Source organism: Rattus norvegicus, chromosome 19 (assembly GCF_021556685.1).
Source record: "Rattus norvegicus strain SHRSP/BbbUtx chromosome 19, alternate assembly SHRSP_T2T, whole genome shotgun sequence".
NCBI classification, from domain to species: domain Eukaryota; kingdom Metazoa; phylum Chordata; class Mammalia; order Rodentia; family Muridae; genus Rattus; species Rattus norvegicus.
Window position 1 is genome coordinate 56,729,089 of NC_141552.1, and position 71,009 is coordinate 56,800,097.

The 71,009-nt window shown below is 45.6% G+C and overlaps 2 protein-coding genes across 3 annotated transcripts; both read left to right on the top strand.

Annotated features, from left to right (window-relative positions):
• Positions 1–12,391: 12,391 nt before the first annotated feature.
• On the top strand, positions 12,392–20,367 carry Mon1b (MON1 vesicular trafficking associated B). 2 transcript variants are annotated; one of them, NM_001399114.1, is made up of 6 exons: positions 12,392–12,511; positions 12,914–13,071; positions 14,567–15,001; positions 15,494–16,313; positions 16,646–16,793; positions 18,852–20,367. In NM_001399114.1, exons 2-6 carry the CDS (start codon positions 12,924–12,926, stop codon positions 19,050–19,052), a joined length of 1,752 nt encoding a protein of 583 aa, NP_001386043.1. In that variant the 5' UTR covers positions 12,392–12,511; positions 12,914–12,923; the 3' UTR covers positions 19,053–20,367. The 2 variants fall into 2 exon arrangements, with proteins under 2 accessions (NP_001386043.1, NP_001386042.1); NM_001399113.1 differs by lacking the exon at positions 12,392–12,511 and having other exon boundaries at positions 12,623–13,071.
• Syce1l (synaptonemal complex central element protein 1-like) lies at positions 20,012–30,541 on the top strand. The gene is made up of 11 exons (NM_001432083.1): positions 20,012–20,220; positions 25,001–25,063; positions 26,898–26,957; positions 27,042–27,116; positions 27,497–27,544; positions 27,748–27,802; positions 28,979–29,051; positions 29,775–29,844; positions 29,921–30,005; positions 30,123–30,195; positions 30,406–30,541. The coding sequence occupies exons 1-11, from the start codon at positions 20,154–20,156 to the stop codon at positions 30,472–30,474; spliced, it is 738 nt and encodes a 245-aa protein (NP_001419012.1). The 5' UTR covers positions 20,012–20,153; the 3' UTR covers positions 30,475–30,541.
• Positions 30,542–71,009: the final 40,468 nt, after the last annotated feature.

Here is a 71,009-nt window from a genome sequence, read left to right on the forward strand (position 1 = left end):
GGCAACCAGAATTTTCATACAGTGGTGGCCTGCAGTGGACAATGTGTGTTCTCGCGTTTTCTAAGTGAACAGTGGTGATGTGTTTATAAACAGATAAAGAGAGTGGGGATATGTTCGATAGAGGTGTGGGGGAAGGGGATGCCTCTGTGTGCCCATGCTGAGGCATCCCTTCCCCTGAGGGACTTGCCACAGGACAGGATAGTATAGAATAGAGGTTTAGTATAAAAAAGAGTTTATTCAGAGCATGGGGAGGGGAGTTAAGAGGGTAGTAGGTGTTGGGCGCCCTCCAGTGGTGAACAACGGTACTGTGCATGCGCAGGTTTTGCACCTGGTGTCAGTTGGCTGGTGATATGCTAATGAGGGGGCGGTACCATGCTAGTGAGGTGATTCATTCTCCGCCAATCCCTGGAGGACAAGTAGTGGGGTGATAGTGGGATGACAGTGGGGTGATAGTGGGATGACCCGTGCCCCGCCAATCCCTGAAGGATTATTAGCATACTGTTGTGTATATAAGGCGAGCGCTTCTGCTGCTCGAGGTCCCCGTATCAGCAATGAAGGTGTCCTGCAATAAAGGCTGTTGACAAGGATCCGACGGTGTTGTGTCTTCCTTGCCGGACGAGGTGGGCGAGACAAGTAGGGGCAGAGAAAGGCAGAGAGAGAGAAAAGTAGAAGAGTAGTGGTGGGCCATGAGCTTGTGGAGAGAGAGGGGAAAGAGGATGGGGAGGGGAGGAAGGGAAAACAAGAGAGAACAAGAGAGCCAGAGAGTGAGGAAGGGGCAAGCAGCCCCTTTACAGTGTGAGGCACACCTGGCTGTTGCCAGGTAACTGTGGGGGTGGAGCTTAGACAGAATGCCAACAAAGGGTTTCTGCCTTTGTAGCATCTTCAGTGAGAACAGTGGGGACTGCACATTGTACTGTGTCCACCGTGACCTTTGCCATGAGGTCTTTGTAAGTTGATGATCGACACGAGCTGGGCTCCTGAGCAAGTGCCACCTTGCCAATCAGGTTTATCACTCACAAAATGGCTGCACTTACTGTTACTCATAAGACTGTTACAGAGTTTGAGAAAGGCAGTGTGTGTAAACCAGCCAACTCTGCCCCAGTTACTATATACACTTAGTAAATATTACACTTGCTTTGTTTTGGATCTGTTTGTTTTGTTGTTGGTTTTATTTCAGTTTTTCAAGATGGGGTCTCATGTAGCTTGGGCAGAATTCAAACTATGTTACCACAGCTAATAGTTTGAGATGTTTGTTAGAAAACAAGCTAGATTTCAAATGCAAAATATCTCCGTGGCCTGCCTGCTGGTACACTTCCCTCTATCTTGGATTCAGATGAGAACTCCATTCAGCTTCTTATTTTTCTGTACAAAAGTCCACCAACCTCCAATCTCATATCTACCTTTCATTTTCATGTCAGTGGCCAATCAAAGTTTGGATTCTAATCCTCCGGGATCCAGAGATACAGTATTGTGGTGGTTTGTTTATGCGTGGTCCAGGCATGGCACTATAAGGAGGTATGGCCTTGTTGGAGTAGGTGTGGCCTTGTTGGAGTAGGTGTGGCCTTGTTGGAGGAAGTGTGTCATTGCAAGCATGGGCTTTAAGACCCTCACCCTAGCTGCCTGGAAGCTAGTGTTCTGCTAGCAGCCATCAGATGTAGAACTCTCAGCTCCTCCTGCACCGTGCCTGCCTCAATGTTGCCACATTCCCACCTTGATGATAATGGACAGAATCTCTGAACCTGTAAGCCAGCCCCAAATAAATGTTGTCCTTATAAGCATTGCTTTGGTCATGGTGTCTGTTCACAGCAGTAAAACCCCAGCTAAGACAAGTACATTCTGAAAATATGATTGTCTGAGGAGAAAGTTAAATTGTGTAAAATCCCTGGAACTATATATGTTAGCCTATGAAGTAAGTGTGTTAGCCCTGTTGGAAAGTTATCAACCAAGCAGGGGGCCTGGTGGTTCACAGGTTTGTGATTCCAGCTAGACAGGGGCCTGGCATATGAGGATCGCAAGTTCTTTACCTGCCACTGAAGCAAGTTCAAAGACAACCTCTGCAAGTTAGTGAGACTCTCTAAACTGAACAGAAAGACTGGGGATATGCTCAGTGATAGAGTACTTGCCCGCCATGGACAAGGCTCCAGTTTTAATCTTCAGTACCTCAAAGAAAAAAAAAAGAAAACGAAATCATCAATCTTGGAAGATATTTTTTCTTCAATTGAGTTTATCTAAAAAAAATTTACTTAAGTATAGTTAATGTGTGACTGTGAGTCTGTGCAAATGTTATGTGCAGATTTGTGTGTGGTTGCTCACATTGGCCAGAAGAGGGCAGCAGTCCCTTGGCGCAGAGTTAGAAGAGATTTCGTGCTAGCATGGGTTCTGGGACATGAACTCTATTCCTCAAGACTGAGCAGCAACTGTTCTTAACCACTGAGCCATCTCTCCAATCCTTCAATTATCTTTAGATAATTTGCTTTTATGTTCATATTTATGTAGAATGTTAAAGCAAAAGGAGGGTCTTTAGGAGAATGACTGTTGCCGTTCTCTTTGATGTGAAACCTACAGAAGACTGAGACCAGCCCTCACTTGGTAAGCAGGCCTGACCCGTGTGACTCATGCTCAGTGTTTCAAAATGATGGGCTGGTGCAACATCCCATTCTCCGTCCTTCTAGCTGCCTGTTCCCCTCCCCCTTCTTCAGCCAGTTCCCCAGATCAGGAAACATCCCCTTAGGGCTTGAAATGACCTTTTTGTCTTTCTGAAATCTTGTCACTCTAAGATATACAGTCTCTATAAGGCACCTCCCACTCTCCTACTCTTGACTAGGCTCTTAGGGAATCTCTTATGTGTTGGGAAATCACCGTGAAAGGAGCCAGAGCACGCGTTCTCCCCCTCCTGCAGCCTTTCCTCTAGTCTGCACAGAAATGAAAATGAAAGAGACACCAGAAACACCTCAGAGGTATCCCTAAAAGCCCAGGTCCAGGCCTAATGGTTTGGCCTGTATCTTTTACCCTCAGTAGTGGGCTCTATTTAGCAATTCCTCTGCACTCAGACATACGCCAGAGGTTAACCTCCATTTATATTTCCGTAGACATGCAGAGAAGTAGTGGTACATACAAGAAGCATGTTTCCAAACACACGGTATCCACTTGTCAGTTTTAGTTGATACTTGGTCTGCCCACTTATTAAGAAAAATGGGGAGTATAAGCTCCCCACTATAGTGCAGTATCCCCCATGCTTGACCAGGAGACCGTGGAAGATTCAGATTGAATGCATATCTCATGAAGGGCTCCCAGCCACCCTAAAAATAAAAATACATTGTTACAGCAGAGCTGCCGGAGACACTGCTCGTTAAAAGACAACCCAACATGTTGTCAAAGGCCTGTGGATCCTGAAATAATGCATTCTGTGTTTTCAGGAGATTAAAGAAAAAGACACACACACACACACACACACACACACACACACACACACACACACAAAAGATGGGCAGGGGCAATGAGAACATTTCTATCTCAAAAGGCGCAGATGTTTCCAAATTCTGGAGATGTGGGCTGCAGCCAGTTTGCGAAGTCCCTTGAAATTAACAGGCTATGTCACAGGTGTGAATAGGGCCTTATCTAAGAAAAGCGAGAACAGCCCCATTACAACCAGAAAAGCAAAAAAACGAAAACTTCTGAAGCCTGGGACAATGGAAAAGATTTCCCTGCATAAAATTGTAAGTCACTAGCTACTTTGATTCTGTTTGAATAGTTAACTTCATTTCCAGAAGCCCGAGGTGGAAGATTTAATATGGAATTTAAATTTAGAACAGGCAATCAGAAAGAGCAAACTATTGACTGTAAGCCAATATGATATACTGTATGATTGGGGTCATTAAAGCTCAATATATCTTATCTGGCTTTGCGGAACCCCTAATATATTAGGGTTGAAAAACTCCCCCTGCAAGTTAGGTGATTATCTTTGCAAAATTATTTCGAGGTCTTCTCCCTAAATGCTTCAACTAAGATAGAACAGATAAGAATGAGATAATATTTCTAAACCTGCGGATTACTGCCTGATGCACCAGAAAAATGGTGCTAATTGTAATGCCAGCTATGAAAACTGCTTTGAAGAGCAATGGGGTGAGCTCTGTGGATCTGGTGCTGAGCAGATGACCTCCTTTGAAGATCTTTGCAAGGAAAATAATCTACTGTCAGTGAAATGATTAAACAGGGCCGGTGGATATGCTCAGAGCCCATTGTGGGCTGAGGCACAGATGCTAAGGCATTAGATTGCAAGTCCAGAAAACCAGACTAAAGAATCTTAAGCAAAAGAAACTTAAGGAAGCTCTTGATGGGAGAATTCAGAACTGCAGCTCACACCAGAGCTGGCTTAAACCAAAATTCAATGTTATAAAATTTTTAACCGTGTGTGTGTGTGTGTGTGTGTGTGTGTGTGTGTGTGTGTGCTGTGCGCGCGCACACTCGTGCGTGCACGTGTGAATGCAGGTGCTCACAGAGGCCAGAGTGACAGTAAAGGACCCTAGTTCTTACTAGAGTGTAAGAGATATTAAGAGGCTTGCCCTGGTACAAAGCAGGTAGGTTATGAGGACGCTAAGGGCTTTCACCAGCTTTACACCCACCACCTCAGGTCAAGGCTAGGCCAAATTCCATTTTCCACCCACACTTCTTGGGAGGAGCAGGGACATTCTTGAAAATCCGCAGAATGTACTGACTGGTTCCAGATAGAGTTCGAATGCATGTTATATGCTTGCTAGCCAATAGATTCAAAGATCAATATGCTTAGCCAATAAGTTTAAACTGTAACCTTGCTGATGTAACCTGTACCCCTAAAAACTATAAAAACTGCTTGTTAAAGCCATTCGGGATCGCCTTCTAGTCATTGCCACAAGGAACTGATTGAAGGTTGACCCCGTCACACCAGAAGATAAACCTCTTGTGTTTGCATCAAACTCTGTTCTTGTGTCTCACTTAGGGGGTCTCCTGGTAGTTAAGACTCACTTCGAGCCTTACAACAGATTCTTCTGGAGCTGGAGTTACAGATAATTGTAAGCTGCCTTGTGTGTGTGCTGGGAACTGGACTCTGGTCCTCTGTAAGGAAAGTCATCAGTCTTAGCTGCTAAGCCATCTGTCTTCTGTCTCTTCAGCCCAGGTTCAGTATAACTTTAGGACTCCTGCTACCTGACTCACCTCACAGCTCTCCTGCCTCTTTTGACAGGTTTCCTTATACAGGGTCCCTCTGGGTGGTACATATTAGGATTCGAATCTGCAGTGTCCAGCAAAGGCTCATGAACACTTGTTTCCTGGAAATGACAGTATCTTGGGGATGTGGTGCTTTAAGGAGGTGGGGCCTGGCTACTGTAAACTGGGATGAAAACAAACCTCATCTCAGGCTCCCAACACCATGGAAGGAGCCACCCAGCCACCTTGCCTTTCCTGCCATGATGTACAGTAACCCCCTAGAGCTGTTGCCAGTGGTCAGTGTGTGGGTCAGGTTTTCACATGTTTGTGACATTTTATTCAGACAATTAAAATATATAAATAATACATATATTGAAAAGTAGCAAGAAAACTGTTCAAAGTCAAGGTGATTAGTAGTACAGATCAAGAAGAGGTGTTATCAAGAGTAACAGAAAGTCACAAGAGTGATATTATGCAAGTTACAGCCTAGGGGGTTACTGTAGAACCTCTTATGGGTTCTAAAGGAAAGAAAGACTGGTTACTAAGGGGTCTAATTTGGGTAGTTTTCCATTTTGATTGACAGACTCATGTTATATACGTTGCTATAAAATTATAAAAAATGGTGTCTTTTATCCCACACTAGATCTGGCACTGCAGAACCCCAAGATATCTGGTAGATGTCTTCATCTCAGCAAAGCGTCTCACCCGCTCTGCCCCATCCCATATCACACTGCTGATGGCTTCTCTCTGAGCCTGGCAACAATCTCTCTACCCATCTAGTTCCCAAGGCAGGTTGCCACCACGCCAGACGTACACATATCTCCAGCCACCACACGCTCTCCTGAACTTAAATCGCCACATGAGAGAACACACAACACAATAACCTCTGATCCAATTGATAATACATAATTTGCTCATCTAGACACACAAAGCCCTGCACACACCCATCCCTTAAGAATATTCATAATGACCTGTAAGTGTGCAGAGAGGACTCTTAACATCCGCCTCCAAAGTCTCTCCGCTGCTTCTCCAGCCTCACTCTAGTCTCCTTCTCTCTCTAAAACTTTTCTCCCGCCCATCCTTCCTTCTCGTCCAATGACAGGCCTCGTTCTATCTTGTACCTGCCTTCACCTGTATGACATCCTACATTTCACCCTTTTTTCTGGATCTAGTGCAGGATAAAAACAGTATATTTTATAATGTAACAGCAACAATATAACCTTTTCTCTACTGTACAGTTATCTAACCATATATTCAATTATATATGTATATTTGAGTTATATAACTGACTTAGGTTTGCTTGGTCATGGTGTCTGTTCACAGCAGCAAAGCACTAAGACAATAACCTTTCCTCTGTCCTACACTGTATCTAATTTTATCACTATGCATATGCACACAATGCTTTCTCTTACTGTGCATGTATCCAAAAACAGCTCAGGATGGATCAGCCCCCTGCTCTGGCACCCAGCTGTAAACTGGAGATATTTTATGAACAGAAACTGCCCACAGTGGATGGCTGTCAAGAGGAAAGGAAGTGATCTTACTATTTGGAGTAAGGTGAATGTGTAGCTTGATTTGTCTTGTGTTTTAGACAGCTAAATACATTGTTAGGAGAAAGGTGTGTACACACGCGGCCTAAATCTAGTGGCGTCCCAGGCTGCTAAGCTATTCCCTATGCTTTCCCATTCCCAAAGCATGAGCCAAAATAAACTTTTCCTTTCTTATTTCTGGCAGGTGGGTTGGTCACTTTGATGTAAATGTTGACTAATACAGAAGGTAAGTGGGCTTTTAGAACCCCATATTTACATCACCTATCTTCCTAGTAAAGAGTTAGGGTTATTTCTTAGATGTTAAAAGTTCCAAGAAGAGTTTTTCATTGCTCCATGTAGTCCATGTCGAGTCATTTCTCTGTCCCTAAACTAACCGTTATGGTCTGTATTAGGGCACTCTAATTGGACTGGGATGCCTCGGGTCCTCCATAACTGAATCCAAGGAAGGATGGAACTGATGGTTTGTGGGCCAGAAGGATCATGTGGGAAATGGACAAGACATTCTTTTGAGACACAGTACTTTCAGAAGACGAAGAATGATATCACAGCTCACAGAGGGGCTTTGGTGCTATTTTTTTGAAGGGAGGCTGGTCATGTGGAAGTCATTCAAAAGAGTGCAGTGGAGATTCCCAGAAGGCTTCCTGTCAGACTATTTTCTTTTTCAGAGAAAGGCTGAAGAGTGTAGCTCAGTGGCAAGTATACTTGATCTACATGGACAAAGGCTTGGGTTAAACCCCCAATACCTTGTAAACAAATCTACCACCACCACCAAAATACCTCACTATGTTTCTACAGGATTTGAACTCTATCCCAGCACATCAAATTTTCATTTGTGGCTGAACACTGGATGGGGGTTTGAGAACTTCAGCTGACCTGCCTACACAACAAACACATGCAGAGAAAAATCATGGGCAGAGACTCACTATAGAGTTCTCCGGTTCTCTCCCATCTCCAGTTCTATCTGTAATGGTGGCCAGCTAGTCTCTGACCTGCATTGTTAGGAGAGATGCCGGGGTACTTCAGTAGACTTTGAAGTTGCTGTCTGGAGCTGCTTTCTCTTACTTTCAGTCAAGCACCCTAACTGTCATATCAAGTTTTAGGAAAGGAACTGATGAGGCACTCTTTCCTAGGTCTCAAGTGTTTGCATACTGTATTGAGAACAAATATGGTCCCACGGAGGCTTGTCTATAGTGTGAAGTTCTTAAAAACTGAGCCACGGCACCAGAGGCGCACAGCAGTTGGGAAGAACTGGAGCCTTGCTTTGGGTGTGGGCAGTGAACGGTAATGAGTTGGTCCTAGGAAGCAGCTGGCTTGTGTGATGCAACTACTCCATCCGTTGCACTAAAGTGGGTCATGTAACCTGGAGCCAGCAGGGGAGCCTGGGCTCAAATATTCTGTTCACACCAGCATAGATATTGCTACATGATCGCCTAACAAATTAACTTGGGGTCACTTTGACTCAGGGCAGCCCAATCATATCCACTCTTCCAAGTAGCATAGTTAACAAGATTTTTAGCACATGCTTCATGCGGTCAAGAGAGCAATTACTATTCATCTGAATTCATAACACCTCAATTCATAACACGTCAGGCTAATTCCATGTACTGTAAACAAATGAAAGTAGCAATGTATAATTTTCCCAATTATGTGATCTTGGGCAAGTATTTGATGTCTGAGTGTCAGCGTGCTCCCCAGTTAAAGCCATATAAAATGTCATGCCATGGGACTGCTGCAAAATGAACACATTGAAGATTTGTCTCTTTTGAAACTTATGCTCAATTTTAAATGCCACTGTGACAGTATTTAGAGGGTAGGCAACGAGGACCCACCATCTAAAATGGGCTCATGCCATTGTACACGGAGTAGGCTCACTGTTGTGGGAAATGTCATGATATATCTAATTTTTACATGATATAAAATTGTACTTATGGTGAATGATATGATGTTTTGATAAACAGATACATTGTGTGGTAGCCAAATTAGTGTAAGTTTACTGGGTAGCTTACCTGACACAAATCAGAGTCACCCAGCACAAGGGAACCTCAATTATAAAGTATTGCCTTCATTAGATGACTGGCCCGCGGGTAAGTCTGTGAGGCATTTTCTTAATGAACAATTTATGTGGGAGGGTCCAGCCCACTGTGGGTGGTGCCACCCCTGGGCAGGTAGTCTTGGGTTGTATAAGCTGAGCCCGCCATAGAAAGTAAGCCAGGAAATAATGTTCTTCAGTGGTTTCAGCTTCAAGCTTCTGTCTTGGTTTCCCTGGATGCGCTGTAGCCTGTAATGCAAACAAACCCTTTCTTCCCCATGTGGTTCAGAAAGTTCTATCACAACACATGTTAGGATAATGAACAAATTTACTTTCCTTCCTTCTTTCCTTCCTTCCTTCCTTCCTTCCTTCCTTCCTTTCTTTCTTTCTTTCTTTCTTTCTTTCTTTCTTTCTAGATTGTCATTATTTTTATTTACCTGTCTGTGTATCCCATGTAAATGTAGGTGGAAATGTGGGCCAGAAGAAGGTGTCAGGAGCCCTGGAGTTGCCTGACATTTGTAACACATTCTGCTGTTAGCAGAATGTCCTCTGCAAGGGCTTTTAAGCACCAAGCTATATCCTTGTTCTGTCTTCCGCCTTAATGTTTAACAGTTTTGCCTGCTACAGAGTTCTGAACAAACACCAGCTCCCATTACTTCTGAACCATAAATAGTGTCTTATTACAGCGAATTTCAGACAGGTGACCTTACCCTTGTGCAAAATTATCCCCTATATATCTCTCTAGCCATTTGAGACTCACTGCTTTGGGCTGTCAATCTTTGCTATAACACAAAGCATTCTCCTAACAAGTCTGCAATAGCAGAGTCAAGCCTTTCGAAAAGGAGTTTTCAGAGTAGACTATATTCTTTTTGTAGGTCTTAATGAAGAGAAGTGTGTGGGAAACAAGAGTCTTAGATATTTTCACATTTGGATTCTTGATGTGGAGGTGAGGACCTAAGTAAGCTCTTGAAGACAATGAATTCACTGGTGTCTTCCTGGTATTCACTAGACACGGAGTTGAGTTTGGAAGGTCTCTATGGTGTGGGTTTTCTGCCATCTACTGGTCATTCTTGCAAAAAACAACTGTGTTGATGCGAGCAAAGGTACTGGTATTCCCTCTCCTTACCCCACTGGATCGTAGGCATTGTACCAACTTACACATTCTCAACCTTCCTGATGCTGCGACCCTTTAATACAGTTCGTCTTGTGGCGACTCTTGAACATGAAATTATCTCATTGTTCTTCAAACCTGTAATTTTGCTACTGTAATGAATCGTAAGATAAATATCTGAGATGCAGAATAGTCTTAGGTGACCCCTGGAAAGGAGCTGTGACCTATAGGTTGAGAACCGTTGTTCTAAGGAATGTCTTTAAGACCTCTAATGTAGGAACAGAGCAAAAGGTCTCCAATGAGGTGTAAGCTTGGGATAAGGGGTGAGAGACAGTGTGTCAGCCCGGTCACTTAACTTTCCCAGATTGAGTCACACTGGCTACTTACTCTAGTATCCCTTAGGTATGAGCAAGACTATCTATCTAATGTTACCCTTCAATCCTATTGATCACTGGTTCTATCATTGAAGCACACATCTTAGTTGCTATAGAACTATTTCTACACTGTCTCTTTGGCTGTGTGTTTTCTATCTCACTGAAGTCCAGCTTTATTATTTTCTTACTTCTATTGCAGGTTTAGCTTCCTCTTCTTTTCCTATCATCTTAAGGTTCACATGTAGATAGATCACTGGTTATGGGCGTCTCTTCTCATACCTATGTGAGCATATAAAGCTGTGTGTTTCCCTGTGAGCACTCATGACTTACAGTCACTGCATTTGCTCATTCTTCCTGTTTTCATGAAGCTGAAGATACTCCTTAATATCCCATGATTTAATATCTGAGTCATGCATGTGTTCATATGATGAGCACTGGCCTAATTCCTATTGTTGGAAGAATTCTCCAATTTCTGTCATATCCACAATTTCTGTTGTAATCAAATAATTTTCTCTGAAAGATTTAGCTTCTAAAGAGGTATTAACATTTTTTTTTGGTCCAGCATGTGCATTTGAAAACAAGTGTCTAGTCTGTTGTAATTGGGCAGAATATTTAATAAGTGTCCATTAATTTGGTTACAGCTGTGCACATCTTCTGTATCCTTATTTATTTAGATATTTAGATTTAAATATTTATTATTTTTGCCAACAGTTTTGGTCGTTTTTAGTGAGCACAGAATGTTGAAATCATCACCCAACCTTATGAGCAAAATTTCGCCTTTGAATTTTGACAATTTGACAGGTACTTTGAGGTTTTGTCTTTAAGTAACTAAATATTCAGGGATGTTATGTCTCCTGGCTGATGACACCTCCTTGATCCTGGAGCTAGGTATGCATTTCACTAGACAGAATGCTTGCCTATTGTTCGCACTAAAGGTTCGCACAAACATGGTGTTAAGGGCACACCAGTAATTTCAAGTATTGGGGAAACAGAGTAATCTTTACCATTTTGGTTGAGTTAGAAGCCAGCTCCGGGATACCTGAAACCCTGCATCCAAAACAGAAATCTTCGACCTTTATGGTATTATTTTTAACTCCATTTTCTCTGATAGTAATATAGTAACACTCAGAGACACAAACTGCGAGGTTCAAGCCAACTCAAAGACCAATGTACAGAAAAACCCAGAGAAAACGGACCTGGACTCTCATTCAAAACCTGTAGGTATTGCCAGTTGCTGGTTCGGAACTGCAAACTACTCTGACTTGAGTTTAGAGGGCAGAAAGAGGATGAGGGGGGAGGATCGCGAGTTTAAGGCCAGCCTGGACTATATAGGAGCCTCTGATTCAAAATTAAAATGAACAAAACTATTAGCTTGGAGGGACTTCTGGCCGCCTAGACAACCCCATCGCCACTCAGCTGCCTTAAAGAATAGAGGTTCTTGGGTGCCCAAGATTCCCAATTGCTGTTGCTGCCCCATCCAGCCAATGGTGATACGCGGAGGTAGTCGCGGCACAATTCTCCGCCAACCAGAACGCAGCGGCCAGAGCCGCACCCCACGCTGCCCCAGGATTAGGCTGCTGATCTAGTTGGCTCGGCCCACAGAACCTCTCCTTGCTAGTGGGGTGGGCCCGTGTTGCCAGCACATAGTAGTCCTAAGCAGCCTGCCTTTGTTTCTGTAGGCTTCCCTTGCACAGGCTGGCCCGGTCCAGACTCCCAAGAGTCAGTCCCACAAGCAGAGCCCGCCTCTTGCTTTGGCATCCGAGTTTCATAGGCTGACTGGACTGCGCGCGACGTTCCGATTGGAAAGAGAGACTGTCCATCAAGCATACGCTCGCCCTGCCTATCTTATTGAAAAAAAAAAAAAAAAAAAAAAAAGAGGGTGCAGTTGCCCCAGTTGTGGGGTCGCGTGTTCATTGGTTCGGCACTATCTCGCTCCAGCCAACACCGGAACAGGATCGAGATTTCGGTTAGAAACAGGGAGATGTCAGTCAAGGGATGAGCAGTGGCCTTCACCAATTAGCGCACAATATCTACGGAGCTCAACCAGAATGAGGGTGACATAAGGAAGGCATACTCTTGATTGGGTGAGAGGAACTAGGCCCCGCCCTCTTGGCCTAGTAGATTCCAGGCCGCGCCCCCTTCAGGCGGTAGCTCTTGGTCCAAGGAGTGGGCCGCTCTGGCCCCACTTCACAGCCGACCCTGGCTGCGTCCGGTGGAAGGTCGCGCGGATTCCAGAGTTCCGGAAGAACCCCGCGCTATCTTCTCGGTGAGGGAACGCAGCTTGTGGCGGCCATTGGCACTCCGGGGAGTAAATACCGCTGTGAAACCGGAAGTGTCCCGGGAGGCATCGCTTCCGGAAGTGTGGCAAATCCCCACCACACCAGGAAGTGTGGTGCCGCGGCGGCTCCTGGAAGTGTTGCTGTCCACCCGGTGGAGATAGGAGGTTGAAACAGGTGTTAATGTCTCGTGTTTGCGGAAGCCCAGCGGAGCGTCACCCGTCCGAAAGTGTCGGAGGGTGCAAGTGTTTGGTCATGTTTTTGAATGTCGCGATCTGTCGAAAACCGTAGGGGAAAGCGCACTAGGAATGCATCCAGGGGGTCTGACTCCCTGAAGGCTTTTAAGAAGTTTTCTGTTGCTGCCCATCACCCTCGATTCCCCTTCTCTCCAGGGATGTGCAGATGGAGACCGGAGGAGATAATGCTGTCCCAGCCCCCGGGGGCGTGGAGGACTTGGTGGACACGCAGTTCCCCAGAGAGGAGGCTGGAGACAGTGAAGAGGTTCACTCAAGCACGCTGGATCCCGGAGATGGGGAACCGGAGGACACAGGTATAGCTTTCCTCAATGAAGCCTTGGAAGCAATCCCTGGGGCTGTCATTGCTAGCTGAGTGGGGAAGAGATCAATGGGAGACCAGTGGGCAGTCTTTGGGGATCCAAGAGGCATAGCTCGGCCGGTCGTTGGACATAGACTTGCTGACTTAATTGAAATCGTTGAGAAATGGCAAAGACGACAATGGGTGTCAGCTGTTGTCCGGGAGGGGCAGCACTGTGCCTCTGTAAATGTTTTCTATGGTGAGGGGGTCAAGGCTAGGAAGATGGGACTGTACTGTTTTGCCCGGAACAGACCCCTTTTAACATTGGAGTAACTCACATCCTGAGACACCCTTCTGTTGTAGGGAAATTAGAATGTACTTGACCTGAGCCTAGATCCTTAAGAATCAAAAAGGGCGCAGTTGGGTCCCAAAAGGGCTGCCTTGACAGGTGATGGGAATTGAGACACGTTGCTTGGGTATCTGGGAACATGGGACAATCAGTGCACGATTAAGAAAATATGAGGGGCTGGGGATTTAGCTCAGTGGTAGAGCGCTTACCTAGGAAGCGTAAGGCCCTGGGTTCGGTCCCCAGCTCCGAAAAAAAGAACTAAAAAAAAAAAAAAAAAAAAAAGAAAGAAAGAAAGAAAATATGAAAACATTGAGTGTGAGAAAAGTCAGATGGGGTTACAAATGGATGCTTGTCAATGGGTCAGTAGACATTGTTCTGGAAGGAAGCAAGTGCTTTCATTATGGGATTTAAAATGGGGTAAGCCGTGGAAACAGGGTAAAACCTTGTACATTAGTGATTGTTAATGGTGGCCACTGGTGGAGGCCATCGGACCTGGAGTAGAGGAAGAACTTCCATAAAGGCTATTGAAGACTAATCAGGGATGTTAATATGTATTTTGGGGGGTGCTAATGTAGCAGTAGAAGTAAAGAGGGGGAGTCCTGGTGATCTGGATGTCAGTGGCTATCAATGGCCACTATAATGGAAAAAAAAAGGACCATCATTGGGAGGATGGTTAAGCAAGAGAGTCAGTGGGGATCAGTGGATGTGGTTGAGGGTAGAAAGGTGTTAGGAGAGTCAGTGGGGGCATTTAAATGTTGGTCACTGAAGGATAAGTACACATCCGGGGAATAAAAATGCAGTCAGAGGAGGTAAGGACGAGCCTCCGCAGATTAGGAGATGAAGAGTCATTCAGAGAGTGGAGTGCTTTGAAGACCTGGGAGTGGCAGTGTCTAAAGGGAATAGTGGCAGGGCCAGTGAAGAACAGTGAGACCCTGTTGGATTATTTGTGTTTTAGGGTGGGGCTCATTGAAATTTTAGTGTTAGTGGACATAAGAGGGTGCTAGCCATTGTCAGCCATATTCAGTGAACAGCCAGGAAGACGTGGAGATCTTTGTAAGTGTGTTTAGGTCACTGCGAGGGGGTGAGAGGGTTGGTAAGGATTTGGTAGATTGTGGAAAATATGAGGTTAGTGGGAGATGAGCCACTCACGGCTCCCTTTCAGGATCCAAGACCAAGGACCAGCCATCCAGCCTCCTATCACCTTTGCCTCAGGCTGAGGCCCCATCAAGCACTTGTGAGCACTGGAAAACGGCAGCTTCAGACAGCAGTCCCACTGGAGAACCTCAGAGGAGCTCTGAGGGTCAGGGAGAAGACCCCAGTGATGGAGACCCCAATGATGGGGACCCCAGTGATGGGGATCCCAATGATGGGGACCCCAATGATGGGGACCCCAGTGATGGGGATCCCAATGATGGGGACCCCAGTGACGAGGACTGGCGCAGCCAACGGAAGCACGTGTTCGTGCTGAGTGAGGCGGGCAAGCCCATCTACTCACGGTATGGTAGTGTGGAGGCACTGTCGGCCACCATGGGTGTGATGACAGCCCTGGTGTCCTTCGTGCAGAGTGCAGGAGATGCCATCCGTGCCATCTATGCTGGTGAGTGAAGAGGACGGGTCAGAGTGGCAGGCTGCTGGCGGGGGATATGGCTGGGTGTTAGAGGTCTGTATAACTAGCCATGGGTACACCTGCCTCCCCACCAGCAGTGAGTCAGTGGGTCAGGGTAACTGTCCGGAGGAACATCTCTTTGGGCTCCACATGGTTGGCAGCATGTGCTCTGGTCTCATTTGGGAGTGAGGAGGTGTACTGTGTGACCTGGCTGTCTTAATCCTTGTTCATCTCACCATCCCACGACCTGACTCCATGAAGTCTGTCTAGATTTCTTGATACCTCCACAGCCAACATATCCTCACAAATGCCCTCATCACCCTAGTTTGTCCTCGCCCTAATTTTGGTGCTGGCAGAGTAAGAGCACAGGCTCAGTCAGGCCAGGCGCTGTGTGTATTGGAGAGTGTTTGGGAAAGGTGTGCTTTCCGACCCCTTGGCTCATTCCTGGTCTGTGTCCACCCTACCCACTCTTCCTTCCCCTAGAGGACCACAAGCTGGTGTTCCTGCAGCAGGGACCTCTCCTGCTGGTGGCTGTTTCCCGGACTCCACAGTCTGCAGCACAACTACGAGGTGAGCTGCTTGCAGTACACGCACAAATTGTGAGCACACTAACGCGTGCAAGCGTGGCCCGCATCTTCGCACATAAGCAGAACTATGACCTACGTCGCCTGCTGGCTGGCTCAGAGCGTACACTGGACCGGCTCCTGGACAGTGTGGAGCAAGACCCAGGCGCCCTGCTCCTGGGTGCCGTGCGCTGTGTGCCTCTGGCCCGTCCACTGCGGGATGCCCTGGGCACACTACTGCGGCGCTGTACAGCCCCAGGCCTGGCCTTGTCAGTGCTGGCTGTTGGCGGTCGACTGATAACGGCAGCCCAAGAGAGGAATGTGCTGGCCGAGTGCCGGCTGGACCCAGCGGATCTACAGTTGCTGCTTGACTGGGTGGGTGCACCAGCCTTCGCGGCAGGGGAGGCCTGGGCACCTGTGTGCCTGCCTCGCTTTAACCCAGACGGTTTCTTCTATGCCTATGTGGCTCGCCTGGATTCCATGCCCGTCTGCCTGCTGCTGCTTGGTACCAACCGTGAAGCCTTCCATGCCATGGCCGCCTGCCGGCGCTTAGTAGAAGATGGGATGCACAACCTTGGTGCCCTGCGCACTCTTGGGGAGGCTGCCAGCTTCTCCAATGGCCCGGCAGCCAATGCCCCTGCCTACAGTGTGCAGGCTGTGGGAGCACCTGGCCTCCGACATTTTCTCTATAAGCCACTGGACATCCCTGAACAGCACCGGCAGCTGCCACAGTTTACCAGGTGGGCCCAGACCCCAAGTCAGTTGGAGACTTGCCTGACCAAGACGGTCAGCATCTTGTACACAGGAGTTAGGAGAGAGAGCCAGCCATGCTCTAGAAATGGGGAGCCGACGGTTCTCTGATGGCAGAGGCTTGAGCACCAACCTAAAGGAGTCCCTCTGTTGAAGTGGGAGAAAGGCTCTCTTTCCTAATTTAATGGAGGCAGCTTGGCTCACAACTACTAGAAACCCTCAAATCTAATGGGAGAGGCTGAGCCCGTAACCTAATTATAGTCCCTAGCCTGAGAGGGGAGGCAGGCTCTGACTTACATGCCACTGCCTCCCTCTATTGCAGTCCTGAGCTAGAGGCCCCATACAGCAGAGAGGAGGAGCGACAGCGACTGTCCGACCTGTATCACCGCCTGCATGCTCGCCTCCATAGCACCTCCCGGCCCCTGCGCCTCATTTACCACGTGGCTGAGAAGGAGACGCTGCTGGCTTGGGTGAGTTGATGAGCTTGTCAGTAGATCAGTTCCCTCTGCAAGCCTGCTTTCCCTGTCATGATCCCTTCTAACTTTAGCACCCTCCACGCGCTCACTGGAACGCGCACAGGTTTTGCCTTTATCTGCATCACTGACCCTATAGGTACATGTGTCTTTAATTACAGAAGAATTTCTCACTGTCTTCAGCTCAACCTTAGCCCTGTCATGCTGTCACCAGGACAGGGTGTTTGATTTTCAAGGATCCCATCTCCAGCTATCTCTGTGCTTGCCAGTTTCCTTTCAAGCAGTGTAGAGGGCCCAGGTCTCCTTAACCATTGCAGGCTGAGGACCACTCTGTGCCCTCTACCTACAGTGACTGCCCTGTGAGTCTGTTAAAGATCAGCTTCTGAGGGAGGCTGGTGGCCAGGCAGGCAGACCCATAGGAAGTGAGACCTCCCCCAATAGGTTTGTTAAGTACTAGGGTATATTAATATGGATCCAGCATTGTTCTAGGCTAGGGTGATTGTTTTAATTGTCAAGTAATCTTGGATCTGGAAGTGGCACAGCCGGTATAAAGAGTCACCACTAAGAGGCCTTTCACTCAGGCACTCATGTACCCTGGTCTCATTTGTTCTGGAATGGTTCCACAGACTTTGTTGACTTGTAGCCCTGGCACTTTCCAAGGACATCAATCCGTAAACTTGCTTGTAGGGTGCCCCGACTCAGCTCTCTAGTGCTCTAGCATGGACACAGGAAGGGACCACGCCATAAGTGCGCTCTTTGACGGGTCTGTGGCGCCAGCTCGGCTCTCAGGGACGGTGGAGAGGGCCACACTTGTACGATAGTGTTTGTGGCTAGCACGCACCTGAGGCTCCCGTGGCCTATGTGGCTGTGGGTTTTAGAAGTGCACTCCCTCATTCATTTTATCCTGCTTCTACGACTTGAGCTGACAGCAGTTACCAGCTATTGACTTGCTGATATCAGGCTTTTCTTACCATGCCGCCTTTTACGTTTATAGTTGTACTCTACATAAGAACAGACCTCTTCTTGGATTTTTTTAATTTAGAGGTTACATTTATTTATTACTTATTTGGTGTGTATGCATGCACATGTGTGTTGAGTGTAGCAGTCAATGGATAGCTTATAAGAGCTCCTACTTTCCTGCTGGATCGTCAGGCTTCGCTGGCAAGCTCCCCTTGTCCACTGAGTCATCTCACTGGCCCAGAAGTCTCTATTTTATATAAATATGGCCTCTTGAGATTGTTCTTGATTTCAGTAATGTAAAATATTTTTCTAGAATTTTCTGCAGTTATTTTGGACTTAGCCAGTGAACTCCTTGATTTAAGCAGCTTGGGTCCTGTCTCCCATTGGCATATCGCAGTCACATACAAGTACAGCTTACTTGGCATTCTACATCCTTCCTGGACTCAGCCATTTTGCCAAGGAACACTACTATCTTTTTCTAAGGAACTCCAGGGTTTTAGATCAAGTGGTTGGGAGAAGGCTTGCTGAAAAGGTGGCTTCCACGTGGAGAGGACGTGGTGAGCTAGAGGACCCTAGAGGAGGAACAGCCTGTGCACAGGGGAAAGACCGAGATGTGAGGCAAAGCTGAGCTGGCTGTACTGGAGGAACAGCAAAAGAAAGGCCAAAGCTGCTGGAGCAGAAAGAACCCTGGGCAGAGCGGTGGGAAGTGGCACAGAGAAGTTCCCAGAGACCTCAGGGCTGGGCCTCAGGTTGGTGTGAGGACCCCATTGACTCTTACACTCTTCAAGGCTGAGATAATGCCATGGGGCAAAGACAGCCATGGATGTAATGATTGCTCGATCAATATTGAGTACTGCTGTTCCGTTATCTCTAATCTGCACATATGCAAACAGAAACACAGAGTCACCCCATTGAACGCTCTGATTCGCTGGCCTCTTGCTGCCCTCGATAGGATGAGTACCAGATGGCCCAGCAAGCATATCCAGTTGCTCATGTCTCCCAGGCTTCAGAAGCACACAGGGTTGGGTTTGGGAACTCAGACTTGCTTGTTCATGCCCAGCTCTCGCCCAGCTGACTCTCTCCTCCCTTCCCCAGGTCACCTCCAAGTTTGAGCTCTACACTTGCCTCAGCCCCCTGGTAACCAAGGCTGCTGCCATCTTAGTAGTGACGAAGCTCTTGCGCTGGGTAAGGAAGGAAGAGGACCGGCTTTTCATCCGTTACCCACCCAAATACTCCACACCCCCTTCCACCTCCTCGGACCAGGCCCCCAACAATGGCCTGTTCACAGGACTCTGAATGACTGCGGGAGTGACCACATTTGGCTTCTACATTCTGTGTCTACTCTGGAAATGTGGGTAGAGGCCTGTGTGGGGCTGGTCCCCATCTCCCTGGGCAGGTTGGCAAGATGTCAGGGTTTGCCCACAAATGGGAGAAGGGTAACAGCAGCCAGGGGCACAGGTTGCTTTTTGAACCCCCTCGTGCACCTCCACATCTAGGAAAGCGGGACTCTTCCTCTGCCCTCTGCCTCACCTCCCTAACTAGCCTGAATGCCTGTCACCAGCTGTCTCCGCCAGGCCTCTCTGAGCAGCACAAGTTGCTACCACATCCATCTTCCAAACAGACCTGAGGCTGGGCTGAGGCTGTCCTCAGGGTAGAGGTGGGTAACCCACAAGGGCTCTAGAATTTGGAATGCAGGCCTAGCCTGTGCTTGAAACCAGCCTATGGGTGTTTAAAAACATACAAAACAAAACAAAACAAAAACTGTACAGAAAGGGCCTAAAGCTGAATCCCTCAAGACATCCCTCTGTCCTTCATGCCCCCCCCCCCATCATTTTTCCTTCCCCTACTTTAAAGCAAACAAAAAACCTCCAAACAGATCCAAGCCCCACCATGTTGGACTGTTTCTTACTCGCATAAGAAGGTGGCATCCCGCACCCAACTGTGTAAAACACCGCCTGACTTGTCCATGGGCCAGGATGCAGCTTTGTGAAGATGCTCTTAGCCGCTAAAGCGATTACTCACGAAAGGATTTAACTTTCTTCTAAACCTTTTAGTGGACATCTATAAAGGGACAGGGGTTGGGAATGCATTGTGCTGCTGCCCAGCACGAACACGTTTGTCAGGATATTGGCCGCTTGCAGTAACGACCTAAAGAAGAGCCCTTGAAGAGCTCGTGCTCACAACCCACCTCAACTGCTCACTACCTATTCCAGCCTGTTTTAGAGACAGAGCCGTGTGGTTGCGCGCGCATGCGTGAAAACGCAACCTAGCGTTTGCTCCAAGCAGATCCCTGTGTCACCCTAACCCCTGGTTTCCTACAATGTCTGCAGTGGCGCGCGCTGCCGTTCCCTGCTGTTTCTTTTCCGAGGCACATGCGCACATACCTCACGCTGGGAAATGGCTGCGGAACTGGAGCCTTTGAAGGCGGAGTGGCTGGGAGCTGAGAAAGCTGAAGACACCGGAGGTAGTGAGGGCGGACAGGGTAGATGGGACAGAGGCTTCGGCTCATGATAATAATTGAGAATTTTTTAGAAAAAAAAGTTTTTAGCCTATTGAAACTTGTAACTTCCACAAAGTGGAAATAAAGAACATGCGTGTTCTCATCACCTAAGTTAACTTGCCAACTTTATTGACCATATTAAACATCTCAAGCCAGTAGTTCATCTCAGGACCCGTGACTAAGCAAGTCCGGAAGGGATAGTGCTGTTTTCCCAAAACTTCTCTGTTGCTACACAGCTGAGGGACGGAACTCCTCTCACTTCACAGTTAGCCTAGATCACTACATGGGCTTTTCAAGGCTCTTGAGCATGGTTCCCCCCACTTTTGTCAAATTTGGTTTGACTTCAATAATGACAGTTTCTCTTCCTCATTGGGGACAAGGGGATGAAGTCCAGCCTAGAAATTACTGGAAATTGCAGTTCCTTCAAGAGAAAATATCTCTCATGGTAAATTCACTACAAGAATATTCTTGTTTTATTTATCAATTTAAAAAGAAAATTCTCAAGTAGAGAAAATAGTGTGACCGTGCTCCAATGGGTGTTCAATCTGTGTCCTTGTATCTGTCATCACCTTCCCTTCATGCACACCCAGTCTGTCACTACATGACCAAACATGGGAGGTGGCTTCTTGCCAGACCTGTTCATTCGCATTCCAAAACAATGAATGTGACTTTCAAGAGTAAGACCTGCAGTGTCCCTGGGCACCTGAAACACCTGCTTGGTGCTTGGGACTCAGCGACCTTTTTTTTTTTTTTTTTTTTTTTAATGGGTGAATATGAAATCATTTTAACAGAATTTGCCTTAAATTGGAGCCACATGTTGGGTGTCAGTTTTCAAAGAAGAATAGAAATCAGACAAGCCACACTTTATTAGCACATGCTACAGTGCCACAGAGATTTAAACATTTATCATCAACCTTTCAGATTCTCAGAGTTTAATAAAGGACTTCGTCAGCACTGGAGGTAGTTAGAGGCATATCAGGTCCCATTTCTTAGCCGTTGGCTGGCCATAGGGGATAACATGCAGCCCCACTGGCCTTCTGGTAGAGGCTTAGTCCCCAGCAGATGCTATCCCACATCTGCAGTCTCCATGCTAGCTAATGACAGGCTGCAGACTGCACAAGTGTGGACCGAGGGCAGCCAGTGGTGAGTTACCTAACGGGCAAAGATAGAAGACATGATCCAAACCTGACCACACCTAGGTTTATCCATGCAGATTTAAAAAAGAAAAAAGTGGGGAAACATAAAATTCAGTTGATAACATTGTTTATCGAAACTGTTCAAAGAAGGTAGGCCCCAGAAGTTTTATTTTTATTATGAAATAGTTGGGATTGAAACAAGAAAGGAGGGGGGTATACCCATCGAGGACAGCTCCTTGAAAAGTGTCTGAGGTAAGCACACCGATAATTGTGGAGAGGGGCCTTGGATTTGAGGGAGGCCTTTGTGATATATTCTTTTATTTATCTCTTAGAAAACAGGTAGTAAAATGTAATCTACAACATAATAGGGCAAGTGAAAGCTGAGCCGCCCCTGAGGATTCTGTGTTAATGTGGGACCAGATGTTAAGTTGTGCAGGTACCAGGAGAGCCTCCATATAGGGAATTGCACTGGAGTACTAGGACTAGAGGGCTGTACTATCTGCAGCTTACAGATGACAAACACTCAAACACACGGAGATGCCGATAGAGTACCACAGCCTATTTCTATGACCTTTGTGTACATCTGAAATGATTTCAAAATAAAACGTTATATGGGGACTTATCCTCGGGCTCTTTTCTTTTGTAACATGGAAGGCTTTTTGTTACTGTTTGGTTTTAAGTTCACAGAGAATACTAGGTTCCAAATTTTTTTAAATTAGAAATTAAAATTTCTTATAGCTTGAGGGCCTGAGAGATGGCTCAGTGGTTAAGAGCACCGGCTGCCATTGCAGAGGATCAGGTTTGATACCCAGAACTCACTCACAGTGTCTCAGATGCCTGTAAATCCTGTTCTGCGGGATCTGACCCCCTCCACAGGGACCAGGCATACATGGTGGACAGAAACACCTATAAGGCAGAACATTCAGACACGAAAAGATAAAGCTAATTTTTTTCTTGTTACTCACTCTGGGTCTTGTGACAAGCTGTTAAAGGGCAGAGAGAGGAAAACCATGGCCAGATCCTTTGTAGAAGTCGCGAAGGCCAGCTGGAGTTCCACGTCAGGGAACAGGACACTTGGTCTGAATATTGGAGATTCTCCATGGCGATTGTTAACTATACTGGGTATAATTAAAGACAAGCAAATCTGGGTGATGTTAGCCGTCATAGCACCAAGGCCATGAGAACTGGGGTTCATCATGGCCTCATACCATGTTTGAAAGGTTTCATAAAATGTTAGAAAACAAACATCTTTCTCTACTGGGAGCTTTTCTTTCTTGGCAAAATATTAAAATCATTTTAAATAATGGAAATGTCTCAGGAGGAGATGTACTAGCTTAGAGATGATTATATCATGGCAGTGAGATTCAGAAAAGGAAAAACTTCATTTCTTAAAAGAGTTTCAGAATGTTAGTGGGTATGAATTTATTTAAATGACACATGAAATTTTTTTTTCTAAAAGGTGAAAATAGTCACTGAGCTTCTGATAGTGGTAAATTCTGTAGCTTAGGTAGTAAAGTCCTGGTCTAGTGTATATAAGGCTCTGAGTTTGATTTACAGCATCATAAAAATCAATCAAAATAAAAGTGTGGTGCTCCCCTTTTCCCAGCTTGGATCCATCAGAGCCTCACAGTATAATACATTGTACACATGTATAAAATTGCTACAGGATTAAAAAAATCAATAAATGTGAAACAGTGGCCTTACTTGAAACCAGAAGGCTCTGGTTTCATTTCTGTGGCTGTGATAAACGACTCTGTAAAAAGCAGTGTAGGAGAGGAGCAGTTTACTTGGCTTACAATTCCAAGTTACAGTCCGTCATTTCAGGGAAGTCAAGGCAGGAACTCACTCAAGCAGCTAGTCACAGGACACATGCCCAGCCAAGAGCAGAGAGGAACACGTGTAGCCATGCTGCCTGCTTACTCCCTGCTCTCAGCCAGCTGTTTTCTCTCTTCTCAGAACCCCCAAGTTGGGGAATAGTGCCCATAATGCCTAGGTCATCCTCCATTAATTAACAATAAACACACCCCTTAACCCCCAAGACACACCCATAGGCCAACCTGATCTAGACAATCTTCAATTGAAGACTTCACTGAGACTTTCTTCTCCAATGATTCAAGGTTATGACAAGTTGATAGTTAAATACTAACTAGCAGGACAAGAAAGAGGGCTCATTGGTTACGAGCTTTTCCACATGGCCCAGATTTGATTCCCAGTACCCACATAGTACCTCACAAAGCCCTATGACTCTAGTTAGGGCCTCTGGTTCCTCTTCTGACCTCAGAGCACCAGACCTGTGTACAGACATACATGCAAGTATTTATCTGTACACATCCAAACAAAATACAAACTAACCAGCCTGTGGGATCTTTGCAGATCTAACTACTTAGGATGAGGCCATACTGGCTCAGGATAATTCCGAGGTAAATAACCTTACAAGAGAAAGGAACTATGGGACACAGTGACACACAGAAGAGCATGTGATGGCAAACAGAAGGAAGACCTACTTCCTGTCAGCAGCTGAGAAATGGAAACAGCATAGCATTGTTTACAGCTGTGAAAAAGACAGTCCAAGGGCAACCGTAGGAGACTGCTCCTAAATTATGGTATATGTGTAGTGGAAAGACACACAGCCACCAAAAAGAATGAGCTGATCACCAGTAAACCTTGTTAGGTGAGAAGAAGACCTACCACATCCTATATGACATGACGTCCTGTGTGTGGAGAAAGGATGCGTCTCTGGATGTGAATCAAGAGTTTATATCACCGAATGACTTTAAGGAGAGGGACTGAGGAACTTAGGGTGTGAGGGTAAGGGATTTTTCTCTATGATGGAGAAGCACTTCTGCGTTCACTTTCTGGCTGCGGTCTGTGTTTTTGAGCAGTATTTCTTTTCCATCCGGGTTCTTAGGGAGAGGAGTAGGTCACTGAGGTTTGAGCTTTTATCATTGCTTTCAAGAATTTAGGGCACATTTTTCTAGGGTTGTTTGCTTGAATTTTTAAAGTAATATGGGGTCGTGCAAAACATCTAGAGAAGTGTGCATCATGAAAAAAATGCATTTGCTTGAACTCGGAGTCAAATAAGATCAATCCATTGTAGTTCATTGGTGTGGGTTACAGCTCATTCTTTCTCTTTCTTATTTCTTCTGTCCACTGAAACTCGTATTTGAAGATATTTACAATAGTAACTGAACTCAGTCGTAGAGTTTGTGTTTTTATATTTCAGTATTGGGTATAAAAAGGACACTTGATGTAACTATGTTTAAAATTATTCAGCCCCACGCTTATAAATGTAAACTCATAGGAGTTTGACATAAAGTTGAATGTTACATTCTCTCTTCTCACCCTGAGTTTGACTAAGGGGAGTTCAGGAAGGTCTTTTGTCCCCTTATAGCAAAGCTGATTTTTCCAGGATACACCATGATCCTCAAAAATGAGAACAGGTTCCCCAGGCGCCCTGCTGTGGCTGGATACCTGGCCCTCAGCCCAGCCTTGGCCATAGCTGAGGAGTGTCTAAAGAGAGCTTGCTGCTTTTCTAGCTGGTTCTGCATCTTTCCCAGGTTTACCCATACTCCTGCTGGGTCCTGTAATTCTGGTTTTCATCTCTACAGGGCAGACCACCTCTCTGAATACGACGGAAGACTTGCTGGAGACAGTGAAAAAGCTACAGAAAGGTCAGGTGTCCTGTGTCTGACTCACAGCTTTTGAGTGAGGCAAACAGAATTAGACCCTAAAAGCCTCAACTCACAACTTTAGGAAATCATCCTGTCATTCTGATTCGATTCCTATTCTTTGAGCCAAAACAATGAGGTCACGGCTAAAAATTCAAAATCCTTAAGAGGACGGAAAATCTTTTTTCACTTATAGACAGATGCGCATGTGCACAAACACACACACGCACATGCACACACACACACACACACACACACACACACACCCCACATGCTCCATCAGTCTATTCATCTTTCCACCCATCAGTCCATTCTTCTATCATGTACCTGTTTATTCATTTTTCAAGACCCACAGGCAATCAGCAGCTATTTTTTGTTTTGTTTTGTTTATTAGCGCTGCAGCTTGAATCCAGGACCACTGAGCTACTCCCCAACAAGAGCAGTTTTTAAATGGTCAAGTGTCATCCAGAGAGTCTTTTAAAATAAACAACATTCGCAGATGTATATTTCTTGTCCCTTTAAACCCCACAAATTGCGAAGGACAACACAGAGTATTTTGCCCTCGGCATTTTTGTTGAGAGGGAACCTGGGAGCCAGCTTATACTGAGTAGTACCCATTTTTTTTAAGTGCTGGAGCAACTACTGAGTCTGAAGTAAGACTTCCCCACCCCACCAGACTATTCTCAGCTTCAATTGCTGTAGCCACTGATTTGCTTCAGATGAAATGGAACCTCTCCTCTCATATCACCTGCTCTAGCTCCCACACTTCATTGCAGCTGTGGTCTGGACTAACACTTTGTATTTATATAAAAATTTTGTATTTTATAGTCCTGGAAACTGCAGGACTATAAATTAGTAGTGACCTACCCTGACCATCTGCAGTGAAATAAAGTCCCTGGGCTACAGGGGTTTCTGCCAGTTGCTATCAGCACCTCAGAGGACATTGACTCTTCTAGAAGTGTCTAGAAAGGGAATCCGTCATCTTGAAAAGCCCAGGGCTAAGCTAATGACCCTCCAGCTTGCTTTAGGTGTTGCCAGTGAGACTCAGCAAATGTCAAGTAGACTCATATCCCAATGCCTGTGACTCACCTTTGATCTAGAACACGATGAGGCAGGAGGAAGGCTTCTCCCTATAGAGCTGTAAAATGGGCTATGAACGAGGTCAGAAGCAACTAAGGAGACATTGAGAACTCTCAAGGTGGCACTTGTCACTGGAAAGCCTTGCTGCTTCCATGACAGCTACAGACCAGAGAGGCAGGAATAACAGCCTGTTCTGCCCCCTTCGAAGACAGTGGGGCCCACGGAAGGGCACCACCAGGTTCCACCACACTCAAGTTGTAGCCGTAAGCATCCATTGTGGTCCTGTAGGACCCCCCTCCTCCCCGGCTAGCTTACCCATCCCCTGTGACTTTGCCTGTGGGCCTTACCCACTCCCACTGCAAGAGTTTCATACTCATCCCCTCTCCTGGGAATAGCTCCCACTCCACACAGCCCTCCCCACAGTACAGCCCTCCCCACAGTGTACAGGGCCTGTTTCTTTCCCTTCACATGGGGGCTTTCCATAGCTCGAAAAGCACCAATACCCATCTGTTCTTTAACACCCACCCTGTGTCATCTTTGTAACTGGCACTGCCACCAGATTGGGTCACAGCCATCTCCCCTACCCAGAATGCAAGCCCTGCAAGGACCTGTAACAGATCCAAGCTCAGAGCAGGTACTCCATAATAGTCTGTGGGTGACTAGAAAGGAAACCCAGCCCCCATTGCAGTCCTTCCCCGCGCGGCCTGGGACAGACAAGCACCTGTCCTTTCTGGCTCAGTCTGCCTTCTGTCTTCAGAGGGAAGCCTGGAACCCCAGATCGAGGACCTGATCCATCGAATTAATGAGCTGCAGCAAGGTAAATTTGGGACCCTAGACTGGCCAGTAGATACCAGCAGCAAGGCAGCCCTCACACAATGCCTTCTTCCCCTCTTTGGTCCAGCAAAGAAGAGATCCAGTGAGGAGCTGGGAGAGGCTCAAGCACTCCAGGAAGCCATGCATCAGGAACTAGATTCCTGTGAGTTGGGACATGGGGTCCTCTTTTTAGTCCATACAATTCAGATTAGCCACTCTAGGATGCCATCTTTTAGTTCCTCTTTTTTTTTTTAAATCTACCTGATATGGTATTGGCTTCTTCAATAGTTCATTCTTCCTTCCGACACGAATCTGTACTTTCTTCGGAGTGGTCACTCTTTTTACTCTGTTGGCACTTACGTAGAACACAGATGTGGTGTAGGGGAGAAAGGAACAAGATGGCTCCCATGGGACATGGTCATAAGTGCAGGAGGAAGCTATCTCACTTCTCCCCGTCTTCTGTGATTCTGCCTATTGGATGAAGCAGCAGTGGGCATAAGGGATGTAGCTTCCAGGGCCTGAAAGTGTCATTGTGTCTTCCAGTGAATGAAGAGAAAGTCCACCTAGAGGAGGTCCTGTGCAAAAAGCAAGGTATTCATCATTCTTCTTACTCTTCGGAAGCCCACCCTCCTGAGCAGCCTCAGGATGCCTTGCTCCACTCCCCTCCCCTTGTGCGAAGGATACACCCAAGTCCCCACCAATGTCCTAGGTGATGTGGAGGCCCTGGACTCTGCCTAACTTTGTTCCCTCAAGGTCTCTCCCTCATCAGGCTGTCGTGTTTGCTTTCTCCACAGATGCTCTGTTAATTCTCCAGAAACATCCCCAAGAGAGAGAAAGTGAGACTACATGGTAAGAGTCCCTTCCACCTCCTCCCCAGCTTGAGGAGGAGAAAGCAAGGGCTAGTTTGAGAAGCCATGGATGCACTGTTGAGTTACCCAGGCTGATGTTCTGCATTCCTGAATGAAAGATACACACACAGCCTTTACATGTACATAAACATACATACATATATATATATACATACATACATATATATATTTTATATGCCTTAATCACCTCTATGTCTGGGCCGCTTCCTAACCTCCATGTGGTTAATCCACCTCCTATTAATAATCCCAGGTTATTGCTTATTAAATTCTATATTCTACCTGGCTGCTCTGGACCTGGAGGGCTGCCCAACTGGGCTATACTCTCCCTGCTCCTTCACATGCTGGCTATGCCTCCCTGTCCTCCACTTTTCTCAGGCATGGAGTCTCTCCTCTCCTTCTCTTGGGAGGGTTGATCTCTTTCTTCTCTTTGGGTCCCAAGCCTGGGAATCCCAAAAGTCCCACCTCTGTCTGCCCTGCCCAGCTATTGGCTGTCAGCATTTTTATTTACCAATCAGAACCAACTGGAGTCCCTCAGCGTCTTACTTATGGACGTTCAGACTCTCTCCTGCAAACAATTTTGGGGACCCAAAATACAAGCAGCATTAGGCCAAATCCATTACAATACATACTCTTTGTTTCCCTTCTATAAAATAGGGCATGGAGACAGGATAGTTTTGTGATCATTAAGTGGTGGTGATAGAATAAATTAGACAGGGTAACCAACTGCACCTTTATACATACAGTTTTCTTGTGAAGACACAGTTGTAAGGACAACAGGATGGACAGTGTTGTGGTCCCCCAGAGGGATCTATGGATCACATGTAACAAGAGAGAGAAGCATTCTCAGAGAGACTAGGGCCTCAGGCAGAGTCCAGCTGCAAATGATCTGTCCCCTCCCAGGAAGCGTACAGTCCAGTTGTCAGGACTCCGACCAAAGAAGCTGGGCTTATTTCTAAGTTGTGGTCTGGTGGGCAGCTAAGTTGTGGGAGTGGGGCCTGCATAGTGAAGAGAGGAGGCATTGACAGACCCATGAAGGAGAGCACTGGGCAGGACCTGAAGGGTGCATGGGACCTGGTGAGGATGAGATACCCCTGACCTGACTGTGTTGAGTGTGGGTCCTGGCCACACAACTTTTCACCTCTGGGTGTCTCCATAGCTTGGATGCTAAACAAATGGAAGAGAAGCTGGAGGATCTGGCAAGTCAACACAAGGACCTCTGGGAGTTCCATGTAAGCTCCTCCCCAGGCTGGGCTTCAGTGTCTGTGATTGGTCACTCTCTACCCCTGCTCAGGTCCGGTGCCCTGGGATAGATTGTGGCTCTTCTCTTCCTGTCCCCCTTGACCTTACAACTGGCCAGTTTTCACCACCCCTCACGCTCACACCCAGCACCTCTGCTGGCTGTTATCATAGCTTTTGTGGACTTCGTGTTTGCCTCAAAGAGGCCCACGGGACCCTCCAGAAAACCTTCATTCAGCTGCAGAAGGGAGCATCAGGCAGCATACCAGACAAGAGGAGGCAGTGGTACACCAAAGGGTTCTACCTCAGGTTTCTTAGGGGTAGGGAAATGCATACCCAGAGCACAACCAAGAACGCAAAGGAGACAGGTCCAGTAACCCTGGGCTACCACTCTGACTTGTTGGCATCTGACCACATATGTTGAGCACATGAGTGAGGACAATATGCATTCTTCAGAAGGGTTGGACTCCTGGAACATTTGAAGAACAACAAGTTTAAAGGGGAAGTTGGAAAAGTTGTAAAAAATGGATTCTGAGCAATAAGGAGACATGGGAAACATCGGGTAGAGTGAACTTATAGCCACCACAGAAACTGTCGAGTTAAAACACAAGTCAATGACTGAATCTAGGAAAGGATTTTGTCAAAGGTCCAAAGTAGGGTGGGATGGAGGTGCAGTCGGGAGAGAGGAACAGAGAGACCCGCCTCTGTTCTCACAGGTCCTACAGCAGCGACTGGCCCAGGAGATCAGCACGATGGAGCACAGGAAAGATCAGCTGCTGATGGAGAGTGAGACTTGGGCAGTGATGGGTGGTAGGGCCCATGGCTTCAGAGGCCCACTTTGATGTCCTGCCACTGCCTGCAGGGACTTTGCTGCAAGTCAGGCTGAAGGAGGTGGAGCAGAAGCTACAGGAGGCCAGGGAGGCCCAGGATAGCCCAGAGAATTGTGGGTAAGAGAAGGAGCATGCCCCTCAGCCTGGGTCTCAGATCTCAGGCTCTGTCTCCACTTTTCCTCCCTGGTGCCCTGAGCCACTGCTCGCTCTCTTTTCTCTGCTTTTTCCTCATAGTCTGAAGACAGAGCTGGAGGAATTTGGGGAGCAGTCCCAGAACATCCCAGAAGCTCAGAATGACAGAGGGGAGGTAGGCACCTGGTGAACAGAAGTAGAGACCAGAGAGAAATGAGGCTGGGGTGGGGATGGGACTCAGAGGTCGCCTGAGTACAGGGATCAGAGGATTCCAAGCTGCTTGGACACACTGAGGGAGCCAGCAGGAGCCAGCAGACGCAGACAAGAGTGTGTAGGTGACAGTGTCCAAGGTTCTGGCCCTGCACCCTACTCCCACTAACCTTAGGCTGGCCAAGAGGAGCAGCATCATGTGGAGCCATCCGATGAGTTGCCAAGGACAGGAACGCCCTGCTAAGCCTGAGGCCTCACCAGTGCTCACATTCCCTCAAGGACTACCAAGAAATAAAGATGATTCCAAGGCTCTCCTGACTCTGTGCTTATCGAGTCGCTGGAAGTAAGAGGCCCTGGCCATGAGGTGGGGAGGTGTCCAGGGCATCTCTGGGCGGAGCATCCGCTGGACTTCACTCATCAGCCAAACCACAGACATACATCAGATGCTCAACAGTCAGATGCCTGCTCCTGGGCAGTCCAGTGAATGAATGTCAGATGAGAAGGGGTCACCAAATCTGGCCATACCCAGGTGTGGAAAAGCATCCATCAGTAGAGACCCAGGGAGGCACTCCTGTGGTCCAGAGAAGCCCTAGCCTCCCCTGTAGGGTCCTTGACATTTCAGGCCCGCCCCTCTCTCCTCTCTGCTGCCCACAGAGACCTTCCCTTGCCGTCCAGACCTCCAGGCCAACACTCTGTCAACAGAGCTAGGTTTCGTCTGGAGTGCCCATGGCACTGGGTCTCCTGGCGGCTTTGGCGGCTACCACAGGACTGTTAATATATATTATAACTGAGGTAGAAAGAACGCAACTGTGAAAGACAGGACAGGACTCAGAGGAGGGCAGACGGGGAAGTGTTGAGAACACAGCCTGAGCAGCCACTGGACAGGATGAGGCCTGGAGAGTGGGCTTCCTTAGAAGGAGAGCAGGGATATATTAGTTATTTTTTGTTCCTGTGATAAAACACCATGACTAAGGCACTGTGGTGGTTTGAATATGACCCATATCCCTAACAGTAGCACTATTAGGAGGTGTGGCCTTGTTGGGGTGGACGAAGTGCATCACTGTGGGCGTGGGCTTTGAGACACTCCTCCTGGCCACAAGGGAGATAGTCTTCTTTTTGCCTTTGGAACAAGATGTAGAACTCTCAGCTCCTCCAGCACCATGCCTACCTGGATATTGCCATGTTTCCTGCCATGATGATAATGGATTGAACCTCAGCACCTGTAAGTCAGCCCCAGTTAAATGCTGTCCTTTATAGGAGTCGCCTTGGTCATGGTGTCTCTTCACAGCAGCGGAAACCCTAGCAAGACAGGCACCATATAGGAGAAACGGATTATTTGGACTTACCGTTGCAGAGGTCTGGAATTGATAACGGCAGAGACAGAGCGGTGTCAGGTGGCTTGAGCAGGAAGCTGAGATATCACATTTCCACTCACGTACAGGAAGCAAAGAATGAACCGGAAGTGTGGCCCAGGCTGTGCCCTTGCAAAGCTAACCATCAGTGATATGCATCCTTCAGCAGGGCTGTAGTACCTACAAGTCCCATAACCTTCCCAAACTGTGCCACTAGCTAGGGACCAAGTGCCAAATAGAGGACCCGTTGGGGGAGGGGCATTCTCATTCAAGCCACCACAGAGGACAGTGTGTCCCTCTCAAAGACTGGTCACCTTAGTGGAAAGAACCCGGGGCTGGACTGTCTCCCTTGCATTCCCACCTCTGCTGTGTACAAGCTCTCTGGCTTCGAGTGAACCAATCCCCTTGGCCTCAGCTTCCTCCCCTGCAAAACACCTACTACGTGGAGGACCCAGACCAGCAATTCTCACTGTTTGGGTCAGGATCCCTTTGGAGGTTGCAGGTCAGATATTACATTATGATTCATAACAACAAAATTACGGTTATGAAGTAGCAACAAAAATAGTTGTATGGTTGAGGGAGGGGTGTGGTTTCCACAACGTGAGGAACTGTATTAAAGGGTCTCAGTACTAGGAAGGTTGAGAACCACTGAGCCAGACTGAGAACACACGGGAAACGCTTATAAAAATTCTCAGAGAACTGTAAGGATGGAGGAAGTGGTGGCCACCATTCTTATGACATACAGAGCCAACACCCCAGTCTCCCTATACGACAACTGACCTGTGAATTAAACCAAATCCACAGGAGAACACAGATTCGCACTGTCTAGCCCAAGTCATCCTGAGTTCATGCATTTCACCCTTACTCCTCCCCACCCCTCTAAGCCCCATCTCCTTGGTTAATATAAGGACCCATTTTTGTCTTTATAAAGACATAGGTTTATTTCAGTTCATGGTCCTGGAGGTACAAGGTTGAGAAGCCATGCCTGGTGATGACTTTCTTTCTGAAAAGTCCCAAGTGATAAGATTTTAGGTAACTGGAGACACAAAGCATATTGGTGTGTCAGTTCTGGTCTCTTCCTGTTCTTATAAACTATCAGAGTTCAAACATGAGAGGCCCACCCTAGGGGTTGGGGATTTGGCTCAGTGGTAGAGCACTTGCCTAGCAAGCACAAGGCCCTGGTTTCGGTCCTCAGCTCCAAAAAAAAAAAAAAAAAGAGCGGCCCACCCTAACAATCAGTGAATCTCAGTTATTTTCCAAAGGCTGGGTCTCTGAGCACCTTAGTCCTATGAGGTGTCCATCCTCTTTCTCCTTCATGATGGTGATTAAATTTCATATAGTAAGTAAATGAAGCTTCTTTATTTGGTATCGCCTGCATCATCACGACACTGAGAACTGGGTGTAGGCCTGCAAGATTTAAGCAGCAACACATACCCGGGTCATTCGTGTTAAAAGAATGCCATCCAGACTTTACTGAGATCTCCTTATATACCAGAAGCAAAAGCCATGGAAAAACAACAAAGCAGGTGAAAATCCTCAACCAGGAAAACAGGAGAACAAGAAAAATCTGTGTCATGGAAAGTCCCGGCCCCAAAACAGGGGCATAAACAATTTCTTAATAACAACAAGTTGAAAGGCTTGGTGAGGGGAAAGGGTGCCATGGAAAGTCCTGGGCCCAAATCAGGGCCGAGAGCAGCTGCCAAGGGTGTAAACAACTTCTTGCTATAGCAGGCTAAAAGGCTCAGTGAGGGGGAAGGGAAACACGCCAAGGTAGGGCCCAATAATCAATGGATTTGAACCTAAAGTCATGAGTGTGCCAGGTAAGCATGCCACTCCCGAGCCATATCCCCAATAGGGACCAATTTTGCCTCATAAGAACTCAAGGAACTCTCCAACCATACCCGGATCAGTGAAGTATCCCAACTCTAACAGTCCAACCTGCTTTGACCACTCCCCACACTCTGGCACTTTGCTAGTTCCCAAGAAAATTAGAGAAAATGTTGCTCCCACAGGTTTTGCCACCGTAGACCTTAGAGTCTCAGCTGGAAGAAATGTGCTTAGTACTCTGAGGGTGTCAGTGGGGAAGTGTCTTGTCAGTATCTTGTCATGAGGACACTTCCCTCATGACTCAGTTCTGTATGACCTTGTCAAGGAAAAAATGAAACCAAAACCCTCTGCCAACCCAGGAGACTTCCTCACATAATGTGACCAAGAAGACAGTTTCCTCAATACATAGTTTTTAAGTCAGTGTGTGGGGCCACAGCCCAAGTAGCCCGCTAAAGAGATCACAAAGACAGAAATGTCGCCCTTTGATGACCAAACAGATCCAGTCTGTAAGCAGCGAGTAGTCTTCAAGCAAGGGCACGCACGGTTCATTTTATCACACAGTCCATACCGAGTATCGATTTGATTTGCCCTACACAAGTAATAACTGCAGCTGGCAGTTTAGGAAGGGGGCACTTACAGAAGTTCCTTCTACCCCACCTTAGGGACCAGGTCATACGGCCCTTAAAAGGGCCTTCCTGGCTCCTTAAGATGGCCAACAGCTCTTTACATTGGAAAAGATTTGAATGAAAAGACGGGGAGGATGTCCAGCCGGGTGTGGAAACCCACATCTATAATCCCAGTGCTGGGGAGATTTCTATCTAAGGAAGGCATAGGCTGCATAGCAGACTCTGTAGATGACTTTAAAAGGAAGGGCAAGGGAGAATTAGGCATAGTATTTTCAGTTGTCATTTTGTCCTTACAACTGTGAGCAAGTAACTTCCTTCTAGCACCCCTCCCCTCCCGCTTCCTGTGTATAAAGAGACAAGATGTGCCTAGAGTGCTCACTATCGTCAGGTACCCAATTTTAGGCCTGACCAAGGCTATCTGAAGCTCAGCTGACTCGTTAACTCTGGCCTCATTCCCCCTCCTCCTGCGGGTGCGATGGGAAGCCCACGTGTTCTTCATTGCACTGATCCCGAACCCAGCATAGCCACAGCTGGGGCCCATAGTAACCTCAAATGACTGACACTAGAGTCAAAGGAATAAGCTCCCTGCTTTTCTGGTGTCATCTTCGAATTATCCACTCCAAAGCCTCCGGAGAAAGCAGAAAGGGGTAAAGCCTGGGACCATGTTAAGACCAACGTAAGTCTTAAGAGACCCTCCATCTTCTGTTCTCCCCCTGCTGCTTCTGTTCTCCAAACCTCCCACCACAACTTGTAACCTCTCTGGGACTTAGAAGACCTTACACTCCAGCAAAGAAATATCTTTAAAGGTATCCCATAAACATCTGCAAAGAGTCCCCATGCCCAGGAAGGGGTGGAAATGATGTTCACTCTGCAAAGAGCCCCTAAAACCAAACAAAGGAACCGTAGCATTATCCATCCATAGAAAGTCTGAGCAAGATCCCAACCACCTGGAGCACATTTGTGTTCGTGGGTGTTCTACAAGCCACCAGTGTTCTAATCGGGCCTCAGGCCGAGGTCAGCAGCAGCTCTGCCAGGACAGGGATGCCCAGCACCATCTTCAAAAGGTCTGATTCTGTCCCTTTAGGCTATCCCAGCTATGGCTGGATCTACTTTAAAAATTTCCAGTAGGTGACGTGCACTTGGCCTTGCAGCACTCTTACCCAGAAATGAGGAACAGTATCGATCAAGGTCAAGCTCCAGGAAAAGTGATTTCCAAACTCCTTGCATCAGCAGCACCGGGGACTGGCTAGGAAGTCAGGAAGCTGGCTCCTGTCCCAGACCTACTGAGAGGAACACTCCAGGTGGGCACGGTGATCGATCTGAGTGCCACAAGCCCACCTGGTGGCGTTAAAGTCCACATTTGCGATCTGAACCGTGCCAGAAAAGAGAGCTTCTGGTTTTCCCTGTCCATTTGTATCCTTGTGGTACAGCCAGACATTCCTGACTCAAGCCAGGGGCCCTTTTATTGAGAGTGCAATTCAAGAGAGAGTAGTCGTGTAGGCATGCATGTAGCACCATCTCTTGGAAAACTGAGGCAGGAGATTGAAAGACTGAGTCTGTGCTGAACTACATAGGGACAGGTTTCCAGTGAGAGGAAGAACTGGTTACTTGTCAGATGAGACCTTAGGCCAAGGGCCAGTACAGAACTGTTCTGAAACACATTTCATATACGTGTCTCACAAAACAAAGTGCGATCCAAGAAATCTTCACCTCAACTGAAAACCGGAGACTAAAAATGGTAGTTTCAGTAGAGTTATGTAAAATGCCAGTCTCCTTTGCCTCTTTTGAAAAGTCTTATTTAATGAGCACTGCATATATATATGTATATATATGCGTGTGTGTATATATGTATATATATGTATGTATGTATGTATATGTATATGTATGTGTGTGTGTGTGTGTGTGTGTGTGTGTGTTTTACTTACTTATTCCATTTAGCACTGCTAATCTGTACATGTGTCCTTATGTGGAAACATCCCTGGAGGAGAGTTTCTCTTTCTCTCAGCAGCGATTGGCCACCTATGGGTGGGACCATGTGGTATTTCCCCTGTGCACATCCGTATGTCAGCTGGTGCTGTCAGCGTGCTGGTCTTGTTTATGCAAGCACACTGTGAAGGCTTTGCGGATGCATCTTGGTCAAATGCAGAGACTAGAGGGCTGTGGGGGTACCCAACCCCCACTGCTACATCTGCAATGCAGCCTTTCTCCCCATAAAGGACTTAAAAAGCACATGCTTTGGTGGGAATCGTAGGCATATCTATGTTCAACCTAATCCCAGTTATAAACGTATCCATCTGTCTAATAGGATTCCTTTTTTAGATAAGGTGCTCGCTATACATCCCCTGTCTTAGAACTTGCAGTGTGTACCACTCTGGCCTCGAGTTCATAGAGAGATAGTGGCTTCTGCATGATGTGTGTGGGGATTAAAGGATTGGGTGTTTCACCATGCCCCAGCAATATAGTCTCTATATGTGTAACTTAGATCAGTGTGGACAGATGTCAAAATGCTCTGTGTGGGCTGGGTGACACCTAAATCACCCAGGTAGGGTGTTAATCTCCTTTCAAAATGGTAAGAAATAAACCCATAGTTTTGGGTTAAGGTGCCTGAAACACAAACTTTAATCTTTGAATATCCCCTTTTAAATAAAGTCTTGGGCAAGCAGCTATTTTTTTTAAGAATACAATTTATTTGATTTATTTCTCTTCCTCCTCCTCCTCTTCCTCCTCCTCTTCTTCCTCCCCCCTCTTCCTCCTCCTCCTCTCCCTCCTCCTCCTCTTCCTCCTCCTCTTCCTCCTCCTCCCCCTCTTCCTCTTCCTCCTCCTCTTCTTCCTCCTCCCCCTCTTCCTCTTCCTCCTCCTCTTCTTCCTCCTCCCCCTCTTCCTCTTCCTCCTCCTCTTCTTCCTCCTCCCCCTCTTCCTCTTCCTCCTCCTCTTCTTCCTCCTCCCCCTCTTCCTCTTCCTCCTCCTCCTCTTCCTCCTCCTCTTCTTCCTCCTCCCCCTCTTCCTCTTCCTCCTCCTCCTTCTCTTCCTCCTCCTCCTCCACTGCCTCCTCCTCTTCCTTCTCCTCTTCCTCTTCCTCCTCCTCCTCCCCCTCTTCCTCTTCCTCCCCCTCCTCCTCTTCCTCCTCCTCTTCCTCCTCTTCCTCCTCTTCCTCCTCCTTCTTCTTATTATTATTTGTGCTCTGCTGCCAAAGACAATTCACTTTAGGTAGCCATATTTAGCAATAACATTCCTTTTAATGAAATATTTTAAAAATGAGTTTCTAGAGAGTAATATTTAAAATAAAATGGGTGGGCTCAACATGTGGCTAACAAGGGCTGACGTGAAAGTCAGTATTTCCTGTACTGAGGAAGGCCGGATCGAAGCCATGGCCTTGGGTTGTCATGCAGAAGTGAGGATGAGTCAATGGGAACTGAGAACACGGGTCAGAACTGACCCTACCATGGGGTAAACGTGAGTAACCCATACAAGTGTTAAAGATGCGCTGTGCGTGATGAAAGCTTGGGCATTTCTGTGAAGGAGATACAATGCTTAAATGACATCAAACATTCATTTATCTGTGTATATATGTGTGTTCCTTCATGTGCACATATGTAGGCAGGTGCATGGCTTGGGGAAGTCAGAGGTCAACCTCGATGCTGTTTCTTAGATGTTGGTCTTTGAAACAAGATCTCTTCCTGGGACCTGAGGCTCACCCATTAGGCTGGGCTAGCTGACCAGCAGGCACCAGGGTTCCTCTTGGCTTTGCCTTCCTAGCATTAAGATCACCAGCGTATGCCATCCTACCTAGCTTTTGACAGGTTATGGGTATTAAACCTGGGTGTTTGTGCTTGTGTAGCAAGCCTACTGCCCGATCCATCTCCCCAGCTTTCCTTTATAACCATATTTAACCATCTTTGTATATACTGTGTGTTGGTTTGAGTATGTATGGCCCCCGTAGATTCTTGTGTTTGAATGTTTGACCCATAGGGAGTAGCATTATTAGGAGGTATGGCCTTGTTGGAGTAGGTATGGCCTTGGAAGTGTGTCAAGTCGGGGTGGGGTTTGAGGTCTCCTCTGCTCAAGCTACACCCAGTGTGCACACAGTCTCCTTCTGCCTGTGGATTAAGGAGTAGAACTCTCAGCTCCCCTAACCCCATGTCTACCCGCATGCTGACATGTTTTCCCCCCATGACAGTAATGAACTAAACCTCTGAAGTGTAAACAATCCCCAGGTAAATGTTTTTCTTTGTAAGAGTTGCTTTGGTCATGGTGTCTCATCACAGCAATTAAACCCTAACTAAGACACGCTGATAGAATTCTAATATTCAGGATAAAGTTCCTGTATACTGCTGGTGTGTCTCTGCTCGGGCATTTTATGGGCACTCTGAGTTGACTATTCACAAAATGGGCTTTCCTTTCCCATGAAGAAACTGAGACGTTAAGGTCTGAGAAGGCTAGATAGTTCCAGAAGTTCCACAGGTGAGATGCCATGAAAACCTAGATATCTTGATCCCCATCGTTGTGTATTCTGAACCCCGTTACCTTCCAGCTCTGAGTTCCCATTTCTTCATGAGTTATGAACTCGGCAGAAGCCACTACGGTACATTCTGTCCAGGTGTACACGCTCCATGTGGCTTCTGGTTGAAGTCACCAGCGGCTCCCATTGCCACTACCAGTGCCCCCAACACTCCACAGAGACTATTCGCTGAGCCACCCACACATTCCTTCCACACATCCAGCAGGTAGTGGACCCTATTCCGCTTTGGAAATGCAGTGTTATACTAAGCTGGTCTAAAATCCTGCGATTCTCCTGGAGCGGCCCACATCCGGTGGGTGTGGCTGCTGTCTTAGCAGTATAAATGGACCCTTGAGGTGGGACTAGACCCCTGGCCTCGGCTGAGTTTGGAGCAGTTTAAGGAGAACTCTCACCTTTAAAACTGCCTACGAGGGTGGGCTGCTGCTGCCTTCATCGAAGCCCCTCCCGCCATCCTGCTTCTTTCTCTTCCAGAGTTGTTTATCCCGATATGATATCCTTATGAAGGCCAATCTCAACTGCGAACTTGAGGGCAGGTTTTACAATTGTCATGGTAACGAGCCTCTGGGTGCATCTGCGGAGGATTATCTAGATTAATTAAGGTAGGGAGACTCTCCCCAAATGTTTGTGGGTTCCCTGGTGGCACAAATAGACTGCCGCTGAGTACCGGTGAAGGGGTAGTAGGCTGTTCTGGGCAGTCTCTGCTTTCTTATATTCTTACAACGTAGCCTCTAATTGGGGGAGGAAGGCTCCAGTCTTTCTCTGGCAATGAGCTTTTTTACGTTAATCTCGATACTGCCTGCCACAGTAGTGACAACTCCTCTTTCCCTATTCTTTCTTCTTGATAAATGAGAAAACTGAATCCTGGGGAGATTTTATCATTTATCTAACACCAGTAACAGAGCAGAGAAACCCAGCTCGTTCCACCTGGGTCTAAAAGCCATGCAGCTCTTAGCATCCCACAGGAGTCTGCTGTAGAGGGTTAACCGATTTTAGTTGTTTATAAACCTCTAGGGGCTCTGGATGATTGCTTTGGATCAGAGCAAAATTGAGAAAGTTATCGGAATAGGCCAGTGCTAGCCACACTGTCAAACTAGCCAGGAGGCGGAATGTGGCTATTTCAATCTTTTTTTTTTTTTTTTCCTGGAGCTGAGGACCGAACCCAGGGCCTTGCGCTTGCTAGGCAAGCGCTCTACCACTGAACTAAATCCCCAACCCCTGGCTATTTCAATTTTTAAGATGGGCTGGTGTCTTTACCTTTGTGACATGAATGGCTTTTAAAACACCGAAGGCTGTTTTCCAGAAGGTCCCACAAACGACTGGGTTTGTGTCAGCCTTCCTACTTGGCTGGTCATTTTACAGATGTAGAGCTACATTAGAATGAATTCCTGGGAGCTAGGCCTTTCAAGAGGCCACCAAGGGTCTCCTGCCTGCCTTTCTGTCACCTTCTCTTGCTTTCCATCACAAAGACAGGAACTTACATTTTAATTAAAATTCACATTTTAGTTGGTCACGTGATCATCCCCTCCTACGTGCTGAGTGAGCTCCTCACACCAACCTTCTTCTCACCACCTTCCTCTTAGTGTCACCATCCTCCCTGACTGTCCTTGCCACTTGCCTGGCTTCTCTAAGTCTCTGCCTTCTCATTCTGACTCTAGTCTCATCAAATGTCCACTCATCAACCACAATGTGGTCAGAAATGATTAGCTTGTACCACTTTATCACAGTGCTGATTTCCTATGAACTACAAGGTTAAGCCCCAAGTCCTTGTTGCAGACAACCAGGCCTCCCCACTGGTCTTATGCAAGCATGCCTTTGTAGTACTGCCTCGAACACACTCCACACCCCCACCCAACCCCCACTGCTCACCTGGATCCCTGCCTGTCCACCTCCAAACCCCCCCAAGGTAGAAACTGGTTTTTATTGGTGCTTACTTTGGATAAGGTACCCTGGACATCTTACAATTTCTTATTTGTTTGTTTGATTTGAGACAAGTTCTTTTCTCTGTACCCCTGCCAACCCAGGTGTGCGTTTCTTCTTGGGATATCCAGGCACCATTGAACACTGGGCTGGACTGGAAGGAATGAAGCTTAGCCGAGTGGGTTGGTGGGTAGGTGGGTAGGTTAGGCAGGATCTTGGTTGGTGTGAGTTTGAGGGATGGGGGTTGGGTGGCAGTGAGAGGATAGCCTTCTTTGGAGAGAGCCTTTAGTGAAACCGTTCTATTTTGGGGGGATGAGCAAGGGCTATATAAACCTTGGAGAGTGGGTGGGGGTTTTCAGGGTGAGTGTACATTATTGGTTGGTGCTGGGTGCTGGGAGCTGCAAATGCTTCCTTTGCATAAAGTGGAATTCCAGGTGCTTGCCCGGCATGTCCTTGTCGGGAGAGAGGACATTTAACCTGTAACCTGGCCACCAGGCTACGTGACTACCTGAAGGGTGGTGGAGGTAGAGGTCCTGAGGCTACAATGGACCAGAACATGCAGGCCCAGAGAAAGGAGGGAAACGGTCCTACTCCTGCTGGTCTCAGGATGAGACTTCTGGAGTTTGGGTGATTTTCCACCCCTATTTAGCCCTAGCTAATCTGCCATGTGTTATTTAGTGCAAGCTGGCTTTGGATTTATAGCAGTCCCCTACTACTTCGGCCCCTGGAATGCTAAGATTAGGTGTACCCCTTCCTTCCTGGCCTCTTACAATTTTTTAAATCAACACATAAAACTTATAAAATGGTGGAGTGTCATACCACATAGTGTTTGGATGCCCAGATACACTGTAGTATGTTTACAAGTGTATCTGTCTATGTCCCCAGTCAGTTCTTCACAGGGGGAAAAAAAAACCCAAACCCTTTCAGTTCAGCAAATGCCCCTACCAGATTGTTCTGTGGTCAAGCCTGTGGAGCAATTTCATAATTAATGACCGGTATGGGAGAGTCCAGTTCATTGTGTGTGGTGCCACACCCAGACAGGTGGCCTTGAGTTGTATAAGAAGGGCAAACTTAGCAAGCTATAAAAAGCAAGCCAGCAGGCAGCATTCCCGCACAGCTTCTGTGTTAGCTCCCCCCACCCCCACCCAAGTTCCTGCCTTGAGCACTTGCCCTGGTTTCTCTCCATAGCAGAGTGTGCCTGAGGAGTTGAAGATGAAATAAACCCTTTTCTCCACAAGTTGCTTTAGGTCATGGTGGTTCATGCTACCAATAGAAACTCGAACTAACATGGTAATTTACTCTAAAATACACGGCCATTTGCCTTTTCTTTTTCCCCCATTTAAAATTTTAATTAAAGCATAATTATATTATTTCCCTTTTTCTCAACCCCCCTCATTCCCTGCCATATCTGTCTTCTCCCTCCCAAATTCAAGGCCTCTTCTTCTTCAATTGTTGTTACATATATGTAAATATATATATATATATATATACACACACACACACACACATACACACACATACACACACACACACACATATATATATATAATTTGTTTTAATGTGTAGATAACATGTAAAAAATTAGTTTTGGGTAAAAATGCCTCTTACCCTTTCTACAATGACATTATCCATAACACTGATCCTTCAGAAAGCCATGTGCCTCAGAAAGTTGTTTCAAAGATCAGAGGGCTGAGAGCAGGAAGGTTAGTTTGGTATATGGGTGGCAATGTTGTGTGACTTTCCCTGGGAGATACGGACAAACATCTCCTCATCCAGGATACAGCACTGTCAATAGACCAAAGATTGCACCTCCGCGGCCCACCGGCGTGAAGTAGTGCATTTACCAGGCTCACTCACAACAGCGGGGGTGCCTTAAGGCAGCTTCATCATTGAAAAGCCTGCCCTAGCACGAGTGAAAGCTGCTCCCTGGAGCTGCACAGCGCTCCTCACCCCTGCAGCTGTTACTGCTTCTATGACCATGAGAGGGACTTTGTGACTCATTTCCTGAGGAAAGAGCTGCTCGATAGGCTGGACGGAATTTTTGTGGCCATGAGAAGCTCACCTTCCAGACTGGTTTGGAGATAGGAATCACATAGATGGAGAGGTTTCTAGCCTGCAACGTCTAACACCCTGGATGTTGCTAAGCGCTGCTGTACCCAGGAGATGGCAGCATCTGCCCAGAGACACACCAACTCCCTCTAAATAACTCAGGATGCGGCGCACTATGCCGAGAGAACAGCAGAGGGCGCCAAGGCTCCACTTTTGGGTGTGGAAGAGCTGGTTTCATTTTTTTTTTTCATTTTTTTTTATTGGATATTTTATGTATTTACATTTAAAATATTTTCCCCTTTCCCAGTTCCCCCTGCCATTCCCCTCCCCCTGCTTCTATGAGGATGCTTCCCCTTCCACCCACCCACTCCAGCCTCACTACCCTGGCATTTCCCCTACACTGGGGAAAGGAGCCTTCACAGGACCAAGGGCTTCTCCTCCCATTGATGCTAATACCACCCTCTGCTACGTATGTGGCTGGAGTCATGGGTCCCTCCATGTGTACTCTTTGATTGTTGGTTTAGTTCCTAGGAGCTCTGGGGGTTCTGGTTGGTTGATACTGTTATTCTTCTTATGAGGTTACAAACCCCTTCAGCTCCTTCAGTCCTTCCTCGAACTCCTCCACTGGGGTCCTGTGCTCAGTTCGATGGTTACCTGCGAGCATCCTCATCTGTATCAGTAAGGCTCTGGCAGAGCCTCTGGCGGTTCTTTCTTGCAGGAACATTCTTATGTTTGTGGCTTTCTACACCAGCCTTAACTGTTCTACATGTGCCTGCTACAAAGTTGCCAAGAGGCGGGGGTGGGGCCGGGGCAGCAGAGAAACAGATGCAGAGACGGGGAGAGAGATGACACTGTACGTACGTTTGCTTTTGTATCGCAGCAGTTACACAGAAATAGCTTCCTCATTAAATACTTGTTTCTACCTCAAGTTGGTTTTACTTTGTGTTGTGTGCGGTCTATGCTTGCGTATGTGCACATAATTGCAGATGCCTATGGAGGGCAGAAGGGAACATTAGATACCTAGAACTGGAGCTACAGACATTTACAAACTTCCCGCCATGGCTGCTGGGACCCCAACTTGGGTCTTCTGCAGGAATAGCATACCCCCTTGTCAAGCAACACACCTCCCCAATCCTCCAATCCTGTTTCAGTGCCGGGGGTTTATTAGAAGCTGTGAGCACTGAGAGGAGAAGTCGAGCAGGAGTTGTCTCCACAGGAACCAAGAAAGAGAGAACTAGGACCAATCCTATGTGGCCTGCCGCCATGGCCCCTGATACTGTATCAAATGAACTTGTATCGTCTCACATCAATGTATAAACTGACACCACAAGCAATGAATCTTCACTTCCTTACACTTTGATAAGTTGAGTTTTGATGTTTCCTCTTAGGCACTTTGGTTTGCTGCTTGGTTTGTTTTAAATAAGACTATACACAGGACAGACAAAACAGATTCAGTCCTAGAGCTGGGGGCCTGGTGGGTTTGCTTAGCAGGTGTGAGGCCCTGGGTTGGATCCCCAACATCATAAAACATCAAGAAAACGAATCTCCCATTTGCCTGGTACCCAAGCCCGTTTTTGTTCTATAACTCTGGCTTCTCTTACAACATGAGAGAATATTCAGTTGTCTGAAAGGAATTTAGAGTCGCTTGTAATTTGTTTTTCTTTTCTAAATAGAACGCCCTTGAGTCAAAAAAAAAAAAAAAACCTTTCCCAAGTGCTGAACAAAAAATTTTATGCTAAAGGCAAGTTCTAGTAAAGTCGAATGAAACGTGGAATTCTGGCCCGATGAAATTCTCATAGCACAGTTTTTTTTTTGTTTGTTTAGTTTTTTTTTTTAAATAACACTATATGAAAGGCTCAAATATTTACATTTTAAAACATGGTGAAATAAGTTGGCCAGAGTTGTTGCTTACAGTGTTAACACATCCTGGGGTTGAGGTGAGATGGCAGGGAATGTAACTCTCTTCATCCAGGCAGGCTGTTGCTGGCGGCAAGGCCAGTGTAAATCAGCAAAATGAGGCTACCTGGTAAGTCGGTGTGAGTCCCACATGGCCTTAATAAAGGCATCGTGTTCTAAGCCGCAGATGCAATCAGTTGTTTCTGCCCCGCCCGTGGTCAGACCACTGTTAGTGCTAAGCTTCGGTTGCAGTCTTTTGGAAATTTGTTTTGGCAACTGGAAATGTGTCAGAGGAGCGGCAGGCTGAGACCCTGGGGCCTCCCGAGCTGATGGAACATAAGATTACAGCTGTTCCCTACAGTGTAGGCTGGCGAGAGGTGATTGCTGGGGGGCGAGCATCTTGCACCCCTACTCCAATACGCTGGGGAGCGTTTGATCAGATACAGACCTGTGCAGAAGGTAAACCTGGGCAGAGCAGATCTCTTATATCAGGATTTCTCAACCCGAGAGATCATGACCCCCATGAGAATCGCACATCAGATACCTGCGTATCAGGTATCTTCATTACGATTCGTAACAGTAGCAAAATCACAGTTACACATTAGCAACGGAATCATTTTGTGATGGGGGGGGTCATCACAGCCCAGGGAACTGTATTAAAGGGTCACAGCATTAGGAAGGTTGAGGACCACCACTGCCTTACATCCATAGCAGGAACCCATCATCAAATTGGTGTCCTGACAAGAGAGTTGATGGAACCTTGGTTGGGGCTGATGACCTACATCAGCCTAACAGGGAAGCTTCTACACAATTGGTCTACACTGAGCTGCATGCTGGGAATACAGTAATGGTCAAGATAGACACCGGCCTTGCTTTACCACACATTCTGTCTAATGAGAAGAACTGACAGTACAGCCTCCGGGTGGGAGACTCGTGGCACATGACAGAGGAACAGGGGCGGGGAGATGTCTCAGAAGGTAAAAGAACTGGCTCTCAAGCTTGTCTACCTGATCTGGATCCCCACGACCCACAGGCCAGAGGGGATACAGATACCTGTAAGTTGTCCTCTGAACTTCACAAGCGCATGCATTTTATTGCCCAGACAGACAGACTCATATGCTAAGACAGAGAAAGACAAATGCAGAGAAAAACACATAAATAAATGTGATAATAGTGTTAAAAACACAGGGAGGGGCCATGAGAAAGCACTTTCACCATGGTGAGAGGTGGGAGTGGGGGTCGAGGAGTTGGGGGGTGGTGAGGGTGGAGGAGTGGGGGTTGAGAGGTGGGGGGCAAGAGAGCCAGAGACAATTCCCAGAGGAACGGTGTCCAATTTGAGACCCAAATGGTGTGAAGAAGGGAAAATTCCTCAGACCGATTAAATTTAGTGGAGCTTATTTGAACAAAACAAAACAGAGTAATTCATGAAATATGCGGCTCCTGGAACCAAAAGACAGCACTGAGAATTCCCACCAAAGCACGGTCTGACGGCCTTTATCTAAAGGGTCGAGTGCGACGCGGAGACCTGAACTGGCTTAATTAAGTAAGTGGTTTCAGAGCAGCCTGCAATTAACCAAAGTTTAGCTACTGTCATTAAAGCGTGCCTTGCTTTGGTCTGGTAAGGACAACGGAGGAGCCTTGTCCACTCCAATGGCTGCCTGCAAATTCTAACAGTAGTCAGTGGGAATTAGTAGGACTAGGAACACAGGGTGGGAAAGGATTTTCCTATGGGAACCATTTGCCTTCTCAAGCACAAAAGGACCTGAGAATGGTCATACATTTGTAAACTTTACAGCACTCACAGGAAAACCCTACCTAAGAGGCTAGGGATGCTGCTGGGAGCCATGATGGCGTTAGCTCAAGATCCCTAGCCTGGAATGCACTCAGCCAGGTGTCTCTCCTCTTGAACTGTCTAATATCACCTAAGAAGTAGCTATCCTGTGTGTGGGGGGTCTGGGTGGCCTCAAGTTTCTGGTAGCTGGTGCAGGAATCCTTTGATACCCCAGGTACTTCCTACCCAGGTTAGTCTTAAAATGGGGCAGGCAGAACTTCTTTATACTGTGGTCTCACTCCGGCAGTTGAAGAGGCCAAAGTAGGGGTGCTTGAAGACATTTGGAGAGCCTGGTTCTAGAAACAGTTTCCAGTGTTCAAGGCAAGTCTGATCCTAGCCCAGGTCTGAACAATGATAAAATAAACTCCAACTTCCAGTGATAGGTGCCGTAACATCCTGTGGCAATTTCATTTAAATTACTACCTTATTTTTCTTTTTGGGGAAAAAAATCCCAAAAAACAACAACAAAAACCAAGCAAGCAAGCAAGCATGCGCACACACACACACACACACACACACACACACACACACACACACACATCCATTATAGTCAAGTCAGAGTGACTTCAAGAAGTGAAGTTTTGAGGGCTAATAGGTTGAAAGGGCCATAGTATCTGAGAGAGAACAAGTGGGAGAAAGTCGTTATCTACTCAGAGATGTTCAGAGAATCAAGGAAGGAATCATGGGAGAAGGCCTGTCAGGGAAGGCATGTCATGTCATTCTCAGAGCTGTACCACTGTGCCCGCCGGTGCACTTGGCTGTCTCAGAGGTGAGAACCAACCTTATACGCAAGATCATGAAGGCCCTTGAACATTGTAGATGCGAGTCGAGCATGCAAATAGTCACAGCAAGCGGTTTAGATGGAGGGTTTGACTTTGTACATCTGGAGCATCCTTTCCTAGATCCCCTAGGGAGTAAATGCAGACTTTCTTCATTCCCACAAACTTGGTCACCAGCATGCTTGTTGTACTTACTGGGTCCTGGGTCCTAGCATCTCTGAATCCCGGTTCCTAGAGTGCTTCCTTGGGAGTAAAGGGAAGATTCTGCTTGTAAACTGACTGTCTGCCAAGACCGTATTTGGCTCCGTTGTAAGCACTGCAAGGATCGTTATGATGGATCTGAGCGCTCGACTCATGGCATGGACTTGAACATGTGAAGGTGGAAACTTTCAAAGTTCTCATACTGTCACTGCTGGTTTGGTGGCCTCCCTCCTATTATCTCCAACAATTAGGCAAAGGATGTTTTACTTCTGAAGAGGGGAGACAGAAAGGGAGGGAGGGAGGGAGGGAGGGAGGCAGGGAGGCAGGGAGGGAGGGAGACCACCATTTTGGCAAAGACAAGGATGGAGGTCATTTGGCTGGCCCAAGGTCATCTGATAGCCAAATGATCTAAGAGGTTGGGATGGGACAGCAAGTGCTTACTGTCTTGGTTGCTCTATGGTCAGGAACAAAACAGGGTTTGAAGAGGAAGGTACAGACTCCCTTAAGCAAACCCTTCTTTCTGTCTTCTTCCTTTCCTCCTTTCTTTTTTTTCTTTTTCTGAAGCTGGCAAGCCCCTAGCCTTATGCTCAGTCTCTTTAGAAAGTCAAGTCGAGGCACATCCCCTAGGCAAGGATACATAAGCCAGCGCCTCCTGCTTCCTAAGAACACCCCTTTGTTTTAGGCTTCCCACCCCCACACCGCCCCAAAACTGAGGAAGCAACAGCAGAACACGGATCAAGAATTCAACAGTTCTTAAAAGTGCTCAAGATGGGGAGTGTATGTCATCTGCTCAACCTTAGTGCTGGCACAAAGTACTCTTTTGTTTAGCTTTGAGGAGAAGTGCCGGCTCTCAGAGGTGGGTAGGAGTAAGGACTTGTTGACTCAAAGCATTTCTGCTAGATTAGCCTAGACTCTGCCGAATGACACAGCCCTCAGCCTCAGGTTGCCTGTGTTTTGGTAAGATAGGAAGGGGATCCCCTCTGGGACAGACAAGCCTGGGGCTAATTATACCACAGGGTGAACTCATCACTAAATCTTTCACTAAACAAAGACAAATTACCTCATACCTTTTACAAGACCCTAAAAAATTAGGTGAGTGAATCTGCCGTCCAGCCAGCACATGAACCCAGACAGCAGATGGCACTCCTCCAAGACGACTCCTTCCTCGAAGCCGCTTTGCATAGACCAAGATGAAACGAGCAGCTGTTATCATCTCCTAGCTTATGGGATCTTTCACAGACCACAGTCTTCTTTGATCTTCGATGCACTCAGTTTTGAGAGCAGCATTGTTTTTACCTGTATTCATGAACAAGGGGACCACGGCCTGGACAGAGCCCCATACAAGAGCCAAAATAGTTTGGGTTTAGGGGACAAACAGGTCTTAGTTCTAGATTCCCGTCAGCCATTCCTTTGTAGTATAAGATCTCTTGGGTATTGAATGTGAAATTCCGTCCCTTCATCTTATAGGGATGCTAATCCTCAAGTCAGGGCCTCCTGACAGTGAAGGAGAACTCTCTCACACGTAAGTGCATAGATGCATCATGCCACCCCTAACTGCTATTTTATCCACTGAGATTCCTTGCGGTCAACTCCTATCTGCTTAAGTTAATAGATGAAAGATCTAGGTTAGTCTTAACCAGGTCATGTTTTCTTCTCAATAAAATATTGACAATCAGAACAACGACCCCAAATGACAATATGTCATTGACATAGCTGATAACGATTGAAGCCTGCCACAAGCACAGCCACGGTGGCGTTGATGTTAGTGATGACGATGCTGCCGATGCTAACACCTAGACTCTCGGAACATGTGCAGCTGAAGCCCAACGCTGTGTCCCTGAATGCTAACTTGCAAGGGTTTTTCTATTGTGAGACAGGAAGGAGAACTAAGGCCAAGGATGGTAAGCAATTCGAAATCCCAAGAGATGGGGTTTCTGTGATGTCAGGACAGACATTTTAAAGACAATGGAAGTGTGGGAGGGCTAAGCTAATGCCTTCCAAATGGCTGGGATGGGCTCTCCTAGGCTTTGAAGGGAAGGCTGTAGGAGAGGCTGGCTTTACTAATGCCTGCCCAGTGTGGCTGTGGGACTGAGCTATAGAGCTGCTGTCCCTGAAGTGTAAATGGAGGTCTTACCTTCAACTCCAGTTTGACAGGAATGGCTCTGCAGCTTGGGCAAGGAAGCCACATTGCATCTTTTGCCATCATAGCCTCTTTTTTTTTTTTTTTTTTTTTTTTTTTTTTTTTTGAGAAGCATAAGGACTAGTTAGCTAGCTCAGCAGAAGAAAGAAGAACTCCCATGTGGTTTCACTACTCCACTTGCCCCTTTTGCTTTGGTTTTTAGGGTTTGTCTGTTTTACTGTTACAGCCCTAGTTTAGGTTTTGAGACAGGGTCTTGCTATGTAGTCCCGAGTGGGCTGACACTTTTTCATAACCCAGGCTACCTATAGAAAATGGCAATCCATCGGCCTTAAATTTTTTCTTCAAAGATTTGTGTGTGTGTGTGTGTGTGTGTGTGTGTGTGTGTGTGTGTGTGTGTGTGTGTGTAAATAAGTGTAGATATGTGTGTAGGTGTCCACAGAGGCTAGGCAGAGGTATCAGATACCTTGGGAGAAGTACTTGCATACATTTGTGAGCCTTCAGACGTGAGTCTTGACATCGGAACTTTGGTCCTCTGATAGAGCGGTGAGGTTTCTTAATGGCTGAGGCAGCTCTGCAGCTCTTTCCGTTTTCTTTCTTTCTTTTTTTAAATCCTTGTTCTTTATCCATCCCTAGACCAAGGAGCAACTCCATTAAGACCTCACTTTTTAAAAAAAATTATATTTTATAGAATATATATTATAAACATACATTTATATTTTAAATGTATATCTCCATATCATCTATCTATCTATCTATCTATCTATCTATCTATCTACCTATCTATCTACATATCTGTCTATGTATGCTGTAGCTGTCTTCAGATACACCAGAAGAGGGCATCAGATCTCTTTACAGATGGTTGTGAGCCACCATGTGGTTGCTGGGATTTGAACTCAGGACCTCTGGAAGAGCAGTCAGTGCTCTTAACCACTGAGCCACCTCCCCAGCTCCAAAACCTCACGTCTTTACAGACATGCAGAAGAGCATATCCTTGGGGCTTTGACTAAGACCCCATTAGACAGTAAGCGGCCTTTAGTACCAGCCTCACTACTTTTTGGCAAGTCCAGTAGAGGCACAGCTTTAGGAATCTGACAGCAAGAGAGGGGAAGGGATCTGCTTCCATGGTTACCATCTGAAAGTTTGAGTCTCACTTCCATCCCTGACGAGTTCTATGACCCAGGAGATGTCACACCTCTGACCATTATTTTTTTTTCCATGATTTTGGAAATGACCAATATTTAAATGTTATGTTCTAAGAAGCCATAGATGACCCTGCCTATTGAATGAGAAAGGACTCAGTCTTGGAAGATCTGTATCTTTTCTTTTCTCCCGGAATCCCTTAATGTATGTTACAACTATGGCAGTCACGCCTCTGAGATGTCTTGCCTCAGGGTCCTTTTACATTTGGGTTACACCAAACTCTGACATTTCACTGCTGGTTCTCTTTCCGTCCACAGCAGGAACTTGCCTTCCATGAATTGTTCCTCCAAACAAGCTGATCTCCTGAGGGCCTTTTCCAACTGTGGTGTCTTTCTTTCTACTCCATCTAGCGTTTCCTTAGTTAACTCTAGCATCGGTTTGAGGAAAAGAGGTGGCTGTCGACAGCTGCTGCCTCAGAAGCACGAACAAGACCAACCCGAGGTTACCTAGATCCAGTTGGGGAAGACATGCACGGTTCAGCGTGTGTGCAGGGATGGCCTTAGTGTGAAATCCAAAGCTATGCTTTCCACATTAATTACTGGGCCCAGCGCTGTTCCCACCCCCAGTCCCCTGGGCGGCCTGTTCATTAGAATCCTATCCCGTTTTTCTCACCCAAATGGAAATAAAAACTTGGAACCAGAAGCTTTTCGCTGCCTCTGAGTAGCTGGGCCAAACAAGAGCAGTGGCCTGGAAACCAGAGAGTCTGGCCTCAAATTCTGCCTGTGCCGTGAACTTGACTTTGATTTGCTGAGAATCACCTGTCCAATCAAACCAGGCACATTCCTGTCTTCATCTAGAGAGTAAAGGAGTTGGAGCCCCGTGGCCTTCTGTGTTCTCACCCAGCACGGCATGTGGCTTCGTTCTAGTTCTATGACTCCAAAGCAGTCCCACAGTTTGTCACCGACTCCCCTGTAGTAGCTGTCTGGATCCTATATGGTTTGTATTAAGGACTTTGCCCCAGCAAATACCAGCAGGGCATGAGAACAGCTCATACCCATCTGGCTCTGTAAATGGGGCTGGATCTCAGCCATGAGTGGCATTGCCCACAATGATGTCACCCTCACTTTTTTGGGGGTGGGGGTGGGGGTGGGGATACTCTCTTCAACTATTGGGAGAGCCCGTGGCCACTAGATCAGTGGCTTGGATTGTAGGGACTTGGCCGTTTTCTGTCTTTCTTTCTTCTATTCTATAATAAAAAAAATGTCATTGACACAAACCCTAATTCAAGTTATGTGAAGGATTTTATTTAAATCCACAAAGTCAATGAGAACCAGACCTGACCCTGCAAATAAGGCCAGACACAGCAGCTTAGATTAGGGTACCAGGATCAGCCTCAGTTCTGAGGTTAAAGATTGTTCTTGCTTTTGTGGCTCTGTCAGACCCTTAACATCACTTAAGCCTAATTGATTCGGGAGAATTGAAGTCTGGGAATGTGTACATTGGCTGCTGTTTCTCTGAGCGTGTGCTCACATCCCTTAAACTGGGGAGCCCAGAGAGTCCCTCAGAAAAGCCCCAAAGCACTGAAGTTTCAGGTATTGCCTGTTCTCCCCACCTGCTCCCAAGGGATGGACTCTAATTAAGACCTGGGTCATCTCAGACCTGTTCAGGTTAAGCTTCATTGCCTTCAGGTAGAAGAGACTCAAAGATGGGGGCGTACCTCAACGATTTTACCATCTTATTACTTTAGGCCAGCCTTCCTAGCACTGTGGGCCTTGCTAAGTGTTTTCCCCCTACTCTGTAAAATGGGACAAAGTCCCCCAGGATGACCTCCTCCCTGCCCCTGCCTGCTCTACTGGGATGCAACCCTGTGTTCTCCAGGTTGCCAGATACTGTGTATGTTTTGACTTCGTCTGATTTCTCCATGTTCTTTAGCATCTTTGGCCTCTTCCCCGTCTTCTCTCAGATCGTTCTCCCAGATAGTGTCTGACTAAGCCAGGATAGCTTGAACCCATGATTCTCCTGCCTCAGATGTCTGAGTCCTGGGGTTGCAGGTGTGTCGCCCCCATACCTGACGACTTTCTTCTTCGGCTTGATGTCTTGCTGTAGTCAATTCCTTCAGACTCCAGCAGGCTTTTTCTCCTCAGGCAGTGTCTCTCGACATTCCAGGGTAGATGCTATCTTCAAAGATCAAGTGTTTACATTTTTTTTAAAATCAAAGAATAGCCAGAGTCCCTGCCCTCAGGATGTTCACAGACACATTTATGACTGTGTGTTTCTAGTTTTTCTCACCCATATAGTATCAGTATCAAAGTTAGTGAAAGCCTATGAAAATATATCTGATTTCAGTCTACCAGTAGTAAAAAAGAAAAAAAAAGAGAAACTCCTGCCAGTGAGTCACAGGAAGAGAGGGGGTGTGGGGGAGGAGGGGAAGGAGAGGAGGGAGGGGAAGAGGGAGAGGGAGAGAGATATCAAGATAGCAAGAAGCTGCTGATAGTGGTGATGGTGGTGGTGATGGTGGTGGTGGTGGTGATGGTGGTGATGGCAGTGATGGTGGTGATGATGGTGGTGGTGGTGGTGATGGTGGTGGTGATAGTGGTGATGGTGGTGATGGTGGTGGTGATGATGATGGTAGTGGTGATGGTGGTGGTAGTGATGATGGTGGTGGTGATGGTGGTGGTAGTGGTGATGATGATGGTGGTGATGGTGATGGTGGTGGTGGTGATGGTGGTGCTGATGATGATGGTAGTGGTGATGGTGGTGGTAGTGGTGATGGTGGTGGTGATGGTGGTGGTGATGATGATGGTGGTGATGGTGGTGGTGGTGGTGGTGATGGTGGTGGTGATGATGATGGTAGTGGTGATGGTGGTGGTAGTGGTGATGGTGGTGGTGATGGTGGTGGTGATGATGATGGTGGTGATGGGGGACAATCTCTAATATGAGCCAGTTCACTTTAGATATTTTGCCACATTTAACCTCTGCAGATGCGGATAATGTATATGGTAGCAATGTAATTTGAAAGGGGGTGAGGGACTGTAACTCAGTGTCTAAGTAAGCCACAGTGTCAGCTGGAACTTTTGGGAAAGCAAGCACTGGGATGGCTTTAGTAGTTGAGTATTGCACGGGTGAAAGGCTTCTGAAAGGAGATTTCCGGCAGGGAAATCCTTCGGGCTGCAGTGTGGGTCGGGAGTGGGCAGGGCAAACCGAAGGCTGTGATTCAGATCTGATAAGGTATTGCCTGTTTCTCCAGGGACACTGGGGGAAAGAGCGATGTATTACAGAGGCCCCATGCTCGGTTAAAACCGCCCCATTCCAGTGTTGCTGTGACGTTCAGAAGCCAAAGTTCTGAAGGCACCAAATCCGAAACAATTTGAAATCTCAGGTACCCAGACTCCTTGCCAATTTTGACTTAAGCTATTTCCACAGAACCATGACTTGAAAATGGGTCACTGTGACCATTTCTGGACCTTAAGGAGCCTGGTACATATTTTCAAATAAATCCAAAGATAAAAAGCATCACAAAGATCAGAATGATATCAATAAAGATAGGGCTTTAAATCTCAGTGTCATTTACACGACAAGATGCAGGGTGACTTTCTGGTTCACCGTCCTGCATCCATTCCTCTGTATTTCCTGTCTCAGAACTGTCTTGGCAGGACTTACGGAGATCGTATAATACACAAAATAATTAAAAGTTATTAAAACTCCCAAATGATTGAGCCCACTGATTAAGCAACTGTGTAGACATCCAAGTCACTGAACAGGCTGCCACGGTTGCCAAGTGTTGTAACCTTGGGCTGGAAAGGCGAGGGATTTATACAAACAGGATTGCTTCTCAGGCTTCCTCTACCAGGGCTTGACTTGTGCCAAGTTCTGATTAACTATGACTTCATTCTAGACATCCTGGGACCTCAGCCTTTAAGCCACATCCACTTGAGTGCCTTCAAGTAGATGGCATGGGATCCAATACAGTATGGACCCTGGGGGCTATTTAAACAACTGCAAAGAGATAAAAAGAAACCCTGCAACACCCACCCTCTAATATATATATGTATATGTGTGTGTGTATGTGTGTGTATATATATATATATACATATATATATGTATATATATATATATAAAATCTCACTCTGTGTGTGTGTGTGTGTGTGTGTGTGTATCTGTGTGTAAATAATCCAACCATGATTTAGTGTTGTTCCTATGTATTTGAATTTGGGGATGACCTCTTGGAATTGGATAACCTATCTGAGGCTTGCGTTGCTGTGGTCTGTTTGGAGAGGGGTCTCTTGTTGCTTAGGTTGGTCTCAAACACTACAAAGATGAAGATGATCCCCATCCCTCCATGGGAATACAAACCTGCACCCCCCACACGGTCGGGTGCAGTATTGGAGATCGTACACAAGGCTCTGTACACACTGGGCAAGCACTCCAGTGGCAAAGCTAAATTCTTAGGCCTCTCTAAATTCCCGTTAAAGGCTGCAAAGAGAAGCTCAAGTGTTGATGCTGGAGCAAGTTCAGGTTTTCCTTCAGGGATTCTGATGCTCAAGTGTCTAAGTCTTAATCTGGAAACGATGATCTCAATCAATCCACTTCCTGGTTCCCAAGTAGAGTTAACAAGGATCTCTCCACTTGGAGAGCTGAATGATTGACCACTGATGGGGTAGAGATAAGAATGCTATTCACTTGTCTCAAGAGAATAAGAAGACTGGTGACAGGGACAGAAGCCTATCTGCTTTCTAGTACTAAACCTTGTAGTCCTAGAGCTTGCTAGCTTGTTAGGAGTTCTCTAGACCTTCAGAGTGACAAGGTTGATGGTTCACCTGGAGGGAAGCTCCTCATGCACGAAGACGCTCAAGCAGTGGCAGGAAGCCCTCCATCAAGTGAGTCCTGAAAAGATAAGGGACGAGTTCTTTGATGACTCCAGAAGTCAGCTTTGAATATAGATGGGTATAGCCAATGCCATAGGAAATAACTCCCTACAACTGGAGACTGTAACACATCTGCTGGCACCCTTCACCACGCTTTTGGGTCTACACACATGCTTTCTGACTTGAGAATACAATTGCATCACTAAATTGTCGAAGGCTTCACTAATCCCCTTTGTTCTCAGTGACCTGACTGCTGTGCCTTTCAAATCTGATCTTCACATTCCCCTTTAGATTCTGTTCCTCTCAGCTCATCCCCTTATCTAATGGCATGGTTTACATGTGGGTGTTACCTAAACTACCTATTACTGTAAAACAAACTCGAGATTTGGCTTTCAAAGTACGTATTTGTTGACTCATAGTCATCCAGGTGTGGCTAGTTCTGGGACTCTAGCCTGGGACTTTCATGGATCAGGGTTGCAATTCCCTGACTCTATGGATGATCTGAGAACTATGTTTTAAGATGACTCTCTTCTACAGTCCAGTTGCTGTTGGGAAGTATTAGTGAACTACTTGAGTATACGATGGTGACTGATCAGGCTGCCATGTGGGAACATCTGTGGAGGATCAGTTTGATTGTGGGCGGTACCATTCCTTAGGCTGGGCCCTGAAATGTATAAGAATGAAGAATGCTAGCAAGAGAACAAGCAAGGTGGGGGGTCCTTTGGTTTCTCTTGCTTCTTGCCTGTGAATATGATGTGATTAGCTGCTTGAGTTACTCCTTTTTCTTCTCCTCAATGATGGACTGTAACCTGAAATTGTAAGTCAGATAAATCCCTTCTTCCTCTCACTTGCTTTTTTGTCAAGATATTTTTATTATAGAGACAGAAATCAAACTAGAACGGTGACCTGAGCCATCCTAGGAAACCATACACTATCAATTTGGCAATATTTTGTAGGTGGCTCGAATTAGCCATTCTGTAGAGAGAAATACATAAAGGTATAGATATCAGTAAGTAGAGATAGCAGGAGGGCCGTTTTGGAGACCAGTTACCATGCCTGTAAGTTCAACATGATGCCTTCCATGATATTCTATTTGCCTTGACTAACTCGGTCTTTCCTCTACCTAGCCACCTCCCATCTACATTCCCAGAACTATCTCAGATTCTATCTTGGCTAGAACCAAAGAAACAATGGGAGAAAAGGGTTATTTCATCTTATAATTCCAAGTAACAGTAAATCACCAAGGTAAATCAGGGTCAGAACTCAAGCAAGGCAGGAACTAAAGCTTTAGAAGCCATGGAAGAATGCTGCTTACTGACTTGCTCCCTGCATCTGCCCCAGTGGTGGCACCATACACAGAGAAGTAGGCCCTTTCACATCGATCCTTAGTCAAGGAAAGTTCTCACAGACTTGCTTACAGGCCAGTTTTATGAGGGCATTTTCTTAATCTTATCTAAGATGACTCTCGGTTTGTGTCACATTGACAACACCAACCAACACAGATGCTGTCAGCTTTTCTTGGATCTTGGCTGAAAGCACATAATAGAACTGATTTCCTTCTCTCTTTTATCAAAGCACTTTGCACATGCTATTTTATAAGAATTTGCCCCTCATTATAAGTATTAACAACAGCCTCTATCAAGAGATGTGGGAGAGGCAAGGGCTACTACGTCCCTTCCGGTGTTTCCAAGACTAAGTTAAACATTGGTAAATAGCAGGTACTAGTGGGACCCATCAATGAATTAACTTTATTTCCTTCCATCTCATCATCGTTAGCTTTCTTTTGGGGGGTGGGTCAAAATTAGTACTAATGTAAAGAAAAAGAAGAGGAGGTGATGACCAAATGTTTTTTATTTTTAGTGTTTTCGTTAAAACAAAAAACCCTGCCATTACATATAACTTTTAATGGAAAACATCTTTCTGGGGGATGGAGGGAGGGATGGCTCAGCCATTAAGAGCACTGGCTGCTCCTCCAGAGGGCCTGGATACTCATGGAAGCTCACAAACAACCTGTAACTCTATTCTAGGAGACCTAATGCCTTCTTCTGGTCTCAACATGCACAAGGTACACGTGTGCTACACAGACATACATGCAGGCAAAGCCCTTGCACACATAAAAGAAAAACAAATGAGTCTTAAGGAAGGAAGTCTTTCCAGGGGAAAATTAAGGTAAAATAAACATTAGCAGTCACCAAAGAGAAAAAAAAAAAAGACGTGGAGTTTACGCTGTCCATACGTGTCCTTGGGCAAATGAGAAATACAGAAGTCTTATTTTTAAACATACTGTTTCATGCTACAAGCTACATGAGTGTTAATTTACTCCTTTAAAGGGAGACAACACCTCCAGTGGAATTTGCTTCCATTTGCGCCCCCCCCCCCACCTTTGGAGCGGCAATCTCAAAGTCTCTGATTTCATTGTCTTAAACTTCCACAGGAGAGTGACAGCTTCTGTGCTGCTTTTATACCAACCTGATACCAGCTAAAGTCGTTTGGGAAGAGCCTCCATAAGATCAGGCTGTAGGCAAGCCTGGAAGGCATTTCCTTACTTAGTGATTGACGGGGGAGGGCCCAGCCCACTGTGGGTGGGGCCATCCCTGGATTGGTGGTCTTGAGTTCCATAAGAAAGCAGGCTGAGCAACGCATGAGGAGCAAGCCAGTAAGCAGCACTCCTCCATGGACTCTGCATCGGCTCCTGCCTCCAGGTTCCTGCCCTGTTCGAGTTCCTGTCCTGGCTTCCTTCAATAACGAACCACGATGTGGAAAATGTCAGCCAAACAAACCCTTTCTTCCCTCCCCAACTTGGTTTTTGCTCATGGCGTTTCATCACAGCAATAGTAACCCTAAGACAACCATCTGATAAAGGTTAAGGGAGGCAGGGTGTCAACCTCAAAATGGCTCCATGAAAGAGCCTTGAGCCTGTGGCATCTCCCAAGCATAGGCTTTGTTAAACACAGAGGGTCAAATTCAATGATGAAGAGGCATCCTTTGAAAGCAGGAGTTGGGGGCTGGTGAGATGGCTCAGGTGGTACAGGTATTTGGTGCCAAGCCTGATAACCGAGTTCAACACCCGGGACCCATACCATGAAAAGCGAGTACCGATTCATGCAAGTTCCTGTCTGGTTTGCACACATGCATGATGGCACATGCATACCCCCACACAAAACCACTCCTACAGTAATGCAAATAAATAAGAAAAAATTTAAGGAGCGAAGAAAATTAGGAGGCCTCTTGCTTAAGTTCAGTGGTGAATTTAATAATTTCTCCCATTTGAGTGAGGGTTTACTTAAGGATACTGTTTGTATCTCCTTGTGATCTCTGTCATCCCAAATTAGTCCAAGTAAGTCACATTGCCAACATATACAGCAAGACCAATGTGAATTTTTAGATGCTCCTTGGAGAGGTGGAGAGGAAAATTAGGCTGTCTATGTATTGTGTATTAGAAAACCTTTCCTTCCTTCCTTCCTTCCTTTCTTCCTTCCTTCCTTCCTTCCTTCCTTCCTTCCTTCCTTCCTCCCTTTTCTCTTTCTTTCTCCTTTCTTTTTCTTTCTTTCTCTCCTTCTTTCTTTCTTTCTTTCTTTCTTTCTTTCTTTCTCTCTCTCTCTCTTTCCTTCCTCTCTCTCTCTCTCTCTCTCTCTCTCTCTCTCTCTCTCTCTCTCTCTTGTATATACAACTTGCCACTAAGGTAGTAAGGTAGCCAGGGCATTTGCACAGGGACAGTGGAATATGCCTGGTGCTTTGAGTGTGTGACAAGAAGTTCCCTGAAGACCATTCACCCCAATCTTCACTCTGTCCCTTGTCACCCTGGTGACTAAGACTCTGCACAGATGTTTTCAATCTTTGCTTGTTAAATCTACCCAAGGCTGATAAATAACTGGCTTTAGCCCCTTACACAACAGGCTGAAGTCATTCTTAGGTTTTTCATCGAGAGTGGAAATAATCGTAAAATAAAACAGGGCTTGGACTCAGCCACAATGTTGTTGGGACAGAACACAAAGGTTTCAGTCCTGCTGAATTTCAGAATATGGACTGTGCTGCTCTATCCCAAATCAATGGCCTCAAAAGAGTTTCTGCGACTGGGACACGGGCATAGATTTATGTGCATCTGTGTGCATTCAGGGTTGAGAGTCACAAAACCTAATGCTATCCAGGGCTCTAAGAGGATATGAGAATAAATCAAATTTGGGAAGAAGATGAGTGCAAAGCCTGAATCTAGAGTTCCCCAGGCTTCCATTAAAGTCATCCTTATGATTCACTGTGAAAATGTACCGGGCAATTAATATTCCTGGTTATATCTCTCTAATTAATTCTGGGAGTATAGATAATAAGTCTTCAGAAGTCTTTATAGAAATAGTGACCTTTGGGCCTTCCAGATCCTCAGCCACCGGAATGCCGGGCTCCAGTGTACATTTTCAAGAACTGGGGTAGAACTAAAAACTGGTGGGAGGCAGCAGAACCCGTGAAGAGCTTGTGGGAGTGGATGTTGTATAAAACCATGTCCTAGCACCAGTTTTGCTTTGCCTTAGACTAGCCTAACAAATTAACCATGGAGGACATTCAATCTAGGGCTGCTGTTCTCCATCCAACGGCACCCCAAATCACCTTTGTGAGTTTAGAGAATCTAGAAGGTTCTCAGATAATATAGAACACTCCTGTGCTAAGGCTGGAGAGATGACTCAGAGGTTAAGAGCAGGGACTGGCTTTTGCAGAGGACCCTGTTTCCAGCACCATCATCAGGTGGCTCATGACTGCCTGTATCTCAGGCTCCAGAGGATCTGAAAACTTCTCCTGGCCTCTTTGGGCACTGGGCGTGCACATGTCCACCCATTCAAACACATGTACACACATAATTACAGATAAAGTAGAAACAGAAAAAGAGAATCTCTGTTCTAGTTATCACTAAGTACCACTACCAACTCCCACTTGCTTCTGATATTCTAAATAAAGTATGTCTACAGCTGGTGTATCTTATACTTCTTAAACTTTCCTTATGAAATGTCTTCCTTGGACTATGGCTTGTGTACCCTACAGCATGCTCACTTAAAGTTTTCAATTATTAAATTTGAGCTCTTCAAAGACATTGGAAAGACACATGTAGATTTTATGAACCTATAGATTTCCTTTATCTGGATACTGCTGATGAACGGAACCGTCTGTTGTGACTGGATCCTTTCATTTTGAATGTTTTCAAAAGTCGTACGTATTCTATGAGATGTCAATACTTCATTTTATTCATTTTCACTTTCGTTATGAATTGAACCATTGCAAATGGCATGTACTTAATGGATATAAAGTCATGCGATTGTTATTAACAGTTTTCTAGTGGATGCTTCAGGGACACACACACACACACACACACACACACACACACACACGATGTCAAAAAACACACATGATTACTTATTTTCTTCCCTCCTTGTATTCCACTTAATTTATTCCACTGACTTACTGGCTTGGACAGTCTGTGTTATATTGAATAGAAGTGGTGAGAGCGAGCCTCCTACTACACTGAACAGAGGGAGAAACCTTCAACTTTTCACCGGAGAGTATATGTTACAAGTGGAGTTACTGTGGCTTTCTGTATAGTGAGATATCTTTCTCATATACCTACTTTGTTGATTTCATTTTTTCAGCACCACAGTTAAATGTGGAAGCTTGTAAAATGCTTTCTTGGAGAGATGGTATGGGTTTTGGGGTTGTTTGGTTGTTTGTTTTGTGTGTGTGTGTGGTTTTTTTCCCCTTTTTATTCTGTGATTGCTACACTTACTGATGTGTGGTTATTGGACCATCCTTAAACTCCAAGAATAAACCATTGTAAATGAGCCCTTTACATACTGTTTAATGTTTATTTTGTTGTTGTTGTTGTGATGGTGGTAGTGTTGGTTTTTTGTTTGATGTGTGTGCGTGTGTGTGTGTGTGTGTGTGTGTGTGTGTGTGTGTGTGTGATTTTTATGTCTAAGTTAGCCAGAGATCTTGGCCTATAATCTTATTTTCTTGCGACATCCTTGAATGGTCTTGCTATCAAAGTAATGCCAGGCTTGTAAAATCAGATCAGAAGCATTCTCTCATACTATTTTTTTTTCTTTTTTGGCAAAGAGTTTGAGAAGGACCAGTGTGAGTTTTTAAAATATTTGGCAGGGTGCACCCATGAAAACGTTGAGTCCTTGGATTTTCTTTGAGAGATTTTTTTTATTATTATTGATTTAAGGTACTTAGTCATAATCAGTCTGTTCAGATTTTCTGTGTCTCCATAATCCAGTCTTGGCAGGTTGTATGTGTTTAGGAATTTATCCTCACTTTAATGGTTGACTGATGCCGGTTAGCATGGAATTGTCATAGCATTTCTGTCCTCTAGTATTTCCGTATATATATATGTATATATATGTATATATATATATATATATATGTATGTTTTCATTGGTTTATATACATTGTAAATAGTACTGGGTTATACTTTTATACACGTATATAAAACCTATATCCAGCATATTTCTTGGGGATTTTTTGTATAAATATGTAAATTATTTCCCTCTCTCCCCACCCTGTTGTCTTATTCCCTTTCTCTCTCCCACAACCCCACCTACTCCCCTAAATAATTCCATGGCTCCTTTCATGCAATATATACATACATAACTCTGTGGATCTATATAAACTCTAGGAAGCGCAGATAAGAGCAAACACGTAGTCTTTGCCTTTCCAAGACAAATTTGAGACTTAATTTGCTTAGTATGATTATCTCCGGTTGAATCTATGTTCTGCATACAACATACATTTATTCTCCGCTATAGCTGAAAGCCATCCCAGTGTTTATTTGTTTATTGTGTGGAACACATTTTCTGTATCAATTCTTCCTTTGATGAACACCTGGGTTGCTTCTGTAACTTGGCTATTGTGAATAGTGTTGTAATAAAGTATCTATGTGCAGGTGTTAACTCGTAGGAGGTCGGGTAAACAGCAAGGAGTGGTATAGCCTGGCCATATGCTAGAGTTGTGTTTAGTTTCTCAAAAGAAGCAGACTGAATTCTAGTTTGTTTCCTTTACATTTCTATAAATTTTTTTTTATTAACTTGAGTATTTCTTATATACATTTCAAGTGTTATTCCCTTTCCCGGTTTCCGGGCAAACATCCCCCTCCCCCCTCCCCTTCCTTATGGGTGTTCCCCTCCCAACCCTCCCCCCATTGCCGCCCTCCCCCCATAGTCTAGTTCACTGGGGGTTCAGTCTTAGCAGGACCCAGGGCTTCCCCTTCCACTGGTGCTCTTACTAGGATATTCATTGCTACCTATGGGGTCAGAGCCCAGGGTCAGTCCATGTATAGTCTTTAGGTAGTGGCTTAGTCCCTGGAAGCTCTGGTTGCTTGGCATTGTTGTACATATGGGGTCTCGAGCCCCTTCAAGCTCTTCCAGTTCTTTCTCTGATTCCTTCAACGGGGGACCTATTCTCAGTTCAGTGGTTTGCTGCTGGCATTCGCCTCTGTATTTGCTGTATTCTGGCTGTGTCTCTCGGAGGAGATCTACATCCGGCTCCTGTCGGTCTGCACTTCTTTGCTTCATCCATCTTGTCTAATTGGGTGGCTCTATATGTATGGGCCACATGTGGGGCAGGCTCTGAATGGGTGTTCCTTCAGTCTCTGTTTTAATCTTTGCCTCTCCCTTCCCTGCCAAGGGTATTCTTTTTCCTCATTTAAAGAAGGAGTGAAGCATTCACCTTTTGATCATCCGTCTTGAGTTTCGTTTGTTCTAGGGATCTAGGGTAATTCAAGCATTTGGGCTAATAGCCACTTATCAATGAGTGCATACCATGTATGTCTTTCTGTGATTGGGTTAGCTCACTCAGGATGATATTTTCCAGTTCCAACCATTTGCCTACGAATTTCATAAACTCGTTGTTTTTGATAGCTGAATAATATTCAATTGTGTAGATGTACCACATTTTCTGTATCCATTCCTCTGTTGAAGGGCATCTGGGTTCTTTCCAGTTTCTGGCTATTATAAATAAGGCTGCAATGAACATAGTGGAGCACGTGTCTCTTTTATATGTTGAGGCATCTTTTGGGTATATGCCCAAGAGAGGTATAGCTGGATCCTCAGGCAGTTCAATGTCCAATTTTCTGAGGAACCTCCAGACTGATTTCCAGAATGGTTTTACCAGTCTGCAATCCCACCAACAATGGAGGAGTGTTCCTCTTTCTCCACATCCTCGCCAGCATCTGCTGTCACCTGAGTTTTTGATCTTAGCCATTCTCACTGGTGTGAGGTGAAATCTCAGGGTTGTTTTGATTTGCATTTCCCTTATGACTAAAGATGTTGAACATTTCTTTAGGTGTTTCTCAGCCATTCGGCATTCCTCAGCTGTGAATTCTTTGTTTAGCTCTGAACCCCATTTTTTAATAGGGTTATTTGTTTCCCTGCGGTCTAACTTCTTGAGTTCTTTGTATATTTTGGATATAAGGCCTCTATCTGTTGTAGGATTGGTAAAAATCTTTTCCCAATCTGTTGGTTGCCGTTTTGTCCTAACCACAGTGTCCTTTGCCTTACAGAAGCTTTGCAGTTTTATGAGATCCCATTTGTCGATTCTTGATCTTAGAGCATAAGCCATTGGTGTTTTGTTCAGGAAATTTTTTCCAGTGCCCATGTGTTCCAGATGCTTCCCTAGTTTTCCTTCTATTAGTTTGAGTGTGTCTGGTTTGATGTGGAGGTCCTTGATCCACTTGGACTTAAGCTTTGTACAGGGTGATAAGGATGGATCGATCTGCATTCTTCTACATGTTGCCCTCCAGTTGAACCAGCACCATTTGCTGAAAATGCTATCTTTTTTCCATTGGATGGTTTTGGCTCCTTTGTCAAAAATCAAGTGACCATAGGTGTGTGGGTTCATTTCTGGGTCTTCAATTCTATTCCATTTGTCTATCTGTCTGTATCTGTACCAATACCATGCAGTTTTCATCACTATTGCTCTGTAATACTGCTTGAGTTCAGGGATAGTGATTCCCCCTGAAGTCCTTTTATTGTTGAGGATAGCTTTAGCTATCCTGGGTTTTTTGTTATTCCAGATGAATTTGCAAATTGTTCTGTCTAACTCTTTGAAGAATTGGATTGGTATTTTGATGGGGATTGCATTGAATCTGTAGATCGCTTTTGGTAAAATGGCCATTTTTACTATATTAATCCTGCCAATCCATGAGCATGGGAGATCTTTCCATCTTCTGAGGTCTTCTTCAATTTCTTTCCTCAGTGTCTTGAAGTTCTTATTGTACAGATCTTTTACTTGCTTGGTTAAAGTCACACCGAGGTACTTTATATTATTTGGGTCTATTATGAAGGGTGTCGTTTCCCTAATTTCTTTCTCGGCTTGTTTCTCTTTTGTATAGAGGAAGGCAACTGATTTATTTGAGTTAATTTTATACCCAGCCACTTTGCTGAAGTTGTTTATCAGCTTTAGTAGTTCTCTGGTGGAACTTTTGGGATCACTTAAATATACTATCATGTCATCTGCAAATAGTGATATCTTGACCTCTTCTTTTCCGATCTGTATCCCCTTGATCTCCTTTTGTTGTCTGATTGCTCTGGCTAGAACTTCAAGAACTATATTGAATAAGTAGGGAGAGAGTGGGCAGCCTTGTCTAGTCCCTGATTTTAGTGGGATTGCTTCAAGTTTCTCTCCATTTAGTTTAATGTTAGCAACTGGTTTGCTGTATATGGCTTTTACTATGTTCAGGTATGGGCCTTGAATTCCTATTCTTTCCAGGACTTTTATCATGAAGGGGTGTTGAATTTTGTCAAATGCTTTCTCAGCATCTAATGAAATGATCATGTGGTTCTGTTCTTTCAGTTTGTTTATATAATGGATCACGTTGATGGTTTTCCGTATATTAAACCATCCCTGCATGCCTGGGATGAAGCCTACTTGATCATGGTGGATGATTGTTTTGATGTGCTCTTGAATTCGGTTTGCCAGAATTTTATTGAGTATTTTTGCGTCGATATTCATAAGGGAAATTGGTCTGAAGTTCTCTTTCTTTGTTGTGTCTTTGTGTGGTTTAGGTATAAGAGTAATTGTGGCTTCGTAGAAGGTATTCGTAGAGTAATTGTGATCCATCTGTTTCAATTTTGTGGAATAGTTTGGATAGTATTGGTATGAGGTCTGATAGAATTCTGCACTAAACCCGTCTGGACCTGGGCTCTCTTTGGTTGGGAGACCTTTAATGACTGCTTCTATTTCCTTAGGAGTTATGGGGTTGTTTAACTGGTTTATCTGTTCCTGATTTAACTTCGATACCTGGTATCTGTCTAGGAAATTGTCCATTTCCTGAAGATTTTCAAGTTTTGTTGAATATAGGTTTTTATAATAAGATCTGATGATTTTTTGAATTTCCTCTGAATCTGTAGTTATGTCTCCCTTTTCATTTCTGATTTTGTTAATTTGGACGCACTCTCTGTGTCCTCTCGTTAGTCTGGCTAAGGGTTTATCTATCTTGTTGATTTTCTCAAAGAACCAACTTTTGGTTCTGTTGATTCTTTCTATGGTCCTTTTTGTTTCTACTTGGTTGATTTCAGCTCTGAGTTTGATTATTTCCTGCCTTCTACTCCTCCTGGGTGTATTTGCTTCTTTTTGTTCTAGAGCTTTTAGGTGTGCTGTCAAGCTGCTGACATATGCTCTTTCCTGTTTCTTTCTGCAGGCACTCAGCGCTATGAGTTTTCCTCTTAGCACAGCTTTCATTGTGTCCCATAAGTTTGGGTATGTTGTACCTTCATTTTCATTAAATTCTAAAAAGTTTTTAATTTCTTTCTTTATTTCTTCCTTGACCAGGTTATCATTGAGTAGAGCATTGTTCAATTTCCACGTATATGTGGGCATTCTTCCCTTATTGTTATTGAAGACCAGTTTTAGGCCGTGGTGGTCCGATAGCACGCATGGGATTATTTCTATCTTTCTGTACCTGTTGAGGCCCGTTTTTTGACCAATTATATGGTCAATTTTGGAGAAAGTACCATGAGGAGCTGAGAAGAAGGTATATCCTTTTGCTTTAGGATAGAATGTTCTATAAATATCCGTTAAGTCCATTTGGCTCATGACTTCTCTTAGTCTGTCGACATCACTGTTTAATTTCTGTTTCCATGATCTGTCCATTGATGAGAGTGGGGTGTTGAAATCTCCCACTATTATTGTGTGAGGTGCAATGTGTGTTCTGAGCTTTAGTAAGGTTTCTTTTACGTATGTAGGTGCCCTTGTATTTGGGGCATAGATATTTAGGATTGAGAGTTCATCTTGGTGGATTTTTCCTTTGATGAATATGAAGTGTCCTTCCTTATCTTTTTTGATGACTTTTAGTTGGAAATTGATTTTATTTGATATTAGAATGGCTACTCCAGCTTGCTTCTTCTGACCATTTGCTTGGAAAGTTGTTTTCCAGCCTTTCACTCTGATGTAATGTCTGTCTTTGTCTCTGAGGTGTGTTTCCTGTAGGCAGCAGAATGCAGGGTCCTCGTTGCGTATCCAGTTTGTTAATCTATGTCTTTTTATTGGGGAGTTGAGGCCATTGATATTGAGAGATATTAAGGAATAGTGATTATTGCTTCCCGTTATATTCATATTTGGATGTGAGGTTATGTTTGTGTGCTTTCATTCTCTTTGTTTTGTTGCCAAGACGATTAGTTTCTTGCTTCTTCTAGGGTATAGCTTGCCTCCTTATGTTGGGCTTTACCATTTATTATCCTTTGTAGTGCTGGATTTGTAGAAAGATATTGTGTAAATTTGGTTTTGTCATGGAATATCTTGGTTTCTCCATCAATGTTAATTGAGAGTTTTGCTGGATACAGTAACCTGGGCTGGCATTTGTGTTCTCTTAGGGTCTGTATGACATCAGTCCAGGATCTTCTGGCCTTCATAGTTTCTGGCGAGAAGTCTGGTGTGATTCTGATAGGTCTGCCTTTATATGTTACTTGACCTTTTTCCCTTACTGCTTTTAATATTCTTTCTTTATTTTGTGCGTTTGGTGTTTTGACAATTATGTGACGGGAGGTGTTTCTTTTCTGGTCCAATCTATTTGGAGTTCTGTAGGCTTCTTGTATGCCTATGGGTATCTCTTTTTTTAGGTTAGGGAAGTTTTCTTCTATGATTTTGTTGAAGATATTTACTGGTCCTTTGAGCTGGGAGTCTTCACTCTCTTCTATACCTATTATCCTTAGGTTTGATCTTCTCATTGAGTCCTGGATTTCCTGTATGTTTTGGACCAGTAGCTTTTTCCGCTTTACATTATCTTTGACAGTTGAGTCAATGATTTCTATGGAATCTTCTGCTCCTGAGATTCTCTCTTCCATCTCTTGTATTCTGTTGGTGAAGCTTGTATCTACAGCTCCTTGTCTCTTCTTTTGGTTTTCTATATCCAGGGTTGTTTCCATGTGTTCTTTCTTGATTGCTTCTATTTCCATTTTTAATTCCTTCAACTGTTTGATTGTGTTTTCCTGGAATTCTTTCAGGGATTTTTGTGTCTCCTCTCTATGGGCTTCTACTTGTTTATTTATGTTTTCCTGGAATTCTTTCAGGGATTTTTGTGTCTCCTCTCTATGGGCTTCTACTTGTTTATTTATGTTTTCCTGGAATTCTTTCAGGGATTTTTGTGTTTCCTCTCTATTGGCTTCTACTTGTTATTTATGTTTTCCTGGAATTCTTTCAGGCATTTTTGCGATTCCTCTCTGTAGGCTTCTACTTGTTCTCTAAGGGAGTTCTTCACGTCTTTCTTGAAGTCCTCCAGCATCATGATCAAAAATGATTTTGAAACTAGATCTTGCTTTTCTGGTGTGTTTGGATATTCCATGTTTGTTTTGATGGGAGAATTGGGCTCCGATGGTGCCATGTAGTCTTGGTTTCTGTTGCTTGGGTTCCTGCGCTTGCCTCTTGCCATCAGATTATCTCTAGTGTTACTTTGTTCTGCTATTTCTGACAGCGGCTAGACTGTCCTATAAGCCTGTGTGTCAGGAGTGCTGTAGACCTGTTTTCCTCTCTTTCAGTCAGTTATGGGGACAGAGTGTTCTGCTTTCGGGCCTGTAGTTTTTCCTCTCTACAGGTCTTCAGCTGTTCCTGTGGGCCTGTGTCTTGAATTCACCAGGCAGCTTTCTTGCAGCAGAAAATTTGGTCTTACCTGTGGTCCCGAGGCTCAAGTTCGCTCGTGGGGTGCTGCCCACGGGCTCTCTGCAGCGGCAGCAACCAGGAAGACCTGTCCCGCCGTTTCCGGGAGCTTCAGTGCACCAGGGTTGCAGATGGTCTTTGGCTTTTTCCTCTGGCGTCCGAGATGTGTGTGCAGAGAGCAGTCTCTTCTGGTTTCCCAGGCTTGTCTGCCTCTCTGAAGGTTTAGCTCTCCCTCCCACGGGATTTGGGTGCAGAGAACTGTTTATCCGGTCTGTTTCCTTCAGGTTCAGGCGGTGTCTCAGGCAGGGGTCCTGCCGCTCCTGGGCCCTCCCCCACGGGAGCCCAGAGGCCTTATACAGTTTCCTCTTGGGCCAGGGATGTGGGCAGGGGTGAGCAGTGTTGGTGGTCTCTTCTGCTCTGCAGCCTCAGGAGTGCCCACCTGACCAGGCGGTGAGGTCTCTCTCTCTCAGGGGGTCTGGGAGCAGAGCTACATTTCTACCAGCATTGCATGGCTTCCCTGCTGTCCACACATCTGCCAGAAGGCCAGAATTTCTTAGTACTTTTTTTTCTTAATGACTACTCTTCTAACTGAGGCAAGGTAGAATCTCAATGTAGTAAAAAAAAAATAATAATATTTTTAAAAAGACTTGTTTTTTGTGCATATAAATGTCTGTATCAATGTATGTGCACCCTATGTAAACAGAGGCTGTGGAAGGCAGAAGAGGGAGTTTGAACCTCTGGAAATGGAGTTATAAGACACCGTGAACCACGTGACCTGACTGCTGGGAACAGAACTCAGGTCCTCTTGCTCTTAACTGGGAAGCCATCTCTGCAGCCCCCTACAATGTAGTTTTTGCTTTTCGCTGAAGGCTGTGGAGGATGAATTTTTTTTTCATGTTGGCCATTTGTAGTTTCTCTTTTGAGAACTGTGCATATTTTCATTGGCATTTTTATCAATTGGGTTATGTGATTATTTGTTTAGTTTTTATAGTCTACATTGATCCTCTATCAGATGTACAGCCAGCATAATTCCCCCCCTAATCTTAGAGCTTGTCTGTTGACTTGCTTGCTCCCTTTGCTGTGAAGCTTTTGAATTTCACAAGGTCTCATTGTTTCCTGAGCAACTGAAGTCCTATTCAGGAAACGCTTCCCTGAGCCTAGTTTTTGAAGTCTTTTCTCCTCTAACAGGTGGAGAGTTTCAGGTCGCCCATTAAGGTCTTTGATCCATTGAGAGTTGGCTTGTTACAGAATGAGCGGCAGCAATCTAATCTCACCCGTCTGCTTGTGGACATCCAGTTTACCTTGCACCATTTGTTGAAAACTATGGCTTTCTCTTCTGTGATTGGCATCTTTATCAGAATTCAGCTGTCATATTCTGTGAGTATACATTCTGGCCCTCTATTTTTGTCCATAGATCTACGCATGTTTTGTGACAGTGCCACACTGTTTTTCTTACTATAACTCTAGAATATAACTTGAAATCAAGTATGGCAGGTTTTTATTATTATTTTTTTTATTTCATCCAAATGTTGCTTCCCTCCCCAGTCTCCTCTCTCAGAGTTCTTTCCCTCTCCCCCTCCTCTTTGCCTCTGAGAGGGTCCCCACAAGGTAACACCCACCCTGGGGCATCACATATCTACAGGATTAGGCACATCCTCACCCACTGAGGTCAGACAAGGCAGCCCTCTGCTGCGTAAGTGCCTGTAGCCTCAGGCCAGCCTATGTATGCTTTGTGGATGGTTACTTAGTCTCTAGGAGCTCCCAGGGTTCCAGACAGTGTTGGGCTTCCTACAGGGTTGCTATAGCAATATTTTTAAGAATTATTCTTGCGTTGGATTACTGTATCTCTCTGGGGTCTCTGTGCTTCCTTATGGATTTTAATATCTTTTCTATTTCTATGAATAATAGGATTGGAATTTTGATAGAGTGCATTGAACATGTGTATTTATTTTGACGGTACATTCATGGTTACACTATTAATTCTTTCAGTGGACGAAGGACTTCCCGTCTTCTACTGCTTTCTTGAATTTCCTGCATCAATCTGAGGAGGTGGTTTTCTTTATCAGCTTAATAAAAATCGAGAGATATGTGGAACGAGAGAACCACAGTTGAGGAATTTTCCCCATTCGATTGGCTTGTGGGCAAGTCTGCAGGGTATTTCCTTGATACTAGTAGTATTTCCAACCTACTATGGGCAGTGTCACTTCTGCCCTCTCTAGTGGTTCTGGGTGTATAAAAACGCAGGCTGAGCAAGCCATGGAGAACAGGCCAGTGAGGAGCACCCCTCATGGCCTCTGCTTCAGTTTCTGCCTCCAGGATCTCACCCTGATGTTTCTGGCCTGACTTCCCTTTCTGATGGACTGAAGTTGAGACAAACTCTTTCCTTTCCATGTTTTTTAGTCTTTATAAAATTACTGCTATAGTATTCATTACATTTCTAGCCTTAATCAAGGGTTTATATAAATAAAACACACATTATAATTGCAAAGTTATATGTGACAAGACAGAGGAG

What these genes read in the sequence shown, in the direction of transcription:
- Mon1b (NM_001399114.1), top strand. Translation starts at nt 12,924, where the DNA reads ATGGAGACCGGAGGAGATAATGCTGTCCCAGCCCCCGGGGGCGTGGAG. An exon ending in TGGGGAACCGGAGGACACAG is followed by an intron (nt 13,072 to 14,566) that starts GTATAGCTTTCC and finishes GCTCCCTTTCAG; the next exon opens with GATCCAAGACCAAGGACCAG. An exon ending in AGGAGACGCTGCTGGCTTGG is followed by an intron (nt 16,794 to 18,851) that starts GTGAGTTGATGA and finishes TCCCTTCCCCAG; the next exon opens with GTCACCTCCAAGTTTGAGCT.
- Syce1l (NM_001432083.1), top strand. Translation starts at nt 20,154, where the DNA reads ATGGCTGCGGAACTGGAGCCTTTGAAGGCGGAGTGGCTGGGAGCTGAG. An exon ending in AGGACCTCTGGGAGTTCCAT is followed by an intron (nt 29,052 to 29,774) that starts GTAAGCTCCTCC and finishes CTGTTCTCACAG; the next exon opens with GTCCTACAGCAGCGACTGGC. An exon ending in CTCAGAATGACAGAGGGGAG is followed by an intron (nt 30,196 to 30,405) that starts GTAGGCACCTGG and finishes CACTAACCTTAG; the next exon opens with GCTGGCCAAGAGGAGCAGCA.